Genomic DNA, 72,089 nt, shown 5'->3' with positions numbered 1-72,089 from the left:
AACTGAGTAGGGAGACAAAAGGTTGTATTGCTGGGACAAAAGGTTGCACTTGCTCCAGACACTACAAAATATTGGCTTCTTGTTTTGAGAAAGTACCAGTAGACAGAAAGGCTGGTCCAGTGATTAAGGTACTGTCATAGGGCACAAAAGACCTGAATTCAACCTCAGCTCTGCCACAACTTACTGGGCAATTTTGGGCATGTCCCAGACCGATTGTGTCTCAGTTCTGCATTTGTAAAATGGTGCTAATAGCATTGTCCTATCTCAAAAGTGTGCAGCAGGATAAATGCTTTAAAGCTATGAGGCATTCAGATACTGTAGTAGTGGAGGCTGCATAAGTACCAGCCAACTGCAACATTTGTGAAGTAATGTCACAAGCAAACTTGAAACAGGCTTAGATGAGGCATTCAGCCCTCCCAATATTTCACTGTGTAAAATGAAAAACCAAGAGGGGGTATTTAGAAATGTACTTCCTCCTCAGAAAGCAGTACTGACACCATTTTGCTTAGCCTTTATAATTCCAGTAGCTTATTATAATGTAGCTGTCTTTTTTGATTTGTGTGTTGAAACATACTGTACAACCACATTTATTTGTAGAAATAGGCTTGTTATTGTAACAACTCAAGGGAATCTTCTGAATTGAGGGAAAACATTTACATTGGAACAAATTACATTTTACTGAAAAACTAATTGTTACACTGAGAGCTGTACACTGTTGTAATTGCACCATCCTAATTACACACATTGCATTATTTAAAAAGAATAGCATTGTTTATTTGCAATATCCTTTGCTTATTTACAGTTGCATATTTGAACAAGGAGCAAGGAGTTATTCCTACAATGCAGCAGAGAGATGCTTATCCGCTCACAAACACAAAATTAATTCAGTAGAGGAAATCTACTCCCAAACAGAGTGAGAGAGAAATTTCTCCTGAGGCAAGACATTCTACAATTGTTTTTAAAATTCAGTATAATTAACAAAGCATTTACTATCTGCAGTGATTGACCTGTCAGATCTGCTCCTCTAAGATAATTTCAGTGACATTTTAAAAAAAATCCATGAATATCAAAAAGACATATTTGACTTGTAGAGAATAGTGTTATCCTGTAAACAGATATTACAAACATTCAAAATGGAATTAGTTTGTAAAGAATTCCGATTAACACCAGTAGTCTTGCTCAGACAAGTTCAGCTCAGACCTTAATGAAATCTCCATCACTAGCTATCATAATGGTGCCCTTTCTTTCTTTCTAACATTTTGACTGTATATATGACTCTTGAACATAGTTACCAAATTCATGGTCCATTTTGGTCAATTTCATGATCGTGGGATTTTAAAAATAATAACTTTCATGATTTCAGCTATTTAAATCTTAAATGTCATGGTGTTGTAATTGTAGGAGTCCTCACACAAAAAGGAATTGAGGGGGGTGGCCAAGATTATTGTAGTGGGGGTGGGGGTCATGGTACTGCTACCTTTACTTCTGTGCTGCTGCAGGCACTGGGTCTGCCTTCAAAGCTGGGCAGCTGGAGAGCGGTGGCTGCTGGTCGGGATCCCAGCTCTGAAGGCAGCAGTGCAGAAGTAAGGATGGCATGGTATGGTATTGCCATTCTTACTTCTGCAGCTCCCATTGGCCGGGAACAGCGAACCACAGCCACTGGGCACTGCGGGCGGCTGTGCAAATGTAAACAAATGGTCTGACAGCCTGTCAGCAGATTACCCAGACAGAGCACGTGCAGGCCACAGGTAGCCCACTACTGTATTAAGTGCAACAAACCTCAAGATGTATATTTTGTGAACCATCACCAACTCCCTAATTTCTTCTCTTCCCACTGCTGCATCAGATCAGTATTTTGTATACACTAGCACAACTCTTTGTGCATTAGCAGCCTATCATATTTTCTTCTACATCAATCAATTAAAAAAAATGTTTAAGGGCATGTAAAAAAACAGCTTAATCGAAGCCAATACATGATTTCTACCCAAATATTGAGGTAAAAGTAGCTTGTGGTGAAGGCTAGCTGTTGTGTGGTAGAAGAGATGAATGCACCTTCTGTTCTAAGAAGCAACTATAGAAGGTTCAGATTGGTAATGATCACAGTCAAAATGATATTTTAATCTCAGTACACAGTAGGGGATAGGCAGTTACTACAGTTCACTAGAATTTTACTGCCCTTGATACATGAAAGATCAAGTAGTCTGACTTTTCATCTTGGTTCAGAAGAAATCCCCTTCTGCAGGTGGTCTAGTGAAGACCAGCCACTGCTCTTAACACAGAAACTTTCAGTCATACAGTAAATGCAATTGATCTTTTCCTTTTGAGTTAAGTTCATTACCACAAAAGCAAGAAGAACTTGTTAAAATTTAAGGTTAAGCAAATGCACAAGTGAACAGAACTCCTTCCATGAGTGTTGTTTATATGTTTTTTGACTGAGGATCCTTTACGATATGAATTTCAAGAGCTAACTCTCCTCCCTAAAGTATCTTTGACAGTAAATAAAAAGTTGAAATTTTATTCTCATTTTTTGTAAATATCAGAGGATTTTTTCCAGCTTCTCTCTCTCTCTTTCTTTTTGTATTGTCACTGTCAGAATCACCTAGTTATTTTATCTCTTGATTCAGGGCTAATGAGAAAATGTTGCTTTTTCAGTAAGCCACAGTTCTTGAAGAGTGCTTTCCCGGAAAATTCATCACAAACAGTCAGTAGTGGTGGACAGAACAACTGCACCTTTTCCTTTTTAGGCAGGAACAAGGAGCAAAAGGGAAGGCAAGAACAGGCTTCTCAAGTAGCCGCTTCTGGTAACATAAAAAACAAAATGCTCTCATGATAGCAGAGGTCTCCTTTAACATCCATGGAATAAAATGGAGCGCAGAAAAGTAGAATCTGAAGAGGATTGCATTATGAGGTTTGAAAACCTCAGGAGAGCTTGTAGGGGAATGAGAAACTTTGGAAGCTGCAACTCTATTGTTCCAGAAGCTGCCCAGGTAAGCCTCCCAATCCACCCTGGATTGCACCAATGATAGCTCCGAGACTGATGCTCCAGTACATCCCCTGTATAGGAGGAGATCACCACTGAATCTGTCCTGAGAAGAACAGGTGCTGATGCAGTTTCAAAGAAGGATGAAGAACCATTACTGCAAATTGAGGTCCCAATTCTAGATTCTTCCTTTCTGAAGACTCCTCCATCCCTTCTAGCATAATGATCCTTGGGATTCAGGCAGGCTTTTCCTCCTTTGCTGATCATGTGAGTTCCTTGATGCTGATGAGAGTCCATCATATGCATGACACCTGTTTTCAGTGCAGATTCAATGGTGGTCTCACTAAAAATTCCCAACTGCACGTTAGTGTATTACTGTGTGAAAGGGACTTTTTAGTGCATGCTAGTAGGGTCCACCTAGGGGCCATGGTTGATCAGTTAGTGAGCAACACGCTAGCACACACTAGATTTATATCCTCTAATGCAAACTAATGCACGCTGTAGACAAGCCCACAGAGTATTCTGTTGACTTCCTGATAGATGATAGTTCTATACCTGCTACTGAAGGCCTATGCTGCCCCATTTTAAGGGCCTTAGCACTGAAAATGACTTTTTTATTCCTGCATAACAAAGCGGCTTTGACCCAAGGACAGTTCCAAGTGTCTTTGATGTCAAGAAAGTCTGGAGCTAGGTACACTGGGCCTGAAAAGGCAAACAATGATTTGGTAAATGGGCTTCCTTGAGGCACATTAGACAAGTAGTTATTACAGTTGCAGTTGCCCTGAAATGACACACATGCATTACCCGTCCATAGTCCTTTGAAGGTACTCATGCTAAGCTTCTAGCTACTCAGTGGTCACCCCTCTTCAGTAGAGACCCATGTCTCACTCCCTCCTGACCAGGGTTTTCTCTAGGCTGCACAGTTCTCTGCCTACACTGTGATATCTGCAGGAAGCCAGCCTCCCTAAACAGGCTAGCATCTGTGCTTTGCTTTCTCTTCAAAGGCTATGAACCACATAATAGCCACCAGTTATAAGTTACCATACAACTCTTTATAAGCAAGCATGTTTATTCTTAAGGTGAAAGAATTATAGGTAAAACATATTAAAAATTTCCATATGCATGCTAAAAGCTTACCAGAGCTCACCCATCAGTCTTACCATGCCTCAGTAATCCAAAGTCCTTCTAACCTCTCCCAAGAAGGATTATGGTCCCCTTAGACAGAAGATCCTGTCCATTTGCTGGATCAGAAAGAAGGACTTGAGTCAGTTTAAACTCAGTGGTATTTATCCAAAAGTCCATTGTCAAGTGGTCTCTGGAGAATCCAGTTTGAACTAGTACATGCAAAGCCTTACTTCAGGTGTTACAACCTGGGCAAATTTGCCTAACTGCCCCTCACTATTCTTTGTTTGCGGATGAGCTGTGGTCACCCTCCCCCAAGGAATTCCATACAATTCCTGGCCCACAATGATACATAAACTTAATACAATATGCTCTCCCAAAGATATCACAGGAAATTGCCTTAACTGTCACAGCATCCAAAGCCAGAAAATCCTAAGGACCCAAGATATACTGGTTAAACCTAAATCATACATGGTGCCCTGGAACCAAACTAGAGGCAATCAGGAGATCTTATTGTGCAATTCACTGAAACTCAAACTTAAAAAAACAAGCAAAAAACCCCACATGACACTAAAATGAAAGTAAATGTGCTAAAATACTATGAATAAATAAATCAGAAAATTTTGGTCAAAAGGCCCATAAAAAGCAAGGATGGAAGAGCTGGGTACCACATGGCCTATTATATCCTTGGCTCCTAACTTTCAGGGCAGCACTTGTATAGTCTCACCAGTGACTATACTTTTCTGGAAGTTCCTTGAAATGTAGTAGTATCAGAAGGGTTGCATTTTGGCAATACACTGACGACTTCACAGAAGGATGAGTTTTTTCTCTCTCGCAAGAGTAATTATATTTTACATGGGGTATGTGCAAACATATGCCTCCCCCCAACCCTGCTCCAAATAGGAGAGAGAGAGAGAGAGAGAGAGAGAGATTTTGTAAAGATTGAGAATTTTCTAAAACCAGCTATCTTTAAATCATCAGTTGTTGCTTTGCTTTCTTGGGAGCATATGTTTGCAAGGCAGTGCAATGCTATCTGCCTCTCAGCAAAACTTTCTGACTATAAATTACTAAGGAAGGTCAAAGTATAAAGTATTTCACAATTTTGCAGAAATGAAAAAAGAGGAATTATCCAAATGTTGCTGTATTAGAATAGCCTGCACCAATTGTGACCGAATGTGCTGTTGAGCAAGGATGGTATTCATTAAAAGACTCACCTTGGCAAGCAGTTTAAAGACATGGTATACATATAGATAAATCCATTTTATATCATGCCTATGAGTGTTAATCTTACTTCAGAACACAGTGATCGCAGCTTACATTGAATTACTTCTTTTTGTAATTCATTGCAGTGAGGTATTACTGTGTGATATCTCCAACCTAGTGAGCACTTCATTATTTTTAAAAAGAAAACTGAAGAGGAAAATCACTTCTGTTGAACTCTATACTCAGCTAATCAGTAGTACAAGTGCAAAACCATACAATAAACTTGGACTTCCTAAAATCCAACTGAGTTAGTAGTTAGGCACACATGTGCATGTGAGGGGTTTTTTTTAATCCATGCACTCAATACAATACATAATCCACATAATAAAATCAATACACCAAACTAAGATATCCAGAAGAGGCATCTTTCTACTAGTGGGTGGACTGTCATGTGCATGGTTATAAAATAAAAAATGGGGATGATTTGCATTGCAAAACCATTGTTTTTAGGATAACAAAAAAATGTAAAATTTGAGTCATCATTGAGTACCACTATTTGTGATTCTTAGGAGATACCCTTCAGTTGAAAATTTATTTTTCCAAGGTACTGTACAGAGATTTTCCTTTGCAGTCATCTGGAGAAATATTGAACACTATAAAATTATAACCACTGATCGCCACTAGTTTTTCACCTTTTAACAAGACATGAAACATTAGAATGCCAGAATCTTCCTGGGAAGGTGTCTGCCTGGTTTAGAGAGCAGAGATTCTGCCAAAACAGGGAGAGGGTTTTTTTTTTTGTATTTATCCCATTTTGATGAATATGTGCTGACATTTAAACTATCAAAGGGGGAAAAAAATCTAGTGTTTCCTTCATTTCTGCAAAATAAAGGAATTCTGTATGGATGCTTTTTTTCCCCTTGAAGATCCCATGCATTTTTAACCATTGTAAATGTAACAAATCCTTAACAAATACAAACATAGGTAAAAGGAAATTTCGTATGTAATTCTATGGTTAGAAATCTGGTAAACAAATGTGTACATATGATTTTTTTAAAGATACAAATAAATGAATTACCTTTAATCCATAAGAAAAAAAATCACAGCCAGATAAAGAAAGAAACCCTAACAGTTGTGTTACTGTTTTATCTTGGTCTTACTTTCACCTGGAATTTACATGCTCTGTGGCAGCTTATGACAGTTGTTTTATAATATGCAAATAGTAATGTACTGATATTTCCTATTGGATGGCTGTTCAATGACCTATGTGAAATGTGTTGTTTGTCTAGTGGTTAATGAACAAGTATTTCATTGCACAAAATACAGCTCCACAATTGGCAGCATGGATGGCAACATCAGCAACGAAACCAACGACTGATTAGACATAGAAAGAATTATCCTCTAACCCTATCAGTGATCTCTTAACACCAGGGATGAAATATCTTAGAAGGCAAGGGGGAGAAGCTTATACCACCAATGTGATGGTTCTTTGGATTCAGGACTTCACTCTCCAAGAATCTAACGTGAGCACGGAGCTCATCCAATACTTTTTAAAAACTTCATTCTATTTGCATAAAGCACCATTCAAATGGTATCTACGACTTTGAAGAAAGCAGCCACATTTCATTTTATACAGTCGCTGAAGTGCATACAAAAAATCTTGTTGACATGACACTATATTGTAGGAAGCAGTTAATTGTGGTTTTAAACCTTTATTGTAAGAAGTTTTATGGTTTTCCTAAATAACCTTTATAATTCATTGGAACTAGGTAATATTTATTTCTACACTGCACTTGTCCAATTCATTCAGTATGTTGGACATTATCAAAAAGACCTAAGAAAGCAAGGGGACATGCTGAAGTGAGCACATTTTATTCTAATCATCACCACGGGCTTAAATACTTAAAGTTTTTCTTTTACAGGTCTAACTTCTGTTGGTGCAATAAAAGATATTTCCTCACTCACCTCGTCTCTCTAATATATTGGGATGGACACAGCTACAACAATACTGCACAAAGCTTTTCTAAACTTAAACATATAACAACCTGAGCCTGATTAAAAGGAACATTTTCTCCCAAAACAAAAATCTATCTTAATAAAGAGTTATGACTGAAAATGTGTTTCAATGCAGTGCAGCGAACACCCACACAGATTGCTAAACTCAACTGTTTTGGTGGTGGGTTTGAGACCCAGTGGCTTCCCTCCTTTACCCTGGTGGCTTCTATTTCTCTCTCTGCTGCAAACTCTGGCAGACATCATAGCCTCAGTTGTACATGGGTCATGTTTTCAATCTTTTCTTCACAAAGAACTGGGAACATGAACTATGACCAAAGGCTGGGAACATTTCATTTTAAATGAAAGCTGACATCCTGATGGCACCATATAACTCTGGGCACCATGGTGTGAGGCTACCATACCTTAATCTGTCCCTCTCACTTCTCTTGAAGCAGGAGTCTTTCTGATTCTACTACAATCAGGAAGCACAAAAGTGGGCACGTCTTTAGTTAAGTCACACAAGGAAATTTAACTGAACATCCGATGAAGTGGGTATTCACCCACGAAAGCTCATGCTCCAAAAAGTCTGTTAGTCTATAAAGTGCCATAGGACTCTTTGCAACTAAACATTGGTGAACCTTGAATTCACTTTGGGTCAGTTCCTATGTTATCCAATCATTCACTTATCCATGGTAGCATGTTTTAATGAACAAACCACACCCTCGATCTCTGCTGCTGCTCAGCAAATACTAACTGCTGGAGGAGCTTAAAAGAGGGCCGTTTATGTCATCCTTTGTCCAATTAGATCATGATTCTGCTAGTTAGGAAAGCTTTTATCAGAAATGAAAACGTGAGCAAAGGTGATATCCTTCACTGTAGAACTGTATTAAAATGAATGCCAGAAAACATGCCTGAAGAAAATGAGATTCCTATATCATCTTTACAGATTAATATGTTTGCTACAAGTAATAGAGAAGTTGGGACACTTTCCCACCTTATTCTTCCTTCCAATATGAATTCAATAAGTACTTAGCTTGGCTTTCCCTTCAATCCTTTAATTTCCTGTCTCATTTGTCTCTTTAAATCTTCGTATAGTAAGAGCTGAGAGAAGCCCTGATTATGATGCTATATTGAAATGGAGCTGGGTGTATTTTTAAAGGGCAAATATAAAAACAATTGTTCACATTTTGACTTGCAGAAACCCATATGTTATCTCTGTTTAGAAGCCCAAGAAACAAATATATTTAAAATAAAAATACCTTTGTTCCATTCCTCAGCTCCAACCCACTGAATATTTTATCCCCAACACTCCCTTTCATTTGGATATGAAACACAGAACATATATTTGGAATAAATGACATCTTTTGTTTTCTCTTACCCTGAAGCAATTGTAGCCTCTGAGCCTTTTGATTATTTCTATGATTAAAAAATTATTAAAAAATCCCCCTCTCCATCCTTTCCCCTCCAATTCCAAACACATTGTGTGTTTTGAGATATGTTTAATGCATGTGTTTATGATAAGATACCCTTTCTCTGTCAGCTTATCCTTTCCCCCTTCCTATCTGTTAGCAATAGATAGCTTCCCAATAGAGGGTGCTACAGTATGCTAATGTATAGGGTAATGGCTAGAGGAATTTAGAGAACTGTATTCAGAAAGTGCTTGATGGGAGTTGAGAGTATGTTTGGAGGAGAGAAAGTGTGAATATTGCACTGTCCTGGCTCTATTTTTATGCTTGCACACCAAATGGCATCAGTAGCACAACCACACAGTGTACCATTCTGTATGCAAAAATCTGCCACTGAAAACATCCAGCCTACTGTCTCATTTTCCCTAAACTGACTGCTGCTGAGCAGTAACCAGGTCAGTGATAAAGTCATCCTACTACTTTTCCACCCTGCCTGAAGAAATCAGATGCACTCAATACAGAAGAAAGAGGACAAAGGCAATATTGTTTTAACATATTATATTCTTGGGACCCTAAATAGGCTTGTTTAATTTATATTATTTTCAAAAGTGGATTCAATACTGCTGGGAGATGCAAGAAGGATAGTACAGGACACTAAAGTTAGTCCTCAGAACAAGTGCAGCACGGGCAGTTATAACACAAGCTACCCCAAAACAGTTTTGCCAATATTCCTGCAAAACCACCACAAAGGATGGAACAGTAGTTTAGTCTCCCCACCTACTCTTCTCTTAGACCTCTGCTGAGACAGTCAACAAGAGTGTGTGTGTAACTCACAGATGCCTGGGTGTGGTGTTCTGTCCCATCTAGTGGCACCGAGACCAGTTAGAGAGAATTAACTGAGTCTGCTCTACAGCCTTAACTAACGGTTTGTTGGCTTTTAGCTCATGCACTAGACCCCAGGTTCGATCCCACCCGCCGACAACCGGGGTCTAGTGCATTACTACATGTGCATACTGGGGAGTGGATCTAATTCTTTCTTGTTGCACAGGAGTTACTCCACCACAAGAAAAAGCGTTACCATTCCTTAACTGAAATGACAATCTATACCATATTTTCAAGACTTTGGAAAACAGCTCTGAGAATGACATGCTACACAGATTTTAGAGGGTTCCCCCTCCTCCTCCACTGCTAATATCTAAAAGTAACCCCCACCATGTCGTGGATGGTTTTGTAATAAGGGGGACCTATCACACGGATAAGTTTGTACTAACATATACCACAAATGCTCAGTGAATTCACTAAGCCAAGTTTGCTTTCCCTGCCGGCTTACTATAATAATCAGTGTTAAATACCAACCATAGTTATACTAAAAGGGAGCCAAAGTTTCCTCAGTTCATTGAGTATAAAATATAAACTACTCCTTGTAGACAGTATATCTCTGTGATATGTGTGGTCTTATTTATTTTTAATAACTCTTCCTGTTTCAGAGAAATAATTGTCTCTCCCCTCTAAGGAGAGATTAATCATGTACATTTATTAAGAGTTTATCTTAAATTTAAACAAGCCAAGATCTGCCGCAGCAGTGGGGTTGATTTGAAAAGGCAAAAAAGAAGCACTTCATTTTCAGTAAACTTTGCAAACCATCAATAAAAACATGAAAAGTTGTCTTGTATACATGCCATATGTTTTTTTCTGGAAGTTTGCATTCTGTTGCCAACATTTTGCATCAGTTTTGCTCTAAACATTTTCTCTAGACTTCTTTCCTCCCTTGCCCATACAAAAGATCTGTAAAATAGTTGCTGACTTTATGCTGACCTATTTTTCTTTGTCTCTTCACTAGATACATAATTCAAGGAGTGCAAAGTTTACAGCAGTAGATACCATCAGACTTGACAGCATGAGAAAAACTTTGCCTCATATAAGCAGCAATGATAGTAGTACATAGAAGGTCTAGAGTACAAAAGAATATGACTATTGCAATTCTGTTATTTACAGCTTTTTATCAAAGCTTTTATTTCTTTTTTCCTTCCTGAGATTGAATAGGGTTGGATTACTCTCAGTTTCCTTCACAAATTTATTTCATACTGTCTTTCAAACTTAGGTTCTTACATGGCCTCCATTACTGTCATATCTGACAGTCTCACACAATCTTTTAATGTATTTTTTCTCACAACAGCCCGGGAAGTAGAGAAGGACTATTATACCAATTTACAGATGGGGAATTTAGGAACAGAGAAACTAAGTGATTTGCCCAAAGTCACACAGAAGTCTGAGAGAGAGAAGAGCTTTAAATGTAGGTCTCCTGAGTCCCAAGCTAGTGCCCTAACCATCAGACACTATCCTCTTAAATGCAGTTTTACAACCGGTTTTAATTTTGTTCATTTAAGATGGAATAGGGAAATCTTGCCCATGCTCTCAGGATGACAAGAGCCCTGACTCCACTGGAACAAGTCTGCTTCTTCAGTAAAGCTGGTCAGAAATTTTCAATGGAACATATTTTCCATTGGAAAATGCAGATTAATCAAAACCAATATGTTCTGTAGCAATATGTTGATTTCCGTAGAAACCTGACTATTTCTCTACCTGCTCACCCATAGCCCCAGCTAGTTGACTGCCCACCTGGTAAGCAGCTGGTGCTTCCCAGGCTTCTTGGTAGATCCAATTAAAAAAAAAACTGAGGTCTTGGAATTTTGTCCTGATTCAGTATAAAAATGTTTCAAAACCACTAAATTTTCTTGCAGTACAGGAGTTCCATTCCCTGGGCATCTCTATACTTCAGTGCAGAGCTTAGAAGGTGTGTGGACAGAGGACTGCATTTCCCTCACAGGCTGGGGAAAACAGCTCTATGGAGGCTTCCTATACATGATTGCAGAGAGCATTTTTGGGCAGGCTGTTTATGTAGGTTGAACCCTCGGATCATAATTTGACCCATTATTTACATGTACAAAGATAGAAAATCCTAGGTAAGCACTCTGATAGACCCAGGCCAGCCCCAGTTGGGTACAGCAGAATAGCAGAAGGCAAATATACTGACCATTGGAATAACAGCTTTCTGTTCCCTGACTGACCAGAGCTGGGGCTGCTCCAGGCTAATGAGAACCCCTGACTCTAATTAACCTGCAAAGAGTCAGGTGAGGCCATTAAGCTAATGTGACCACTTGACTCTAATTAAAGCCCCACTGATATTATAAAAAAGGGCTTACTCCAGTCAGGCAGGGGAGAGCCAGTGTGATTGAAGGGCTGGTTAATGAAGCCATCCTCAAACCATTGTTAAGTGGAGCCCTAAGGTAAGGGTGAAGAAGGGAGAAGCAGGAGAGCTGTGGGAAAGTGGCCCAGGGAAATGTAGTAACTCTGGCAGTGAAAGGTTGGCTACCAACAGCTGCTACCATTAGGGTCCCTGGGTTGGAACCCAGAGCAGAGGGTGGGCCCAGGTTTGCCCCAACCCACCACTACAGGAACATTTCCTGGGAGGGGAGATCAAGACATGAAGCTAAACTGTTCTGAAATAAGCCCCCAGGGACAACAGAGGCTGTGGGAGTTCTCTCACCAACCTCCTTGCTGGCCTAAGATGAAAAGGGCTCAGTAGACTGTAACTCTGATCCTAGAGAGAAAAGGGTTACGTGGAGGGTCACAATGAGCCACTGAGGCTAGCATAAACTGCTTAGAAGTGCAGGACCCATGGGGGCAAGATCAGAGCTCTGCTGCAGCACCTATTTATAAATAAATTATAGTGGTAAAATGCATATAAACCAGGGCTATAACTCTGTGCTGCTGTGAAAATGGACAAGGACAATTCTAACTTGATGGTGCAGGGATAATAAAGATAATAGGAACACAGATTATTTAGCTACTTCTCCACATTCACTTTCAGCTCTCTTTATGATACAGAGAGGGTCTGCCCAACTTCTAGGTCTCTCTCAGAAGTAATTCAAGCCTCTGGGGCAACACAGCTGCAAATGCTGATCCAGATTCCTCTGTCAGTCTGATTGCTCCATGTCATAAACAGATAGCTAAGGGTTAATGTCTCTTTCACCTGAAACACCTGACCAGAGAACCAATCAGGAAACCAGATGTTTTCAACTTTGGGTGGAGGGAATTGTGTGTCTGGGGTCTTTGTTTTCTGGCTGCCTATTTCCTCTGAGCTTTGGAGAAGTAGTTCTGTTTTCCAATCTTTTGTTTCTAAGTGTAAGGACCAAGAGATCAGATAGTAAGTTATATGGTTTCTTTTCTTTGGTATTTGCATGAATATAAGTGCTGGAGTGCTTTGATTTGTATTCTTTTTGAATAAGGCTGTTTATTCAATATTCTTTTAAGCAATTAGCCCTGTATTGTATCACCTTAATACAGAGAGACCATTTGTATTTTTTCTTTCTTTTTTATATAAAGCTTTCTTTATATAAAAAAGGTCTTTCCAAAGACCTGTTGGAGTTTTTCTTTACTTCAGGGAAATTGAGTCTGTACTCACCAGGGAATTGATGGGAGGAAGAAATCAGGGGAGATCTGTGTGTGTTGAAGTGGCTAGCCTGATTTTGCATTCCCTCTGGGGGAATAGGAAAGTCCTTTTGTTCCAGGACCGGGAAGGGAGAGCGGGAGTCACTCTGTTTGGATTCACAGAGCTTGTGTCTGTGTATCTCTCCAGGAGCACCTGGAGGGGGGAAGGGAAAAAGGATTATTTCCCTCTGTTGTGAGACTCAAGGGATTTGGGTCTTGGGGTCCCCAGGGAAGGTTTTTCAGTGGGACCAGAGTGCCCCAAAACACTCTAATTTTTTGGGTGGTGGCAGCAGGTAACAGGTCCAAGCTGGTAGCTAAGCTTGGAGGTTTTCATGCTAACCCCCATATTTTGGACGCTAAGGTCCAGATCTGGGAATAAGGTTATAACACTCCACAGTTAGGAATGACTCTGGGGGACATACAAACTTCCTTGCATCCCTTGACTTCATATCTGGATGTGAGTTCTTCCTGAGGTCGCAATCCTCTGGTAATCAAGGAAGTTCCATGGTAAGGGTGTCACTCTGGGGCTCATGAATTCCAGGGTCTATCCCCTGCCATGACACAGACTTCCTGTGTGATCTGGGAAAAGTCTCAGTCTCTTTGTGTCTTAGCTCCCCATCTGTAAAATGGAGATAATGGCCCTAATCTATCTCATCAGGGGAGGGTGAGATGCGGAGGGAGGATAAACCCATTAATGATTGTGAGGCACTCATGTTCTATGTAATGGAACCACATAAGATAGTCTGCTACTTTCAGGCCATTTAAAGAATCTATCCCAGGCTGAGAGGTTTGTTCCTATCAGCTGGAAGATAAAAGGCCCAAAAGAATGTGTGGGCAGCAGTGAGCTGCAGCTCCACATATGGACTTGTCCCTGGACCAAAGATCTCTCCCCCTGGAAACAAAACAGGGTGATCGCTCCAGAGCTATGCTCCAACTATAAGACCCCAGTATGGAGAGATCTAAAACAGGGAAATGTGAACAACAGAAAGCTCATATATATGGGAGATTTCCTTTCCCTGCAGATCTCCACTGCACAACTTGTTAAAATTCATTAAAGGCTCTTCTCTACAGGCCAGCCTTTCCCCTAGACAGAACAAACCTCTGGGTAACCAGAACTATTGGCTGTCTAGGACATGCACAGCCCAGAGGGCCTCAGGTATTTCCTGATGGATTAGACACAAGAACTGCAACTTTGGTTTTACCATAGAGAACTCTGTACCCTATGTGCTGGGTGACAGTTACTGTATGTTTATACTTTATTGCACATAGTTTTTCTATAAAACTAAATCTGAAAAAAAATTCTACCATTCCACTAAACAAGCACAATTTATCATTTGTAAAATGGATTTGCAAAATCTCTTAAGACAAATAAGAATTTTAAAAATACTTCAGAGATAGTTCTGACTTCAGATCTGTGTGGTGATTTTCTGCTCTCCTATTCTTAGATTCATAAACTTCCATTCATTCCTCACTCTAAATCTCCACTGATTTCAAGAATAATGACTGATGGGTCAGGTCACAAACTTCATCAGTAGGTATTCAAGGGAGGCAGCCTGCCAGATCTGTCACACAATTCTGTCACACATTTTAATGATCTGAATGCTGCTCGTCAGACTCTCATTCCACTGACCTAAACCTCTGGAATCTTTTGCCCACCTCTTTAGGTGCCCAGGACACCAGTCTATGTGCTATGACATACTATTTAAATAATAATAAAAAAGGAGAAAGGGGCTTCGGCTAGAAAATTTGGACCCAGATTTGATACACCCCCAAACCCAGGAATTTTTTAATCAATGGGTTTTGATCCAGCTAGTTGTAAATATAGGTGCTACTGCAAAACTTTGATCAGGACCTGGTTTTATATTTCAAACTACCCTAGGGCTTTGTCTTTGCTAGATAAAAAGGTACATTCTTGACTTCTGTTAGCTAACTTGTGGTAACATCCTAGTGAAGACAGGCAGTTTGTATCTTTGACACAAATTAGCAGGTTGAGGTAAACTCTATACTCCCCCCCGTTGTAATTTTCATATGTTAGCAGGCTAAGTTAAAGACCAACTACCTTGTCTTCACTAGAATATTACCTCATGTTAGTTACCATGTTAGCTAACATGAATCAAGGGCATACTTTTTCAGCTAATGAAGACATATATTAAGCTCAAGGATGATTGGAACCTGGATTCTGGTTTGGAGGCTCTCCCTCAAAAAAAGAACAAAATACCCTCCAGATATGGCTGCACAGGTTAGAATATTGAATTCAAGAACAACAGTCTTGCACCCACAAAAAGAGAATTTTATTTTCTCATCCTAAAATATAGGAGCTAATTCATTTCCAACATTATGTTAAAGTATACAGTTGCAGATGAAATACCGCATTTTCCACCTGCCACTAAAGGAGAAACTGCTGCAAGAAACCTTTGCCAGTTTATATCTATCCTATTACATTAATTAACATTATTATGTTACCATCTGTCAGTTTCCGACTGTGAGTTGAAGTTCTGCTTGCATTAGACTTGAAAATAACTTTGAATTTTTTCATTCTCAAAGAGAATTTATTTTAAAATAATGTACTCAAGCAATAAAATTTCAGTGGTGTTTCATTTTAGAAAACAACATCAAGATTTATATAATATAGTCAGGCTTGGAACTGATAATTCACTGACATTTAATTACACAGTTTAATAACATATTTATTCCAAAGTTATAACAACTCTGCTTTGCAAAGTGACCTTGTAACATTTTATTAATTTGCTTAATTAAAATACTTAATCTTGAAATAGCTTTCAGGTTGTTCAAATAAAGGCAAACAAATATTGAAATTAAATCAACATTTTTTCCTCTTTGATATATTTAATTAACTTTCACTAGATTCAATAAACAAATTACATATAAGGTTGCTCATATGACAACAGAAAATAGCTTGCTGTCATCTTAATCTTCTTTAACACTGTAAACCATTTTCAGTTATGCTGAAAATCCTGTTGAAAACTTTTACCTGGAAAGCAATAAATATTAAATATTTCCCCATTGGCATTGTAGGGAAAACATTTATTTGTAAATGATCATCATCACTCAATATGTTTTTACAAGTGATCAGAAAACCCTCAGAGCTAGAAAAAACTTGATTGAGATGAAACCTCTCTTTTGTAATCAGACTGTTAAATTGAACTCGTTTTCCCCTTAAACTATTTAAATATTTGTTGACCAGATATTTTATTGGATATTGACATTGGAGTTACTTGCTGGATATGGCATGATACATTGTCTTTTTCAATTGTTTAAGGTGATGCCACAGTGTTTGTGAAAGGTCTATTATAGATTATAAATCACAATTATTAAGAACCTGGTGCTGCAAAGACTTAACACGTGTTTAACTTTATTATCCTGAGTAGTCCCATAGAAATCAGTAGGTCTACACATAGTAGTAAACTTGAGCATGTGCAGTTTCCATGGGAGATTACCACCTGGCCAGGATGCTCTCATGGGGAACAGTGGGTCAAATCAGACAGAGGAGAATTGAACCTAGGTCTCCCCCATCTTGAGTGAGTGGGCTAATTATTGGGCTATCGGGCAGATAGTTATCTTTCCCTGCTTTTATTTATTTATTTTTGGTGAGAAATGGCTTAGATGCCTAGTTCTAGGAGGAGGCTCATGGCTGTGAATCCCAAGCGGAAGGAACTGTCTCCCTCCAGCTCAGACTCAGGCACTTAAACCCATCCACAAAACTCACACATGGCTACTGCTTAAACTGCTAAGTGCATAATTCATTTGGTACCTCTATTTTTGCTATAAAAATCCCCTTGGCCCCTAAGTTTCCTTCCTCTGGGCACATACATAATGTCTTACTCTAAGCATCTGGATACCAACCTCATACCTAAGACCTGGCAAGTTCCTCAAAACAGATGAGGATAGGGATTTTCCCTCTTATCTCTCCTGTAGGGCCCAATCCAGGAGATGTGCTCAGTGCATACCTACTGGATCAGGGCCTGTGTAAAATTCAGCTGGAGAAAGAACATAAGAATAGCCATACTGGGTCAGATTAAAGGTCCATCTAGCCCAGTAACCTGTCTTCTGATAGTGGCCAATACCAGTTGTCCCAGAGGGAATGAATAGAACAGGTAATTACCAAGTGATCCATCACATTGTCCAATCCCAGCTTCTGGCAAACAGAGACTAGGGACACCATCCCTGTCCATCCTGGCTAATAGCCATTGATGGACCTAATCCTTCATGAACTTATGTAGTTCTTTTTTGAATCCTGTTATAGTCTTGGGCTTCACAACATCCTCTGGCAAGGAGTTCCACAGGTTGACTGTGTGTTGTGTGAAAAAATACTTCCTTTTGTTTTAAATCTGATGTCTACTAATTTCATTTGGTGACCCCTAGTTTTTGTGTTATGAGAGAGTAAATAAAACTTCCTTATTTACTTTCTCCACACCAGTCATGAGTTTATAGACCTCTATCATATCCCCCCTTAGTCGTATCTTTTCCAAACTGAAAAGTCCCAGTTTTATTAATCTCTCCTCATATGGCAGCCATTCCATACACCTAATCGGTTTTGTTGCCCTTTTCTGTACCTTTTCCAAATTCCAATATATCGTTTTTTGAGAAGGGATGACTGCATCTGCACACAGTATTCAAGATGTAGGTGTACGATGGATTTATATAGAGGCAATATACTTTCTGTCTTATCTATCCCTTTCTTAATGATTCCCAACTTTGTTAGCTTTTTTTGACTGTCCGCTGCACATTGAGTGGATGTTTTCAGCAGACTATCCACAATGACTCCAAAATCTCTTTCTTGAGTGGTAACAGCTAATTTAGACCCCATCATTTTATATATATAGTCAGGCTTATGTTTTCCAATGTGCATTACTTTGCAACTTACTCTTTACCCCCCACTGTTCACTCATTTTTCCAGATCATTTATGAATATGTTGAATAGGACTTGGCCCAGTACAGACCTCTGGGGGACATCACTATTTATCTCTCTCCATTTTGAAAACTACTGATCTATTTCTACCATTGTTTCCTATCTTTTAACCAGTTACCAATCCATAAGAGGGCCTTCCCTGTCATCCCATGACAGCTTACTTTGCTTAAGAACCTTTGGTGAGGGGCCTTATTAAAGGCTTTCTGAAATTCTAAGTACACTATATCCACTGGATCCCCTTTGTCCACATGCTTGTTGACCCCTTCAAAGAATTCTAGTAGATTGGTGAGGCATGATTTCCCTTTACTAAAACCATGTTCACTCTTCCCCAACAAATGATGTTCATCTATGTCTGACAATTTTGTTCTGAAGTAAGGCTTACCGGCCTCTAATTGCAAGGATCACCTCTGGAGCTCTTTTTAAAAGTTGGCATCACATTAGTTATCCTCCAGTCATTTGGTATAGAAACAGATTTAAATGATAGGTTGCAGACTACAGTTAGTGGTTCTGCAATTTCACATTTGAGTTTCTTCAGAGCTCTTGGGTGAATACCATCTGGTCCTGGTGACTTCTTACTGTTTATCAATTTGTTCTAAAACTTCATCTACAGAGGCCTAAATCTGGGACAGTTCCTCAGATTTGTCACCTAAAAAGAATGGGTCAGGTCTGGGAATCTCCCTCACATTGTCAGCCATGAAGTCTGATGCAAAGAATTCATGTAGTTTCTCCACAATGGCCTTATTGTCAGGTGCTTCTTTAGCATCTTGATTGTCCAGGAGCTCTACTGGTAATTTATCAGGCTTCCTGCTTCTGATGTACTTAAACAAAAATTGCTATTACTTTTTGAGTCTTTGGCTAGCTGTTCTTCAATTTTTTTTTTTTGGCCTTCGTAATTCTATTTTTACACGTCATTTGCCAGAGTTTATGCTCCTTTCTATTTTCCTCACTAGGATTTAGCTTCCACTTTTTTGTATATGGAAGACCCAGGTTCAATTCCTGCCTCTAGCAGATGAGGAGAAAAGGATTTGGATTTCTTTCTCTCTGGAGCATGCTCTAAAGTCATTGAAGCCAATAACAATTTAAGTATTTATCCAAAGTCCAACTGTTTCAACAGGAGAGATGGAGAGAAATGTACCTCGGCATTCTCTTGAGAGGTGAGAAATACCTATTAAAATACTTTTTCCCCCATCAAACATAGTGGACAATTGAACCTGGGTCTTCCACATCTCAGGTAAAAGCCTTTATCCATTGGGCTAAAAGTTATAAAGAAGGAAGCATTATCTCCTCCTCCTCTGTTTCTTGCAAGAATTGGAGATCCGTCTAAGCCATCTGTCTGCAGGAGTGGGGTTCCCAGCTGCAGATTGCAAGCAGAGATAGGCATCTAACTCCATAAGATGGGTGGGGCTTAGCACACACTTCTCTCATCAGGCCCCGCAGTGGCTAGCTTAGGCTGTTCCCCACCTTACATGATGGCTTTTGTGGGTTACAGTCTGTGGCAACTCTCTGTTCCCATTCATTGTATATGCAGCCTAGGCACCTAAATCAGAATTTGTGAATTCCCAGGCTCCTAAACTTACGGTTGAAATGCCTAAGTCCCTTTGTGGATCCAGGTCCTAAGCCCCTTTCAGGTGTGTGGCATGGACCACATCCCTCTCCTCAACACTATCTGTTAACTAGCTTAGGCAGCTCCCTGCTCAGTTTGCTGGCTTTTGTGGATCATATTCTTGGGCACAAGAGGCAAAGAGTTCTGTGGCACCTTATAGACTAACAAACGTATTGGAGCATGAGCTTTCCTGGGTGAATACCCACTTCATCAGATGCATCCAATACATTTGTTAGTCTATAAGGTGCCACAGAACTCTTTGCCGCTTTTACAGATCCAAACTAACATGGCTACCCCTCCGATATTCTTAGGCACCTAACTCTCCTTATGCATAATGGTGCCTTACTCTGGGCATTGGATTCCACTAAAAGGGAGTGCAATGGAACTAGTCTCATGCAATTTTTCACAAGTATGTAGGCACTTAATTCCCATTGAAATGAATAGGAGTTAGATGAGATTTTTCTAAACTACCTAGGCACCTATCTGCATGTTTAGGCACCTAAATACTTTTACAAATCTGCCCCTGTGAGGCTAAGCTCCTCCAGAGAGAGGAACAGCCTGTTTCATATGGGTATTTATTCTCCTTGCAATCTGGCTCAAAAGAGTTCACGACCCCAGCTGGCGAGGCAGTGACCTCATTACACAGTGATATGTTGGCCTCAAAGAAGTTATGCTTTATAGCTTGGTACTTGCAATAGTGACAGGGCAGTTATACGACCTAAATGAACCCATTTGTTTTGAATTTCCATGTTTGTTACCTTTTGCCTAAAGTGGGCAAAAATAAAATGGTGTCAGGGTAGATGGGTGTGCCTAAACTAAAAAGTCCAAGTAGAACAGATTAACGTGAGAGAGTGGATTGCAGTCAATTTTGCAATGCTGTAACTATAAAATTGCTGCTTTTTAACATAAAATTACATGCATTTAATTCCTAATGTGGTCTATACTCATCTAGATAGTATGCTTCTTGGTGCTATATAAAGGCTTTAGGTGAATGATAATGGAAAGAGCTGTGACTTTCACATCTGAAAATATTAGAAAGCTGCTTTATTCATTTCCCTTGTGTCAATGTCTGATAGTACACTGCTTAGTTTTGCTCTAGTTGATTCACTGCAGTTTGTCCAGACAGAGGAGTGCACATTTCAGAAGTGAGATTTAGAGCAGCTGAAGGGCTCAGAAAAAGCTCAGAGCATCTCTCACTATGATCTACTAGGACAGTGGAAGCTAAGAAAGGATACAAGGAGCAGCCTGGGACTGAAAGACTATGGCAATTCAGGGACCACTATGAAAAGCTATTAAGTGGAATGGGGTGGCTATTTGGCAAAGGGAAAACTGACAAAGGATCAGAGGAAAAGCAGAGAGAGATGAGAAATCTGATCAAAAGGGCACAAGGAGATCTGCAGCAGAGGTGGAGCTAAGAGTCAGACTCATTCTGAGATGGCCAGAGGCAGTTAACAGTGAGGATCAGAGCAGCAGGGGGAGCTGTAGCACTATAGTTATCATTCTCATGCAGCCACTCTATAACAGAAGTGGCTATTTCAAATATTCCTAATTCCTTCAAAGAAACCTCAATGTTGTACAAGTTGGAATGAGAATTAAAGAGACATGTATTCATTTGAATAAAGCAGAGCTTTTTTTTTAAATCAAAGATTGTGGTTTTTATAGTGAAAGGATCTGCATTCAGTTCAGATCTACACAACACAACACTGCCAGGGTGGGATTTATCTGGCCATTCATTTAGACAATGATTTGACTTTTGATATTATCAGTTTGAGTTAATCAGTAGGGGAGAGCAATGAGAGGATTACATCCAAACAGCATAAGAAGGAGAGGAGAGGAGGATCCAGAGTAGCTAGAGAGCAGAAAGCGCCCCTGTGGTAGTTCAGTATGCCAATTATATTAGCATGCTACAGTATACCAAGCATTCTGGAATAGAAATATATAATGGGAGCTGAGAAAGAAAGACAGGCACATAGAGTAATGCATTGCAGGGTACCTAGTGTCAGAGGCTTTGAAATCAGTGGTAGGCTGGCATCTAGCGCCCGGTAAAGCTCCTGGGTTACGTGAAAAGAACCTCAAAGGCAGTGGTGTTCAAACAGAAGATCACAAGGCTGATAGCCAAGGAATGGAAAAAGAAGGGGGAGGTAGGCTGAAAATAGAGTGTTTGGATCCCTAGTCGAATTTCCAAAGCTGTGTAGACATCAGAATGATCTCTGAGGTTGCATAGAAGTTTCCCTAAAATAATTCTCCATTTCCTCCTTGATAATATTACTATTGTATTCAAAATATTAATAGAGAGAATACTACAGTAGTGTTAAAGTGCTTACAATGGTAATCAAAGTGTTTTAAAGTGTAAACACTGCAATAAATTTGGTGTAAGAGCCTCATTACTAATGGTTATGCTGACAATCCAGGGATATGACCATCAGAGGCAGACATTGTATCATCCGGTTTTAAAGTGTCACATTGCTAGTGTACAAACCCTGCTAGTACGCCATAGGCCTCACATGCATGATGTTGGGCAAGTCACTGAATCGCTCTGTGACTCAGTTCTCAATTTGTAAATGGACCTCCTATTGAACAGGGGCATTGTAAGGATACGTTCATGTGGTGTGAGGTACTCGTGTACTGGGGCACTGCAGGGGAGACAAAGTGCCATTATAAATTGTTGGGAAAATCTGAATCAGGAGGCAATACCCCCATGCTTGTCTGAGAGAAATATCCACTCTTTGAGATATTGACCAAACTTTGGCTGTCTAGAAGTTAAGCGCCTACATGAAAGTGGCCTGATTTTCAGAGATGCTGCACACCTGACTTGCCTGAATTGTGGCTGTTGGGCATCTCTGAAAGTCAAGCTGCTTTTAGGCACTCAAGTTTGAAAATTTTAGTCCTACACTCCTGCTTATATGAAGTTGTTTGTAGCATTCTTCGTAGCAGAGCCCATGCATCTCAATGGAGCTATGATTCCCTTCAGTTATCAAATGTAAATCTGAAACCAATTTTAGCAACTTTCAGGAACTTCAGCTGCAGTGTAGAACATAACCAGAGGGGTCATTTCTAGCTTGGGTAGACACGCATGCACTAGCTTTGACTGAACTAGCACCCTAAAAAATAGCAGTGTAGCCACCACACTGTGAGTGCTGGTATGGGCTAGCCATCAGAGTACATACAGAGAGTCTTGAACAGGATTGTACTTACCCACACCGTCGTGGCTGCAGTACTACTTATATTACACTAGTTCAATCAAAGCTAGCACATATCCATCTGCCTGAGGTAGGAGTTCCAGCCATAGGTGCTGGAATTAGGGGTGCTGCTGCAGCCCCTGGCTTGAAGTGGTTTCCATCACATACAGGGTTTACAGTTTAGTTCAATGGCTCTCGCACCCCTCCCTCCAGCGCTAGCATAGACACAGCTATAGGAATTTCCATACCAGAACAAACCAATGCTCTCTCTCTGGTCTCTTCAGAAGAAAGCATACAGCCCCAATAATGCACTTAATTGTTCACTCCAATGCTAGCTGAAAAAAGTTTGCTCAGATGTAAATGCTAATCAACATATACCCTGAGAACAAATGGGCAATACTCCTTATGCGGAACAAGTCTTTTGAGATGCAAACTACAATTTTATCTTAAAAGGTTGTGCAGGTGGAGTCTGAGCGTCATCGGGGAATCAGTTCACATATGATATTTTCAGTCAATTTATGGTTTATTGTGCTATTTCTGTGGTAATGCACCATCTGTAAAAATGCCTATATTTGAGTAAACTGGTTCAACATTAACATTTTACCACTGAGCAGTAACACTGATCTGTAGTGTTCCAAGGTGTCATAAACAGATAGCTAAGGGTTAATGTCTCTTTCACCTATAAAAGGGTTAACAAACAGTGACCTGAAACACCTGACCAGAGGACCAATCAGGAAACAAGACTTTTTCAAATCTGAGTGGAGGGAAGTTTTGGGTGTGAGTTCTTTGTTCTTTGTCTTGGTTCGGTGACCCTCTCAGCTCTGAGAGTGATCTTTCTATCTCCAGGTTTCTAATCTTCTGTTTCCAAGTTGTAAGTACAAGGATAGTAAGACAATAGGTTTATATTGGTTTTTTTTTTGTATTTACATGTGTGTAGTTGCTGGAATGTGTTAAATTGTATTCTTTTTGGATAAGGCTGTTTATTCATTTTTTATTTTTAAGCAATTGACCCTGTATATTGTCACCTTGATACAGAGACCTATTATGTCTTTTTCTTTCTTTTTACATAAAGCTTTCTTTTTAAGACCTGTTGGATTTTTTTTTTAGTGGGGACTCAAGGGGATTGAGTCTGCAGCTCACCAGGGAATTGGTGGGAGGAAGAAGACAGAGGGGAAGAGAGAATCTTTGTCTTAGATTTACTAAGCCTGAATTTGCATAACCTCTGGGTGAGGGGAGAGAAATATTTGATTTCTCGGTGTGGTGTTTCAAAGACTTGAAGCAGGGAATCTCCTAGAGTACCCAGAGCGGGGAAATCTGGGAGGAGGTAAAGAGGGGGAAGGGAAGTGGGTTATTTCCCTTTGTGGTGAGACTCAGGGCATCTGAGTCTTGGGGTTTCCCAGGGAAGGTTTTGGGGAGACCAGAGTGAGCCAGACATTGGAATTCTGGCTGGTGGCAGCGATATCAGATCCAAGCTGGTAATTAAGTTTGGAGGCTTCATGCTAGCTTCTCATATTCTGAACTCTAAGATTCAGATCTGAGTAGGAGAGTTATGACACAAGGTCATGTTCAAACAATCACAAATTTCAGACTTTGATGTGCCACAGCCGGGTACATCAGGAGTAAGGCTAAAGATGACAATGAAGTTACAGCTGCATCAACCAGACATCAGATTAGATTAGACATCAGAGGAGTTTTGGCTTAGTGCTCATCCCTAGAAATGACCCTGGCATCACTTCATTGCTTCTAATTAGAGATGTCGAAACCATCTTTGGAAGAAAAAGCTATGCCACTGCCTTTTTCCCAAAGCCAGATTCAGAATGAATCACTTTACAGCCCTGATACAGCAAACTGATTAAATACATGCTTAAAGTTAAGTATGTGAGTAGTCCCATAGAAATCAGAGTTTACTCGTGTATTAAAGTACATAAGTAAATGCATTTATGGATCAGGGCCTTAATGCTCTGTAATATTGAATGGTTGCTGACCTCAACCATTCAAATACTATGAGGAAGGCTCCAAAATATCATGAGATTTTGAAAAGCATACATTTGGAGCTCCTTTTATTTGAGATTGTATGATTCACATTTTCAGGCATTGCTCCACAACCATGAGGACTAGAAACTTAAGGCCCAGTTCCTAAGAGATATGCAGGCACCTACCTCTCATTGATTTCAATGGGAGCTAAGCACCCAAATACATTTGAGGATATGGGCCTTATGTTTATTTAAAAAAATAAAAAGTTAAAAACTGAGACTCTCATATTTCCTTAAAATCACCTAGTTCCAGGAGCTATAGCTTTAAATTAAAAAAGAAAAAAAAAACAAGATCCAGAACAAAACTAAGACAGTTGGCAACATTGACTAACTTTCCTTTATTTGCTGTATCTTAATGTAACTGGAACCACAGCAAGGCTGTCCTTGTGAGATTTCCAGCTATGACCAGGAACAGGAATTGTAGGAGCCGTGTATGAAAACCTTTGTTCTTGTGAGATTTACAGCCCTTTGCCAACATCTCATGCCAGTGTAAATCCACTGATTTCAAGTTAGTCACTCTTAATTTAAACCAGTGTCAGGGAGAAAAAAATTTGACCCACTGGTACAAAGTCTCTCCTTAGTTACTCCAGGGCAATTTTGTTGAAGTGAACTGTTCCACTGGGACTTCTGATTTTCCAGTAGATCTGCCACAGTTCAGAAACTTCTGCCCTCTTCCCTTGATTCTAAATTTCCTCTGCCCTAAGCAATTAGACTTTATAATTAAATAATATTGTTATTTGTAAGCAAGCATTAAGATAAGTACTCTTGAAGGGGAGAATGTGTTTGAAAAACAATGTCCAGTTCCATTGCTGACGGTTTTTCCCTTGCTTGCTAGAATTTAATGAATTCTTCATTTGCTGTTACAAACTAAATATTTCCTTTGAGTCCAATTAGCATAGCTGAAAGAAAAAAACAAAGCAAGCACTGTTCAGCATGCATCAATGTAATGGAAAATCAGTTCTTTTATTCTAACTTTAATAACTGCAGCTTGATTGGGGTGGGGGGCGGAAGCTGTGAAGAGCAGGAGAGAGAGAGAAAAGGAGAAGGCCTGCCAAATTAGTTCTATAAGAATTCTCAACCTGTCTGCTCTCTGGCTTACTATTCAAATGCTAATTGAACCTTTTTGTTAACAGAATGGGTAATCATGGAAGACAAAAAACAGACGCAGAAAACAAATGAAATATTACACCTTATCCACACCAGCACAGAATTTCACTGATAAGCATTAAAAGTCTTTGTTTTACGTTCATTGGTCTTTTTATTTTTTATTGAAAAGGTTATAATTAATATAATACATTAAATATAACATAAATAATATATCATAAAGTGGTTTCTTTTGAACAATGAAACCAGTCATGTTATAATTAGATAAGAGGATTTACATACACAGCTATTAACATGAAAGTGGACCATGAGACTGGATAAAGGCAATGTTTTAATTCTTAAAAATTAATTACATGGCATTATTCTTATCAGTACACTGGATGCATTAATTATACAACTAATAATAAGGTGAAAGGGATTTTTTTCCAAATTTTAATTCACATGGGGGCATTTTGTTTTATACCCACAATTGTCTTTCAGGCATTTCTATAATCTTCTTACTATGCAAAGTCAAGACCTTAAACCAGTTAGTGGAAATAGTGAATGGAGTGGATCTTTGTTATTTTACAGTGGGTGCTTATACATATTATAGCAATGTGTATCTTCTCCATGTAATTGGGATCTAAGGTGTAACAGGTTTATCTCAAGGTCTGTATAATATTAAAAAAAGGGAGTATGTTATACCCTGTAAGTAACTAGTACACATGATTCCCATTATAGATGTATTTCACTTAAGTGCATAATCTGTTTATGCACACAATTGACCCTTACTACCAGTATGGGGCCTGACTCTGCCTCCAATGAAAGTTTGCTATTGTCTTCAGTTGGAGCAGAATCTGGTTCTTGATTTCATTACACCAGGAACTAAATTCAGCCTTGGTTTAATTTAACGGAATTGCACCAGGACTGAGTTCAGTCTTGTGTCACTGCTCCAAGTGTTTGCAACCTAATCCCATGATTTGACTATTTGTTTACCAAACTGGGTTCCAAATGATGCTCCTAAATGCTTATAATCACACTGGTAAATGAACAGCTGCCAGGCTGCACTAGAAAAATCAGAACCAAGTAAAATAAGTACCTCCACAAGCAGACCTTTACGCTCAGCCCCATTGACTTTTGGGCAGGAGGGGATGTCTGCACTAATTAAGTTGCAGGATCAACCCAAACTAAAAACTAATTTTATACATTTAACACAATCACATAGACTAAAATGGGTATGTTAACAATTGTATTTTGTTATTAGTGTATAGCTACATTAGAAAAAATTGCAGTATACAACTGAGCTGTAATGACCTTTATTTTTTTTTAGTTGATATGAATTACATCTCTTAACATGTATCGTAAAACAAGATTTAGGCCATGTCTACATCTAAAATTTTGCAGCGCTGGTTGTTACAGCTGTATTAGTACAGCTATATAGGGCCAGCGCTGCAGAGTGGCCACACTTACAGCAACCAGCGCTGCAAGTGGTGTTAGATGTGGCCACACTGCAGCACTGTTGGGCGGCTTCAAGGGGGGTTCGGGGAACGCGAGAGCAAACCGGGAAAGGAGACCAGCTTCGCCGCGGTTTGCTCTCGCGTTCCCCGAACCACCCTGCAAACCGCAGGGAAGGAGACCTGCTTGCTCGGGGTTCGGGGAACGCGAGAGCAAGCTGGGGAAGGAGACCAGTTTGATTACCACAGGCTTCCTCAGGTATGCTGGGATACCTGCTTATTCCACGGAGGTCAAGAAAAGCGCTGGTAAGTGTCTATATTTGATTACCAGCGCTGGATCCTCTACACCCGAGACAAAACGGGAGTACGGCCAGCGCTGCAAACAGGGAGTTGCAGCGCTGGTGGTGCCCTGCAGATGTGTACACCTCCTAAGTTGCAGCGCTGTAACTCCCTCACCAGCGCTGCAACTTTCTGATGTAGACAAGCCCTTATACTGCAAATAAAACTCATTTAAAATGTACCTTGTACATTGGATATTTGTATACAAATGTTTATTTCTCTAATTGTCTCACTTCATGTCATTGCTTATTTTTTCTTGTTTTCGTACTGAAGGGGTATATGAAGTCCTCTGGCTACTCATGTGAATGCAGTATGTAATATGTTAAGTCTTTGAAGTTCTTCATTGTAAAACCTCAGCAGGTATCACCCTTTAGTTGTGATTTCCAGGAACTGGAAAGATCAGAAGCATGTGTTTCCTGTACACTATGGCCCAAATCCTCAAAGTTACTTAGGATCTGGGTCTGTGTTACCACAGCAGAGAGCCCCTCACCCTGACCCTGCTTTTCTGTAGTGTAGTTTTGTTGTTTTTCCTATTTATATTGCTCCTGATCAAGTGGCATGTGGTTATATTCAATATATTTGGTTCCACAAGATGAATTTTTCATTACAAGACATTAAAAAGAGCTGGTAATTCATTGAATAAGTTCAGAAATTCATTTTTTATCTCCAGATTTACCTGTATTATTATTAGTTATAATATTACAGTAGCAGCAAATTGGTAACAATTAGGACTGGGGCCTTATTGTGTGAAGTGCTATGCAAACAAAGGGAGATTTGTCCTCTGCCACAGAGTTAACAGTCTAGTTTAGTTTAACATATCACAGATGAGTATTACAAATGCAAGATTTAATGCTGAGCAGTCTGATTCCCATCTAACAAAGCAGGTAAGCACATGCTTACCTTTAGGCATGGGAGTTGTACAGCTGAGTTTAACAAGAATATGTAAATACTTAGGTTCTTTTCTGGATCAGGGTCAGAAAGCTCACTCCTTACTGGACCAAGAAGGGAGAGGGGAAGGAAAGATGAGGGTAACGGTAACAGGATGATGTGTTTGCAGAAGCTAGCTATAAGCAAACTTACTGGTGATTCTGGATCACTTCATTTCAAAGAATGGGAGCAAGCTGAGGTAAGGGGGACCAAGACTGGTGAGCTCCTTATGAGCAAGGGACTAAGGGAGGAAGAAAATGGAAGAGGAAAGAGGAAGGCAAGGATGGAGAAAAGCATGAAGGCAAAGAGAGTGGGGCTAAGAGGGGAAGGGATGGGAGGAAGTTGAGCGGAGGCAGACAGACAACCAACAGACACAAACTAATGTCTAGATCAGAGGTGAGCAAACTATGGCCCGTGGGTCACATTCAACCCACGGGACCATCCTGCCTGGCCCCTGAGCTCCTGGCCAGGGAGGCTAGCCCCTGGCCCCTCCCCCACAGAGCCACACCACTGCGCAGGCAGCACTCTGGGCGGCGGAGCTGCATGTTCCTGCCGAGCAGAGTGGCAGCATGTGTGGCTCTGGCTGGCGCGGCAGCCAGACATGCTGCTCTGCTTGACGTGGTAAGTGAGCCAAGCTGGGGGGTTGTATTAGGGGTCGGTGGTCCCGGAGGGCAATCAGGGAACAGGGAGCAGGGGGCAGTTGAATGGGGCAGAGATTCTGGATGGGGGAGTGGTCAAGGAACGGGGAACAGGGGTTTTGGATAGGCGTGGAGTCTCAGGGGGCCTGTCAGAGGGCAGGGATGTGGATGGGGTTGGGGCAGTCAGGGGACTGGGACCAGGGGGGGTTGATAGGGGATGGGTTCCCAGGGGGTGGTTAGGGGCAGGGGGTCCTGGGAGGGGGCAGTTAGGGGAGAAGGGGAAGGGAGGGTCGAGGGTTCTGAGGGGGGCAGTCAGGGCATGGGATGTGGGAGGAGGTGGATAAGAGGTGGGAGTCAAGCTGTTTGGGGAGGCACAGCCCTCCCTACCTAGCCCTCCATCCAGTTTTGCAACCCCAATTTGGACCTCAGGCCAAAAAGTTTCCCCACCCCTGGTCTAGATTCTAAACTGAGAAAGTAGTCCGCTGCCATCACTGCTGTCTGAAGGTGCTTCATATCCTGCCTTGCTTCTTCTCTCAGCCCATGGGACTGAACAAGGTGGGAGAGTCCTAGACTTTAGTTTCCTGGAAGTAGGGGAGCAAGGGTGATAGGGAAGGCCAGCTGGGCATTGCCCACTGTTCTGCTTCTGCTCTCACCAGTCATCAGAGAAGGTGTGGTGCTTCTCCTGGGCATTGTAGCTCTCCCAACAGGTGCAGACAATTCCTTTCCAAACCTACCTGAGAATCAAGGAACATATCACCTGTACATTTTCACACATGACTCTGCTTCCCAAAGTGCCTTGTATTTCAGACTTGTTATGGTAATACTGTAAGTAAACAACTGTTATTTAGAAAGGTATTAAATCCAACAGGAACTTTTCAGATAAAACAGCTTCAGCTGCTCTCAGGGACTGAGTTCTTACATACCATGTGTCTGATGTCGTCATTTATCCCCTCCAGACACTCTTTTTACTATATATTTTTATATATAAAAACCTTTTCATCCAATTTACTTGTAGGCATCTGTGTGTGAATACGAAGTTAACTCAGTGAAAACCAAGTCAATCTACTATTCCTGGAAGTCTTTACTGCCAGAGATGTCTGAAGTCCAATAAGATTTTGCAAAAACAGACCAGAGAGTGTAGAATGGATTTTTTCCCCACCTCCCCTGTCTGAGGGGATTATGACAACTTGATGCAAAGATGATAGGATTAGAGCTAGAAATCTGTGTGCACGTGTGCACACAGACACACACATTTTACACAGCTTCCTGATACCATAGAGATAAAGCCAAATAGGATTTTGGCTTTTTCTATACACAGTGCAGAAAACTTTCAATTTATAGGCAAGCCACTCAAACTCCCTATGATTAAGTGGGTTGCTCAGGGACCCCACTGTATTTTTTCTTTTACCTTACCCACGTTTTCTTTCAAAAATGAAAATATTCTTGTCAGCTAACAATTAAATGATAGCACCACATAGTAGCCTTCTGCTAGAAAAATGTGTGAAAGTCAGCACATTTGCTTGACAGGAGTTCCTGTGAACATCTTCTTTGGCTTCATCAATTTTACATGGATTTGCACCCCACTGAGATTCACTTTGAGTTGTGTTTAAACAAACCCACCATCTCAAAGCAGAACTGCTGAATTTCACCTGGACTTGCTTCAAAACCATGGAAAACTGCAAATTTAGATTATTTTCAAGGGAAGACAGCTTTGAGTCACAAAGCTCAGCTCTGAAATGCTCTGTCTCCATAAAGTGCTTTAATGTGCCCCTCATTGGAGGTTTATGATAGCGCCAATCTTTCCCAGAGTTCATGGATGTTTGGATTCAGGATTTTAGTTCATCCTGTAATAGATGTCTTAAAAGAAACTGGAGTGATGGAGGGGAAGAGGAGCATATTAGTACCTAGGTAGAAAGAGACCCAGCTGTGAAGTTGGAGCTGGGTGTGGTTGTTCTCAGAGTCTGGATGTTTTCAGGTCCCAGGGCTGAGCCCATGTGTGACTTTAATGCACAATGACAAAACAGCCACAGACTAGTTCAGTCTGGGCCCAAGAGCACTTGAAAAGTTCTTGAACCCTAGCAAGCCTTCTAATGAATCTGTTTTGGCCTGAGTCCTGAGTACATGGACTGAGCACCAAGTTTGTATCAAAAAATATCATTAAAATAAAAAAACCCAACACACGCACACAAAGGCACTTTTTACATGTTTTGGAGTTTAAATGCAAGCCTTTGCATAATTCTCAACCACCTATCTGGGAGAACAGTTTAGAGATAAAAATCACTGCAAAGCAAAACTAATTCATTTTTTTTTTCAGATTGTGATCTGGCCAAGTGCAGTATTTTCAAGCTTCCTGTCTTTGTGCAGAGATGCTTGTTTGTGAAGATGAGGAAAATGTTCTTGTATTTCAGACCGAGAACTTGATTCTGATTTCACTAATATGGATGTAAACCAGAAGTAGCTCCACTAAAATCAGTGAGGTCAGTTCATTGTATGACAGATGGAAAGGACCATAGGTGCCAACTTTGTGGGTGCTCTGGGGCTGGAGCACCCACAGGAAAAAAATGATGGGTGCTGAGCACCCACAGGCAGCCCCCCTATCAGTGTCCCCCATTCCAGCACCTCCCGCCCACCGGCAAGCCCCATGGGTCAGAACCTCCCTGTGCCTCCTGCCCACAGCACTCAGCTGTTTGGGGGTGTGCAGGAGGCTGGGGGGAAGAGGGTGGAGGAGCGAGGACATGGCACATGTGGGGGAGGGGGTGGAACTGGACAGGAAGAGAAGGAGCAGAGGTGGAGTGGGGGAAGGAAGAGGCAGGGTGGGGTGAAGCAGGGACAGAAAGAGGTGGGGCAGGGTAGGGCCTTGGAGGAAGGGATGGAGCAGAGGCAGGGTTTCAGGCAGAGCCAGGGATCGAGCATCTCCGAGCACTTTGGAAAGTTTGCACCTGTGGAAGGGAGATCAGAATAAGTGGCTAGAAGAATCAAAGTAGAAACAGCCTCCCCTCTTCAGATAATTCATCCTAGGTTTACAAAATACCCAGCTACTTCTGGGATTGACTCTTAAGAGTTTTACGCAGTGTTGTTGTAGCCATGTTGGTCCCAGATGTCATAAACAGATAGCTAAGGGTTAATGTCTCTTTCACCTGAAACACCTGACCAGAGAACCAATCAGGAAACCGGATTTTTTCAACCTTGGGTGGAGGGAAGTGTGTCTCTGAGTCTTTTGTCTGTCTGCCTGTTTTCTCTGAGCTTTGGAGAAGTACTTTCTACTTTCTAGTCTTCTGTTTCTAAGAGTAAGGACAAAGAGATCAGATAGTAAGTTATATGGTTTCTTTTCTTTGGTATTTGCATGAATATAAGTGCTGGGTGCTTTGATTTGTATTCTTTTTGAATAAGGCTGTTTATTCAATATTCTTTTAAGCAATTGACCCTGTGTTGTATTATCTTAATACAGAGAGAACATTTGTATTTTTTCTTTCTTTTTTATATAAAGTTTTCTTTTAAGACCTGTTGGAGTTTTTCTTTACTTCAGGGAAATTAAGTCTGTACTCACCAGGGAATTGGTGGGAGGAAGAAATCAAGGGGAGAGCTGTGTGTTGGATTGCTAGCCTGATTTTGCATTTCCTCTGGGTGAAGAGGAAAGTGCTTTTGTTCCAGGATTGGGAACGGAGAGGGGGACTCACTCTGCGTAGTTTCACAGAGCTTGTGTCTGTGTATCTCTCCAGGAGCACCTGGAGGGGGGAAGGGAATCAGGATTATTTCCCTTTGTTGTGAGACTCAAGGGATTTGGGTCTTGTGGTCCCCAGGGAAGGTTTTTCAGGGGGACCAGAGTGCCCCAAAACACTCTAATTTTTTGGGTGGTGGCAGCAGTACCAGGTCCAAGCTGGTAACTAAGCTTGGAGGTTTTCATGCTAACCCCCAAATTTTGGACGCTAAGGTCCAGAATCTGGGAATAAGGTTATAACACCAGAATATTACACAAGCAAGGTGGATGAGGTAATATATTTTACTGGAATAGCTTCTGTTGGTGAACAAGATAAACTTTTGAGCTTACACAGAGCTGACCTGAAGAAAAGCTCTGTATAAGCTCAAAGGCTTGTGTGTCTCACCAACAGAAATTAGTCCAATAAAAGATATTACATCACCTACCTTATCTCTGTAGGAGTTTTAGTCTGTTCCAAACAGACATGTTGTCAAAAAAGGTCATTCAATAAAACATTCTTTACTCCTACCGCATTCATTTAAAGCTTCATTTCACTTCATCTACTCATTGTTCATTATTTCCTATTCTTCTGGATAAAAAGTTTGTTATCCAATCAAGAAGTACAATGTGATAAGGATAGCCACTCATACCATGAATGATTAAGAGTTCAACTGAAGTCTTAAATTAATACTGTAATATTCAAAGCTATGAGTATTTTGTGCTCTCTGAGAGAATGACAAACATTTTGAACATGAAACTAACAGGAAACAGCAAATACTCTTGTTCATACAATAATATCTTTGTTTCCAAATGAGTATTAATAGTCACACAAAAAACTGACACTTTCCAAATATTCATGCAACAAAATAACCCAGTTAGGTGAATGTTTCACAAAAAAAGAGAATAATAAAGGGTATGAACTAAGGCTGTCAAGCTATTAACAAATTAATCATGATTAATTGTGTGATTAAAAAAATTAATCACAGTTAATCGCACTGTTAATAATAGAATATCATTTATTTCAGGAGTTTTGGATATTTTCTAGATTTTCAAATATATTGATTTCAATTATTTCACACAATACAAAGTGTACAGTGCTCACTTATTTTTGTTACTAATATTTGCACTGTAAATAACAAAAAAAATTGTATTTTTCAATTCATCTAATAATAAGAGTACTGTAGTGCAATCTCTTTATCATGAAAGTTTAACTTACAAATGTAGAATAATGTACACAAAACCTGCATTAAAAAATAAAACAGTGTAAAACTTTAGAACAGGGTTTCTCAAACAGGGGTCGCCGCTCATGTAGAGAAAGCTCCTGGCGGGCCGTGCCGGTTTGTTTACCTGTGCCGTCCGCAGGTCCAGCCGATCGCAACTCCCACTGGTTGCAGATAGCTGCTCTGGGTCAATGAGAGCTGTTGGAAGCAATGCGGGCCAAGGGACTTACTGGCTGCGGCTTCTAGCAGCTCCCATTGGCCCGGAGCAATGATCCATAGCCAGTGGGAGCTGCGATTGGCCGGACCTGTGGACGGGGCAGATAAATAAACCGGCCCGGCCCACCAGGTACTTTCCCTACACAAGCAGCAACCCCATTTGAGAAATCCTACTTTAGAGCTTACTAGTCCACTCAGTCCTACTTCTTGTCCAACCAATCACTCAGACAAACAAGTTTGTGTACATTTGCACGAGATAAAGCTGCCTGCTTCTTGTTTACAATATCACCTGAAAGGTGAGAACAGACATTCGCATGGCACTGTTGTAGCTGGTATTGTGAGATATTTATGTGCCAGTTGCACTAAAGATTCATATCTCCCTTCATGCTTCAACCATCATTCCAGGGGACATGCATCCATGCTGATGACCGGTTCTGCTCGATAACAATCCAAAGCAGTGCAGACCGATGCATGTTCATTTTCATTATCTGCATTAGATGCCACCAGCAGAAGGTTGATTTTCTTTTATAGTGGTTCGGGTTCTGTTGTTTCCACATCAGAGTGTTGCTCTTTTAAGACTTCTGAAAACATGCTCTACAACTCGTCCCTCTCAGTTTTTGGAAGCACTTCAGATTCTTAAACCTTGGATCATGTGATGAAGCTATCTGTAGAAATCTCACATTGGTATCTTCTTTGTGTTTTGTCAAATCTGCAGTGAAAGTGTTCTTAAAATGAACAACATATGCTAGGTCATCCTCTGAGATGGCTATAACATGAAATATATGCCAGAATGTGGGTAAAACAAAGTAGAAGACACACAATTCTTCGCCAAGGACTTCAGTCACAAATTTAATTAATGCAATATTTTTTAACTGGCATCATCAGCCTGCAACCATGTCCTCTGGAATGGTGGTTGAAGCATGAGGGGCATATGCATGTTTAGCATATCTGGCACGAAGATATGTTGCAATGCTAGCTACAAAAGTGCCATGTAAATGCCTATTCTCACTTCTAGGTGACATTTTATATAAGAAGTGGGCAGCATTATCTCCTGTAAATGTAAACAAACTTGTTTTTCTTAGCGATTGGCTGAACAAGAAGTAGGACTGAGTGGACTGCAGGTGCTAAAGTTTTACATTGTTTTGTTTTTTAGTGCAGTTATGTAACAAAAAAATCTACATTTTGAGTTGTACTTACATGATAAAGAGATTGCACTACAGCACTTGTATGAGGTGAATTGAAAAACACTATTTCTTTTGTTTGCCATTTTTACAGTGCAAATGTTTGTAGTCAAAAATTATAATATAAAGTGAGCACTGTATACTTTGTATACTGTGTTGTAATTGAAATCAATATATTTGAAAATGTAGGAAAGTATCCAAAAATATTTAATAAAATTCAATTTGTATTCTGTTGTTTAACAGCGTGATTAAAACTGTGATTAATCAAGATAAATGTTTTTTAGTTAACAGCATGTATTAACTGTGATTAATTGACAGCTGTAGTGTGAACTTTATCAAATTGAATAGCCATTGGGAATACAGAGAACTAGTATGTGAAAGCAGGGGGGCTGGACTTGATAACCTTTCAAGGTCCCTTCCAGTTCTAGGAGATAGACATATCTCCAATTACTATTGCAGTGGTTCATATTCACACTACCCTCTTTTACGGGGAGGGATAGCTCAGTGGTTTGAGCATTGGCCTGCTAAACCCAGGGTTGGTTGTGAGTTCAATCCCTGAGGGGGCCATTTGAGAATTGGCCCTGCTTTGAGCAGGGGGTTGGACTAAATGATCTCCTGAGGTCCCTTCCAACACTAATAATCTATGACATGAGAGACAAGGGTTCAACTCCAGGCTCTGCCACAGATGTTTTGTGTGACCTTGGGCAAATCATTTAGACTCTGTGCCTAAGTTTCTCATCTGTAAAATGGGACTGAGAATGCTTCCCTACTTCTCACAGTGTTGTAAGGATAAGCACATTAAGAACTGTGAAGCACTTTGAAATCTACTTATGAAAATAGCTAGGTATAATTTAGCCTAAAGTTTTTGAATGTTGTTTTACATTTTTTTTTATGCACCACTGAAAGTTAGAACAGTTGTGAGCGGGGAGAAAACTGACCGAAACAACCAAGCCATTATCTGAAGGTATGTGGCAGAGATTTACAATAAAGACAACTATATCTAGTTTCAGAAATAGCAGAATGAGAGTGCTATTTCCTCCTTGACACCAAAGGGACAGTTTGAAATCACTGGCCCTTGCCCCACATACTAACTGACTTATCAGACTATCATGGGGTATAATGTCCTGCAGCACCCCCTTCTGGTTAAGTAGGGCATTCCGGATACTCCCTGCCTCAGTTTTCCCTCTTGGGAACCCATTAATTCCACTTCAGGTCCCCTTGACTTGACAGTATCCTCCTTGAAGCAGATTTATTATAAATCCTCAGACAATATAGTCCATAACAGAAGTCCCAAATAAACAAAAGTTCTTCTGGCTTTAAGGGTTCCTCTAAAGCCCTCTTCTTAAGTCCCTATAGGTTCTCTTCTTGGCTCTGTCTCTCTCCTTGTGAAAGGAGCCCTAGCTCTTCTCCTTCAGCTAGGTAATTCAGGAAATTATCATCCTTCTCCTAAAACCAGGAATCGCCAGCTCTCCTCCTAGAGCTGAGTTATAATTTAGCCCTCTGTTGGGCCTTGCCAGCTTCTCCCTCAGATGGCTCTACTTGGAATTTGACAGCCATGTCCTGCTGGTGTCTGCCCCATTATGAGGGAATAGGCCTCATAAATGCTAGTCCCCATCGCTCAGCTCATGCTTCATTGGTTATGTGAAAGAGGACACTTGATCCACCCTCCCTGCAAGGCTCCTGGCCCAGTCCCTTAAATATACAGTGATAGGATTTCCTTCCCAAGCACCATTGATTCCCAGGACCATTTCCTCCCTATCCATATCCCCCTTAGGTCCTTATATTGGACTTTCAAATCCTTGAATGGCCATGCCATGTGGCAAGCTGGGATAACCACTAGCAACTACTGCCTTACATGGCAGACTACCCTATAATATAGATGCTGAGCAAGTTGGGCAGATTTACTCCTCATCACCACCAGTGGTTTCATTTTGCCCTTCCTCCTCCTGTCGTCTCTACACAGTCTACTTTTGGACTTCTATGCAGCAGATAAGATTCTATCAAATTGTCCTAGTTTAACTAATTACACCTCTACCCCGATATAACACGAATTCGGATATAACGCGGTAAAGCAGTGCTCCAGGGGGAAGGGTAGGGCTGCGCACTCCTGTGGATCAAAGCAAGTTCGATATAACGCGGTTTCAGCTATAATGCAGTAAGATTTGTTGGCTCCCGAGGACAGCATTATATCAGAGTAGAGGGGTATCATTGGCAAGCCAAGCAGAATGCAAACCTGCCCTCAGCTCTGGCTCTGAGTCACCCCAACTGAGAGTTTTAACACAAAAATGGTAGGCTATTCTCTTCAGTGTGTAACTGAGCCTATCTTCTTGTGTTCTTCCTAAAGTGTAACTTTGTCAGCCTATAATGAAACATTTCCTTGTGTTGATAAATATTATTGAGAACTATATAAATATTACAAACCCCATCTAGGTTCCAAGCAGTGGAGTGAGGGAGATAGTACAATGATAGTGTTTTTAATACCTTTTGCCATTTAGCACGTGGTAATTTCATGCTTTTAGAGGAGAATAGATTACACGGCCTTTCTTAGGTAAAAAGGCAAGCCTTTCAAATATTTCACAGACAGCCATCAATGACAAGAGTGCTGTATGGAGCTTGCTCCGGCTTTTGTATTTATATGAACACTGCAAGTGTAATGTGTCTGAATTGGAACAAAATGACCCAAGGGGGCTTTTAGTAGCATTACATTTTATGAAAAGTTATACATTTATGGAGCACAAAAAATAATTCACATTACCAGCATTACTAGTTAATGAAGCATGCACAGTGTACTAGCCATCACTAAAAGTTTTGATATCCATCAAAACAGAAGTGCCAGTTGTAAGGCTGAGCTCTGCATTTGCAGAGCAGTGTGGGTGCATGTGTTGGGAAAGGGGGGGCTACAGCAGATTCCTGTAACCTGGATAGCATATCTGGGGAAGTAGAGAAGGGTTGCTCCCACCAAGAGTGGGGAGACAGCCTGGGGAATTGAGTGCTTATCACTACAGGGTCGGAATGTTTCAGCAGCTGGTCTGGGCAGCGTTGGCTCAGGCTGCTTGTCAATGAAGAGCGAGGGAAGCTAGCTTCTCAAGTTAGATTTTCAAGGAAGTCCTAAGTGAGTGCTGAATGGGAGAACTGATAGAGTGGTGTGCCCCAAATGGGTCTTCTCTTGTGAGACTGCATACACCTAAAGGACAGCAACAGGAAAGGATAAAGACAGAGACCAGATAGCCAGAGAAGGTCATCATGCTGCAGAAATCATGTCGGGCTGTATTCTCCATCTCATTCCCTACAACTGATTTCTGACTATGTGAGAGAGTCAACATGAAGGGGTGTCATGGTGCTGAAACTTTACCCTTTCTAGCACAATATCTATGAAACCATGGTGTCATCTAACAAAAATAACAATGTTTTGCACATAAAACCTATGGAAAAAAATCCCCTGGGTCTGATTCTGCTCCCAATTTAACTGGTATAAGTCAGGAGTGACAAATGAAATCAGTGGCTGTACACCAGTGTAAAACTGGTATGAGTATAGAAGCAGATCCACTGGATCTTGAGGGTATGTCTACACTATGGGATTATTCCGATTTTACATAAACAGGTTTTGTAAAACAGATTGTATAAAGTAGAGTGCACACGGCCACACTAGGCACATTAATTCAGCAGTGTGCGTCCATGGTCTGAGGCTAGTGTCAATTTCTGGAGCGTTGCACTGTGGGTAACTATCCTGTAGCTATCCCATAGTTCCCGCAGTCTCCCCCGCCCCTTGGAATTCTGGGTTGAGATCCCAGTGCCTGATGGGGCAAAAATCATTGTTGCGGGTGGTTCTGGGTACAGCCTCACTCCTCCCTCCCTGAAAGCAGCAGACAACCATTTAGCGCCCTTTTTTCCTGGGTGAACTGTGCAGATGCCATAGCACGGCAAGCATGGACCCTGCTCAGATCAATATCTCAATCGTGGACATTGTAAACACCTTGCGCATTCTCGTGCAGTCTATGCTGAACCGGCACCTGCAAAGCCAGGCGAGGAGGAGGAGGTGGCTACGGCAGCGCGGCAACAAGAGTGATGAGGACATGAACACAGAATTTTCTCAAACCACGGGCCCCTGCACTTTGGAGATCCTGCTGGTAATGGGGCAGGTTCTAGCCATTGAATGCCGATTTTGGGCCCGGGAAACAAGCACAGACTGGTAGGACTGCATAGTTTTGCAGGTGTGGGACGATTTGCAGTGGCTGTGAAACTTTCTCATGTGTAAGGGCACCTGAAACGCCATAATACCAAGATAAGAGCAGCCCTCACAGTTGAGAAGCGAGTGGCAATAGCCCTCTGGAAGCTTGCAAAGCCAGACAGTCGGGAATCAATTTGGAGTGGGAAAATCTACTGTGGGGGCTGCTGTGATGCAAGTAGCCAAAGTAATCATTAAGCTGCTGCTACGAAAGTTTGTGACTCTGGGAAACATGTAGGTCATAGTGGATGGCTTTGCTGCAATGGGATTCCCTAACTCTGTGGGGGGGGGGCGATAAATGGAACCCATATCCCTATCTTGGCACCGGAGCACCAGGGCACCCAGTATGTAAACCGCAAGGGGTACTTTTCAATGGTGTTGCAAGCACTGGTGGATCACAAGGGACGGTTCACCAACATCCACGTGAGATGGGCAGGAAGGGTTCATGACAGTCGCGTCTTCAGGAACACTACTCTGTTTAAATGGCTGCAGCAAGGGAATTACTTCCCAGACCAGAAAATAACAATTGGGGATGTTGAAATGCCTGTAGTTATCCTGGGGGACCCAGCCTACCCCTTGATGCCATGACTCATGAAGCCATACACAGGCAGCATGGACAGTGGTCAGGAGCTGTTCAACTACAGGCTGAGCAAGTGCAGAATGGTGGTAGAATGTGCATTTGGCCATTTAAAGGCACGCTGGTGCACATTACTGACTCGATCAGACCTCAGCCAAACCAATGTCCCCATTGTTATTGCTGCTTGCTGTGTGCTCCACAAGCTGTGTGAGAGTAAGGGGGAGACCTTTATGGCGGGGTGGGAGGCTGAGGCAAATCACCTGGCCGCTGATTACGTGCAGCCAGACACCAGGGCGATTAAAAGAGCACACCAGGAAGCAGTGCGCATCAGAGAAGCTTTGAAAGCGAGTTTCATCACGGGCCAGGGTATGGTGTAACTGTTGTGTTTGTTTCCCCTTGATGAACTCCCCCCACTCGATTGACTCATTCCCTGTAAGCAACCCACCCTCCCCCTTCGATTACAGCTTGCTTAAGGAAATAAAGTCATTATCGTTTTAAAAGTCATGTATTCTTTATTAAAAAGTCATTATAAAAAGAGGGAGAGAAATGACAAGGTACCCTGGGTGTGGTTTGGGAGGAGGATAGGAGGGAAGGAAAAGGCCACTAAAAACATTTCAATGTAATGACAGCCTTTTGGTTGGGCTATCCACGGGGGTGGAGTGGGCGGGTGCATGAAGCCTTCCCCCACATGTTCTTACATGTCTGGGTGAGGAAGACATGGAACATGGTGAGTGATGAGGGTGGTTACACAGGGGCTGCAGTGGCACTCTGTGACCCCGCTGCTCTTCCTGAAGCTCCACCAGACGTCGGAGGATATCAGTTTGATCACGCAGCAGCCCCAGCGTTGCATCCCGCCACCGCTGATCTTCCTGCCTACACCTCTGATCTTCCTGCCGCCACCTCTCATCTTGAGCATCCCTCTTGTCTTCACGTTCGTCCCTCCTGTCCTCATGTTCACTGGCATCTTTCCTGTAACCTGATACCACGTCCTTCCACTCATTCAGATGAGCTCTTTCATTGTGGGTCACTTCTGTGATTTCCGAGAACATTTTGTCTCGTGTCTTCTTTTTCCTCTGCCTTATCTGAGATAGCCTTCGGGATGGAGTAGGGAGACTTGAAGAATGTGCAGCTGCATGAGGGAGGGAAAAAAGGGAGAGAAGTATTTAAAAAGATACATTTTACATAACAACGGTTATACTCTTTCACAGTGAACAACACTATTCACCTTACATAGCACATGTGATTTCACTACAAGGTCGCATTTTGCATCTTAATATTGAATGTCTGCGGCTCCGGCATTACAGATCTCACAGACACAGGCCCGGGCATCAGAATTCAGCTTGCATGCAGCCATGGTAAGCCATTGTCTTTCGGCTTCTGCAGCCTTCATATACACAGTGCCCTCCTTTCCCAAATACCAAGCAAATCCTGTTCAGTGATGCCTCTTTCCTGTTAACATGCAGCAGCAGAAGCCACCCCCCCCTCCAATTCTGTGGGATGATCACTTTACCCCTCCCCCCACCCCATGACTGGTATCATGGAAGATCACTGCTAATCACCCCCTTTCCCCCCCTCCCCCACCATGTGGCTGGTAGCAGGGAAGATCCCTGATAGCCAAATGCGAAAAAGCTCAGTGCTATTCCCCTTCCCCCGCTTGACTACGTGCAAGGAAGGATTTCTTTTAAGCAACAGGCAAACAGCCCGGTAAGAATGGCCATCTCTGTCCCCTTACTTAAATTCCTGAATTTCAACCAGGTTACTATGAACGATATCACTCTCCTGAGGATAATACAGCGAGATAAAGAACGGATATTTCTTGAATGCCAGCAATCACCAGGACCATACGCAGCTATGCTTTGTCATGCAATGATACCCGATTACTTGCTACATGCATGACGTAGTAAAGTGTCCTACCATGGTGGACGGAATAAGGCTGCCTTGCCCAGAAACCTTCTGCAAAGGCTTTTGGAGTACCTCCAGGAACGCTTCATGGAGATGTCCCTGAAGGATTTCCGCTCCATCCCCAGACATGTTAACAAACTTTTCCAATAACTGTACTGGCCGCGAATGCATCCCATGTCCTTAGGGCAAATCAATCATTAAAAAATGCTTGCTTTTAAACCATGTTTTATATTTACAAAGGTACACTCACCAGAGGTCGCTTCCATGGCTTCACTGTCTGGGCTAGTGGCTTGGGAAGGCTGGGAAGGTAATTCTGTCTGGGTGAGAAAAAGCTCCTGGCTGTTGGGGCTAAGGGAGTGCTCTGTGCTCTCTGCAAGCTCGTCCTCCTCTTTCTCCTCCTCATCTTCCCCGTCCACAGAATCCTCAGGCTTGGCTGAGATTACCAACCCCACCTCCAAATCCACGGACAGGGGTGGGGTAGTGGTGGCGGAACCCCCTAGAATTGCATGCAGCTCAGTGTAGAAGTAGCATGTTTTTGGTCCTGCCCTGGACCTTCCATTTGCTTCTTTGGCTTTCTGGTAGGCTTGTCTGAGCTCCTTAACTTTCTCTCTGCACTGCACTGAGTCCCTGGTGCGGCCTTTCTCCATCATAGCCTTGGAAATGTTTTCAAATATTTTTTCATTTAATCTTTTGGAACGGAGTTCTGTTAGCACAGAATCCTGTCCCCATATAACAATCAGATCCAGTATCTCCCATGCGGTCCATGCTGGAGCTCTTTTTCGATTCTCAGGAGATTGCATTGTTACCTGTGCTGATGAGCTCTGCGTGGTCACCTGTGCTGGTGAGCTCTCCACGCTGACCAAACAGGAAATGAAATTCAAAAGTTCGCGGGGCTTTTCCTGTCCACCTGGCCACTGCATCCGAGTTGAGATTGCTGTCCAGAGCAGTCACAATGGTGCACTGCGGGATACTGCCCGGAGGCCAATACCGTCGATTTGCGGACACACTAACCCTAATCCAATATGGTAATACCAATTTTAACGCTAGTCCTCTCGTTGGGGAGGAGTACAGGAACTGATTTAAAGACCCCTTTATATCAATATAAAGGACCTCGTTGTGTGGACGGGTACAGCGTTAAATCAGTTTAACGCTGCTAAAATCGGTTTAAACGCGTAGTGTAGACGAGGCCTGTTTCAAGTGATCAGTCAAGGAATTTAATAAAATTACCTATTTAATTAAGATGATGTTTCTACTGTAAGTGGAGCAGAATCATACTCCATGGAATTGGGGATAGCATGGTGCAGTCTTTTAACACAGGAAGTTTCTTCTTAAGAGTCTTCCCTTAAATAGGTTTTGCTCTATTTCTCTTTTATGCATAGGGCCCAATCAAATTCACAGACATGAAAACACATTACTGACCATGAAATCTGGTCTCCTCCCCGCCCGAAATCTGATCTTTTTGTGTGCTTTTATCCTATACTATACAGATTTCACAGGGGAGACCAGGAAATTGGGGTCCTGACCCAAAAGGAAGTTGCAGGGGGTCACAAGGTTATTTCAGAGGGGTTGCAGTTTTGCCACTCTTACTTCTGCACAGTGCCAGCTCCGGCTGTTTTGCCGCCCCAAGAGGCAGAAAAAAAGAAAAGAAAAAAGAAAGCGATAGAGTTGCCGCCAAAGTGTTGCCGAGGAGCAAAACAGCAAGTGAAGAACCCATCACTGAATTGCCGCCAATTCAGAGCGGGCCAATTCAGCTGCCACCGAAGTGCCGCCACCGCCGCTCCGGACCTGCTGCCCTGACAATGGACGCACTGCAGCTCCTTTCCGTTGGCCGCCCCAGGCCCCTGCTTCCTTCGCTGGTGCCTGGAGCCAGCCCTGCTTCTGCACTGCCTTCACAGCTGGGTAGTCAGAAAATGGCAGCTGGGCAGAGCCCAGCTCTGACAGCAGCACCCCACCAGCAGCAGTGCAGAAATCAAGGTGGCAATACCATACCATGTCACCCTTAATTCTGGGCTGCTGATGGTGGCAGCTCTGCCTTCAGAGTTGGATGGTCAGAGAATGGCAGCTGGGCAGAGCCCAGCTCTGACAGCAGCACCCCACCAGCAGCAGTGCAGAAATCAAGGTGGCAATACCATACCATGTCACCCTTAGTTCTGGGCTGCTGATGGTGGCAGCTCTGCCTTCAGAGCTGGGCTCAAAGCTAGTAGCCACAGCTCTCAAGCTGCCCAGCTTTGAAGGCAGCACTAATGCAAGCAGCAGCACAGAAGTAAGGGTAGCAGTACCGGAACCCCCCCCCCATCATAACCTTGAGAACTCTTCCCCCACAACTCCTTTTTTGGGTCAGGATCCCTACAACTATAATGCTGTGAAATTTCAGATTTAAATTGCTGAAACATGAACATTACTATTTTTAAATCGTATGACCCAGAAATTGACCAAAATGGACCATGAATTTGGTAGGGCTCTACTTATGCATGGCTACCAAGGAGACTGTGATGAGCTTCACAGAGAATGTCTTAAAAAACAGTGGTGCAATTACTCACTTCCTACACTGATGCTGAAATGGTCCATTTACCTAGGTTTCATTTTAGGAAAGATAAAACAGCTTTTTTCAAGTCATAAGATTTTTTTAAAAACAGCCTTTTGTACTTTGCTAATTCTAGTACTTGTTAAAGTAAAATAATAATTAATTAATTAATTAATTAAATAAAAGGAGATAGCAATGTAATTTTTAAAGATAAAAACCACTTGACAATACTAAGTTCTTTCCTTGCTGGCTCTTTATAGTTTTTTGTTTTGTTTTGTTTTTTGTCTGATTCAATTCAAGTCAAACATAATTTATCATCATACAAATGCTACATTGAAGCAACACATCTCCATTTTTAAACTTTGCTTGAAAGTAATGTTTAACGCTTAATAAAAGCTATTAGAATACAAATGATGAAAAAAAACAGTCACATTTACAGTTAACACTATAAATAAGTAAAGTGAATGTTGCTGAAACAATGATAAAGATACAGCAAGGTCTAGTGGACAGAGCACAGGACTGCATTCTACGCCTGGTTCTGCCACCAGCCTGCCCTGTGACCTTGTGCAAATGGTGACCTCTTAATGAAACTGTACTACAAATAAATAACCGTAAGTCTAAAGGCAGATATGTTGTCTCTACAGTTTCAAACCTGATTGGAATCTGTGAAAGTATCTTATTTATTTATAAATGACTGCCTGTAACCATAAGGGGTAAACCAATTCAACCTTTCCAAAGATAGGCTGTCCTGATTACTCTGAGAATAGTCCTGTTGACCTTAAGACCATTTGAAAGAGTCATAACACCAGGTCCTTCAACCAGACAGATTGCTCATCTCCTGTTTTTCCTCTAGGAAACTAATGTCAAATTCCATTCAAAACAAACGGATTAATTTACAATTTAAAAAAATATATTCAGTTTGCATGGCCAAAAACTCCAGCGGATTATGACAGCTCTTTTCCTTGGCAATGTACTTTACATTCAATCAGCTCTCTTTCTTCTCACCCCTATTTTTCAGAAATATTTGACTTCTCCCATCTCTGGAGTTTGTGTTTCCTGTGTCTCTGTCGTTCCACTACCCTGTCTTTGGTTCTTTCTTTCTATCTCTTCAGAAATACACTATCATCTTATTACTGTAAATCCTCAGGAATCCTTTGGTTTCTGTCCCACTTCTCACAGTTTTAAGATTCAAAGTTCAGGTGAAAACAAGCAAGACAAATCTGTCTCTTTTTCCATTTTGTTTGTGCCACACAGGCTGAGAGAAAAAGAAACAATGCTTGAACCAGTAATGTGGTAAGTTTCACTGATTTCATCATTGTTGATTATTAATGGTCAATTGCATTGTGGTATGTTTATATTTTCCTTCCTCTGAAGCATCAGACATTAAAAGTTAATGAGAGTTAGTTGCCTTAGAAAATCTCCCCTAATGTATATTGTCAGGGTTATGGGGTTGCTCACAACTCCGTTCCTTTGTCTTGGAGGGACTTTTGCAGTTCTCACACTCTTGGACTGATCTGGGCACAACACTCTGTCAGTGCCAATGGCTTATTATTCTCCAGGTCCAGCTGGACACTTGCAATTTTTTTCCTTTGGGAGCTTGTGACCAATGCTATACAAGAACAAACAGCCTTCTCAAAACAAGTGGTTTTATTTAGCAAATGGCTCATTAGAAAAAAATGTAAAACAGCATACTCACACATTTACTTAACTAATCTTACTTAACTTAACTAATCTCATACTTCACTACAAGTTGAATTTGATGGGCTTCCCTCTTGAGTTACAGGAACAGAATAGGCCCAACGTAGGTTCTTTTTTCCCAGTTCTTGGTCTTACTTTGCCTCCCAGAGAGAATATTCCATAGTGTGTTTTGGAGAGCATTTCTGAACTGAATTACTATATTGCACAAAGAAGCGAAGAGTCCTGTGGCACCTTATAGACTAACAGACATTTTGGAGCATGAGCTTTTGTGGGTGAATACCCACTTCGTTGGATGCATGTTCACCTACGAAAGCTCATGCTCCAAAACGTCTGTTAGTCTATCAGGTGCCACAGGAGTCTTCGCTGTTTTTACAGATCTAGACTAACACAGCTACCCCTCTAATACATATTGCCCAAAAAGTTTCTTTGTTAGAGGGCCTAGGGTGTCCCCCTTTTGCTTGAGATGGGCTTCTCCCTCAGCCACCCAGGCCAGAGTAAGCTCCTATAATGGTTGCACCATTGGTTGGCAGTTAGACAATTCAGCTTCGAAGGCTTGCAACTGTAAGAGGACTTTTGCCCCCTTACTAACATCAGTGGGGGTGTTTTGGTTGGCTAGATTCCTCCACTGAAAGGGGAAGGGTCAGTGGGAAATCAGGACCCTGAGACTGACAGTTCCCAGGGGCAATGGGGAGAGGCCAATGCTCCAGGTCAGCCTGAATGCCAAAGCGGGCAGGCTAATCTGGGAGTCAGGAGGCCAGGGAGGTCCTGTCTTCTGTGTGAGCTGGAATTGCCTGGGTCAGACAGAGTGGGGCCAACCTAAGGAGAAAGCAGGTGCCCAAGCTGAGCTGAGGAGCAGAGCCCTGCCAGCCAGAGGGGCTAGAAAAATCTGCCCAGGAAGCAGGTCAGTGCTGGGAGCAGAGTTGCAGCCACAGAGCCAGGTGTGGTGAGCAACCAGGGCCAGGCAAGGGGGGTTCTTGGGCAAAGGGCCCAGCGCAGAAAGACAGCCACAGCCAAGGATCCTTGCAGGCAGGATTGGGAAGGGGATCTTAACTCAACGGGGGGTTGATGCTGGGAAGAAGGGTCCCATCATCCAAAGTCTGGAGGTCTGTGGCCACCACCACTGCAAGTGTCCAACCCGCAGCATCCCTGCAGCACAGTCAGAGTCTGAGAAGGAGACCTGGGACCTACAAGGAACAGACTGTGAAGTGCCCTGACTTTCCACTTGTTTGTAATGTTCCCTGCCACAGAGCAGGGTGATATTTTTTCCTTTAACCTTTCACAATTTTCCCTATTTTTTTTAATTAATAGTTAATTAAACAACTTGCATTTGCTTTAAATTGTATGAAATGATCAGTGAAACACACTTTGGTGTGCACACTCACATTCACCACTGCATTCCCAGGGTTGTCACACGTATATTGAGGGACACTCTGATATCTGGAAGCAACAAATGTTTCTTTGCACAGCAGAGGAAGAAAATAAAGTGTATTCAGAGTCTAAAATAAAAATCACAAAATATCATACGTGATACAGACCACAAAGATAGAATAGAAAATGAGAGAGATAAAAACCTCACCCTATGTGTTTTGTACCGACAACATTCATCATGTTGAATGAAGAAACACGGCACTGGAAAAAACAGATTTAAATGATCTGCGCTGACTGGCAATAAGGCCTTAATTACAGATCACAAATTTGGCACCTTTGCTTCAGAAATAGGAGAAAGGTGAAAACAATTAGACACTGAAGAGCAATCAGATTGATCCTGAATCACTGTTACCTGGAAATTGGGGGCACATTCAAAGCACAGGGCTGGAGTGGCTACTCGGTTTGATTTAATCATAATCAACAAGTCAAAACAACAGAATAATGTTATATAAGCACTTGTGAAAGTGGGCAACTTGAAGTCAATGGGACTTTGCACAGGAGAAAGGAAGGGTATGTGCCTGAAGATTCCATGACAGGATCAGTGCATAATTAGGGATCTGCCAATATTTTCAAGATAAGAAAATTGCTGGTTTTCTGTTCTTCAAAAAGTTTTCATAAATAAAACTCTTTATGATCTTAAGAAAATCAAACCTGTCCCTGCCTGGCTAACATCATTTCCAAAGGAAACAAGTGCAGGACTTGGAATGAATTTTTGGTAGCTTGTTGATAAACGCCTGAATCAGAGAGGACAGCTGGATGGTTTCCTCACCTGGGTTGCCTCTGTTATGCTGTGGGTCTTTGGTATTTTTGCTTTGGTTTGTTTTTTGTTGTTATTCAGTTCACAGACTGAACATAGTTTGGCCTTCTGAACTGACAGGAAAAAGATCAGGCAGGCAATGTGCCCCAGCAACAGTGGGTGTTCCTTTTACACAAGGATGTATGTGCATAGAAGATGCATACATCTACTGTATCAAGAAAAGCATTCTTTAAAAAGACTATTCCACAATCTGTTGCTATGGACATTTTGTTGGCTGTCCATCATTCCTCATGATTCTACTCTCCGTCTCTTTGCCTACCACGTATATACTGCTGTACTAAACCTAATGGATACCATAGGATGTCATTACTATATAATGCAGATATTACAGTGATGAGGGCCAGATGAGATAAATCTATTATGTTTATAGGGTCAAGTTGTGCACTGTGGAATCAGTTGAGATCGGTATAAACACATAATCACTGCACTAAATAACTTAGAATTTTAAAAGACCAAAAACAGACAAAGGGTGAGGAAAGAGGTATAACATATATGCAAAGTGATCAGGTTGTTGATGGGCACAGGTTTTCCTAGTCCCTTTTTAATTTAACTTACTGTTGTTAATTTTTTAGTTCCTTCTAAGTTTTTTTATTTATAAAATTATTTTATTTCTTTTTTTTTTTAAATTCTGCCTGTGCAATTTTACTTGACTGGTTAGCACAGGTGTCATAAACAGATAGCTAAGGGTTAATGTCTCTTTCACCTATAAAGGGATAACAAACAGTGATCTGCAAACACCTAACCAGAGGACCAATCAGGAGACAAGATACTTTCAAATCTCGTGGAGGGAAGCCTTTGTTTGTGGGGTTTGGGTTTGGCTTTGCTCTCTCTGGGTCCTGGACAGGACTAGAGGTGCAACCAGGTTTCTGCCAATCTCCCTGCTACAGTCTCTTGTCTATTCAGAATTGTGAGTAAGAAAAAAGGCAGTTATAGTCTTTTAATTTGTTTTCTTATTTGCATATGTGTATTTGCTGGAAGTAGCTTAAATTGTGTTTCTGCTGGAGAAAGTTTCTTTCTATTGTTTATAAGCTAAAAGACCCTGTAACTTTTTACCATCTAAAGTGCAGAGATAAACTTTTTACTTTTTTCTTTCTTTTTTATTACAAGTTTTGCTTTTAAGACCTGTTTGATTTTTTTTTTCTCCTAGTTAAGGTTCAAGGGAATTGGTGCGGAGAAGGGAAGCAAGAAGGGAAAGGTAAATTTGTATTGCCTCTGGGTGAGGGGGAGAGAGAAACTTGATCTCTCTGTGTTGTGTTTCAAGGAATTGATTCACGGTATCTCCTAGTGTACGCAGGCAGAAAAGATCTGGGAGGAGGTAAACAGGTGGGAGGGAATGGTTTATTTCCCTTTGTTGTGAGACTCAAGGAATCTGGGTCTTGGGGTCCCCTGGGAAGGTTTTGGGGGCACCAGAGGGTATCAGGCCCTAAAAATTCCTGATTGGTGGCAGCACTACAGAATCTAAGCTGGTAATTAAGCTTAGAGGACTTTATGCTAGTACCCATATCCTGGACGCTAAGGTCCAGACTTGGGAATTATACTTGACAACAGGAAATTAGTAATAGAACACAGAATATTTCAGCTTCAGATTGACTTCACCTCAGGGGAGCAAAATTTGTTACCATGTGACAGCCATTCAGGTAGCCTCTCTCCAGTTCCACGTGAGACGTATGTACTATAAAAGCCAAGGGCACAATGTGGTACCCTAGTGGATAGTCACAACAGATGCTAAAACCTGGATGGACTGATGGACTTCATACCCTTTGATGTTGTTGCCTTTAAGTTAGTAACAAGGCACAACTAGGCAATGTGGCCAGGCTTGTTATATTGGCACTATGGGTCTTGATCTTTACTAATGTGAGTAGTCCTACAGAAGTCATTAAGACTACTGGTGTGAAGGTAACGGTTTGCAGGATCGTGCCTTAAAATGATAATTCTCCTCATGTTTGTATAGTGCAGAAATAGTTGGAATATGTATGAAGCATATGCATTACATATGTAAATATGTCTAACTCTGACTACAAAACTTTATTGCATGCTTTTGAGTTCCTGTTTTTGCACAATCAGGAAGTGAGAAAATTATGAAAATTTAGTTCATAGTCCAAGAAAGGTTGGGAAAAAGTTGCAGTTTCTCCAGTCTCTGTTTTAATGTGAACCATCTTGCCAAGGATAAAGGTTCAATCTTGCAAACAGCTTATACCTGGCATATCTTTATCTGTGCATGTAATTTCATTAAAATCAATGGAATTATGCATGAAGTCGTTATGTGCAGGATTTAGCCCTCTATTAAGCTTCATATTAAGTTAATATTTTACTCCAATTTTCTCCCTCTTATGGTACACATGCCCTCTTTGATATTGTGCAATTTGTAGTGGTTGATTTAGGTACAGTGTTAGGTTGCTCCAAAAAGGAGTCTTCGTCCTAATCCAATGGAGAAACTGCAACATAGACATTTAGAGAATGAAATCCTAGCCCCACTGGAGTTAGTGGCAAAATTACCATTGATTTCAATGGAGACAGGATTTCACCTAAATATCCACTCAAATTCAGGGAACATCTACCACAAATAATTCTCACTAACTGAATGATAACAGCCAAATGAGGGAGAACTGAAGTCCTATAATAAAAGCAATAGTTGGAAGCCACAGTAACCAAGGAGGAAAATGAAGAAGAACACATTCATTCTCAAAAAATAAAATAAAATGTACCCTGTTTCAGATTTTGTTTTTTCCGTAAGAGGGATTGCTTTAAATGTTCAATATGTGGCCAACTGCCATAGGAAAAGGGGTTGCTGCTGCCATGCAGGAGACTACATCTTGATATCACCTCAGGTTTCTTGTTTCCACTAGGAGAAACTCTGATACATGACAAAAAGCTGAAATGTTCCTAGGGAGAGGATACCAATTGTATAGGTTTCTGGGCCCTCTCTGATTCTGCTGAGGTTAGTCAGGCACTAGAAATAGGAGTAGCATGTGAGTGGAAAGAATATGAAATAGAAAAAAAAAACAAGGTAAATCAAATTGTCCTAGAATGAAAACAGATGAAGCCCATGTGAACAGCCTTTTGGGTCAGGACCATGCATAGCAAAATCAGAATTTAGATTCATGTGCCTGGCAATGGCATATAAATGGAATGTGTTATATGCCTCTGATTCTGACTCAGAAGGGCTTAGTGAGAAACACGGGTTTTAAGAGCCAGAGCTGTATAGAAAAACTTCCCCTTCACCCCCATGTGTGCTTATTTAGTCACAATGGATGGCAGTTGTTTCATTTAAATGTAATGGTTGGAAATGTTCTATTTACATGATTCTAAGGGTTCCATAGCACCTTAAAGGTGTCATAATCCCTGGGTATAGAAGCAACCAGATGCAGTTTTTTCCAGTCATGCTGCTATTTTAAAGGCACAAACCCTGTAGAGCTGGAGTTTAGTAAGTGGTGCATTTCATGTCTTTCATGTAACATATTCTGTCACTTTTAATTTTGTGTCTTGTTTACTTTCTCTGTTATAGAAGAACTGGGACTTGTTTTTAGCAGCTCTGATTAAGTTTCCATTGATTTTTGAGATAGGAAATGGAACTTTCAGATTTCCCACATGAATTTAAAGCAAGTCAGATATTAACCTCGAGGTAAAACATCTGCCATGATGTTCAAAGAATAGACAAGTACTATCTTACTGAAAACAGCATCTGTGCTCAAACTGGAGTGCTTAGAATTTCGATTTTAAGAACAATACAAGATAGGGATACATGCACATGAACACAGTAATTTAACGGTTGGAACATGCATTTTCCAGACTGCCAGCTAAATAGAGTTGGAGAGATAAGGAAAGGGAAACAGAGGAACTAAATGAAGATGTGATGTTATGGAGGGCTATATACATTTTAATTAACATTTATTTTGCTTATGTTGTTTATTCTGTTTGTTTCTTGCCATTTAAAGAGTATTAGTTATTTAAGAGATGGGTCTGATGCCATTTCCCATCCCCTACACCTTCTTCACCATGAAGTTCCAATCTGAATATAGATGTGAACTTTACAGTTGGCGCCATTCCTACAGTTGCCTGAACTAAAACTCTGGCTCTGAACATTCAGACCTTAAACTGTCACAGAGATGTCACTGCCATAAGCAGAGCTTGTCAATATTCATCAAAGCAGTATAAAGTAAATATTTGACTCAAAATATATGCTATGATTTGGAAAAATCTAGGAGTTCATGCAACAGCTGAGAAATACAAAATGTATTCCTTAAATCCTAGGATTGGAATCGGTCATAAATTTTCTCTCAAAAAGTATCAAAGAGGTAGCCGTGTTAGTCTGGATCTGTAAAAGCAGCAAAGAGTCCTGTGGCATCTTATAGACTAACAGACGTATTGGAGCATGAGCTTTCGTGGGTGAATACCCACTTCCTCAAATGCATGTGACAAAGTGGGTATTCTCTCATGAAAGCTCATGCTCCAATACATCTGTTAGTCTATAAGGTGCCACAGGACTCTTTGCTGCTCTCTCAAAAAGTGCATTCAACAGAAAATTGCTTTTTCACTGAAACATATTTTTTCCAGAAACTGTCCATTTTTGTTTAAATGTTTTGGGATTTATTTAAAAAACCAAGTATTCAGGGTGGGTTTTTTTTTTTTTTAGATTAAATAAAAAAACAGAAAAAGAAAAAAAGATAAGTTTTCATCATAAGATTTTGCTGGAAAAAAGCTGTACCTAGAATTATATTTTGGACCTGGATGGTGGGATGTTCTTTTTCTTTTCTTTTTTGTGCATTATTAGTGAATAGTTTTATTTGATTGTGTAAAAAGTATAAACTCATCTCTAATCTACATAGAATACATCTGACTAATTTATCTCTGAAGCAGGGAAGGAAAAATATGTTTGTAGGTGCAGTTACTTTTATTTACTTTTTAGAGTCATTCAGGCCTTTGGACAGTTTCATTGTTGTAAAAGTGATCTCATTCAGCTTTGCATCTGGCTGCAATGTCCTTCTGATTGGAATAAAAAGGCTGCAGCTAGTTAAACTCGAGCCAATATGCTGAAACCCATTAAAGAGAGAGTTGATCAATAAATTGGAATAGCCTTGTAAAATATCTTTGATCAACAAAATAGAACACCTTTGAAATGCTTTGGTGGAGGAAATAGGGGAGAAAATGCCTTTATAAATGACTTAATCTTCCAGTGCTGACTGTTAACTTTAAAGCTGCCACTTAAGCAATGATAAATTAAAGGACATTTTAAGGACTATAGAAAATTTCAATAGCAATCATGAAAATCAGCCTTCCAAGGGATCATTCCAAATATCTACAAGAAGTTGGCAAAGATGGAAATATGTAGTGATTTGTGCATGTCACCTACATACCCAACCTACATATAAGCCAGATGACCTATTTGCAGTAGAGCTTTTTTAGTGGTAATTCTGGAGACAGAAAACTCAGCATCAAGCACTCAATACTGGCTGAGCTGGGCAGTCACCCTTGAAATACTAGTATCATATCCAGAGGCAGTTCTCCAAGGAACTGAGCTATTTAAGGTAAAAGAGACCAACATTTAATGAAAACGTAAAATAAGGGATATCTGCAACTTAGCTCCACTTCCTCAAAAATCTCCTTTTCTTTCAAGGTATCCTAAAACTTCAGACATTTTCTAATAATAATTTACGTTTCTACAATAATAATCTAATTTCTCTGCTCCCAATGGTATGGAAAAAGAAATCTGCTTCTAAAAATAGAGTTGCGGCTCTACCGTAATGTATACATTTTCTTAATCTAGGCATTGACAATCTTTTAGACTTGAAGAATCAAACATATATTGACTAGAGATGAATGAAACAATAGTCACAGATTAAATACATTTGGAATTAACTCTTTCTGGTTCAAGGAGCTTCAACATCAATATGATATTTTCTTCAAAATTATTTGTATTAATGAAAATGTTACTGAAGCTGATCACTCTCTGAATGTCAGTGAAAATGTCAATGCATCATTTTGTGGTGCATCTTTGAATTCTAAGCTGAACTGGTTAGGTCTCTGACAAATTTGAAAACACATAAGCCAATATATTCAAAAGTGATTTGGGGTGCTTCAGTTTTGGGGTGTCCAACCTGAGACACCTTAACAAGGCCTCGATTTTCAGAAAGGGCTGAACTCTCAACCTGTGAAAATCTGGCTTCTTTGAAGTCTGGTCTATTAAACTAGACAAATATGAGGTGCTTTTCCACAGCAAACTACAGATGTTCAAGCGAATATATAGCTATTTCTTATGACAAATTATATGCATTTCAGAATATATAAACAATAAAGTACATAAACTAGAACACTAAATCACTGAATTCCATAAGTGCACTTCTGAATCCATAGATCCTGGAACTAGGAGTGATCGGGATGCTGCAGCACCCCTGGATTGAAAAGGTTTCCATTATATATAAGATTTACAGTTTGGTTCAGTGGCTCTCAGTACTCCCACTGTACAAATTGTTCCAGCACTCCTGTCTGAACCCTTTCAGCATTGTCAGACAGTGCTTAGGGCATACACAAGTGTTCACTGTTATTCTGGGCCACTCTTTGCATGTCCTCTGTGTTGTCAAGACCCATAATTTTCCTTGCCTAAGTATTGCTTGATACAGGGATTCTTTTGATTGGCTCATTTTACCTGTTCCTCTTGCCGCCTACTCACATGCCTGCTGTGGTGGACATTTAATTCTTAAGACACAACCCAGATATTTCTATCTTCTCTTCAGGATAGCTTTGTAGATAAGAGGTTTTGGAACTCTGATGAAGGTTGGCATTTGTTATAAATTAATTCCATTTAATACCAAGTATTTTTCTGAGGTGTGTGCTTTCAAAGACATTTAGATATTTGTGTATACTTCTGATGGATTCTCAGCTTTCACAGCCCTATATTAAGGTGGAAATAAAGTTGGAGCTGAAGATTTGTAGTTTGATCTTTAAATCATAGATGTTTGATGACCAAATCTTATTTAAATTGGTAAATGAGGCTGCTGCCTTGCCAGTTCATTAGTTTATTTCCTTCTGGATGTCCTGATTGGCTTGCATGTACCTTGGCAGTAACATGTAAAGTGTTTGTATAGGAGCTGGAGTACCATGCTTAGTAATATCTGTGGGACTGTATTTCCCAAGGGATTCAGCCACCCAGCCAAAGGGCTGGAACAGAAGCAATTAAACAAAGGAGAACAACAATATACAGCCACACATCCATAGGAAGTACCTTCAACATATTTCTGAAAATCCCATCCTCTTTGTGACGGGGGACCTGAGACTGGTGATGATATTTTTTCATTCTCGCTAACAGTCCATTCAGGGTTTTAATTGCTGGTGTGAAAGCATTATACTCTCTAATCTACAAAATGGAATGGAACAAGGCAAAGAGTTTGCTCATCCAGGGAAAACACATCAAGAAAGTATGCTATGGAATAGGATCCAATGGATTTCATCAAATAACCCTGCACCAGCGATGCTCATAGAAAACATTCCTAATGTATTTGTACTTGTACTCCAAATGAAGATCAGTCATTGGACAATTAAAGGCTAAGTTCAAGTAATTAAAAGTGATATAAGTCAACCAGTATGACTGTTTCTTGCTTTCAATGGGAAATGGTTCGTGGATTATGTGCTTCATTTGCATAGAATACTAGCTATATAGTATATTACCATGCAGGCCAGCCATGTATTCCCACTAGCAGAGGGTTTAGGAAGACACATATTTAACATAGAATATACAGAGAGAGCCACAGGTAATCAGCCATCTATTGCTCTATATCGTCTCATGAGAAATATATATCGCCTCCTTTTCTTTACCCTTTTCTATGGACAGCACCTTGACCTTCAGTCCTTCGCACACAATTCCTGCTAACTTTGAGCTTGATCCAACCAGGAGTGGATCCAGGCCCCAGCATGCTAAGCATGCCTAGAGATGCCCCTGGATCCAATTTCCCTTAAAGATTTCCACTGACTTCAATGGCCTTGGATCTAGACCTTAAATGGGAGTTATGAGCAAATAAGGCCTTCAGAATTGGCCCCTGACTTTTTTTTTGTAACTCTGTTACAGATGAATAGATGCCACAAAAGAAAATAAGTGAGTATTTGTTCAAATCTTTAAATGGATTTGCTTCACTCACATGTGAACTATTTGGCATCACTTTTCAGGTACATTCAGTTCATTAGCACAGTTGTTCATGGTGAGCATATTGTAAGTTCATGTGCTCAAGTACTCAAGGACAGCTAATTTAAAACATTTGCACAAGTCATTTGCACAAGTCTAGCTCTTCCAGTCAAGGAACACGAACAATACCATTTGGATTATGTGACTGGACACTTAAGTAACACAGCTTGAATTTTGTATTTTAAATATGAAGTCATAGAACACATTCAAGAAATTTTTTTTTTACAAAATTCTTAACAAAGAACAAGAAAATTGTTACGTGTTCAACTCATGGAATTGCTGAGAAAGAAAGAAAGAACATCCATCAAATGAACTAATTGTTTCAGCTTATTACTCCACTTGAAAGATACTATGCTTCGTTTCAGTGAAGCACTGGTCACAGTTCAATAGTTGAGCCGCACACTTAAAGCATAGATTCTACCACTTTCTTATGTATAAAGTCAGCACATCCTTCCCAAAATTACAGCACTTATTCTTTGAGTGCAGAACAAATTTCCTGAGAATTTACAAGTCAACTGGCTAATTACTGTGCATTAAAATTAATTAAAATTGACTTCTTTAAAAAATGTCGTAGCCAGGTATCCATTTCAATCTTCTGAATTATCTTAACAAAATAATACAACCACTTCAAACTTTTTGTATAATTAAACCTCACTGAAATCTTGGGCACTGGTTACATTTGAAAAATGTTTTACCTTAGTCTTCATAATTGAAAGTTTCTTCAGCAGCAGTTGATTAATATCATTCTTCAACAGAGAATTCCTTGACAAATTGCTCTATTTCAAGATGACTCCCATCACCTTTTGTTCTTAATTGCATTGAGGCCACACTTGCCCTCAGTTAAGGTGCCCTCTTTCAATACTGCTACCAGCTTCCATTGTTCCCAATGAGAGTGAAGCTAAGCTAAACTTAGCAAAGATATATAGAGCCCAAAGCCATAAGGGACCATTGTGCTCATCTGGTCTGACTTTCTGTATAACACAGGCTATAGAACTTCCTCGAGCTATCTTTTAGAACAGTGGTTCTCAACAAAGGGGTACGTGTACCCTTGAGGGTATGCAGAGGTCTTCTAGGGGATACATCAACTCATCTAGACATTTGCCTAATTTTACCAAAGGCTACATAAAATGCACTAGCAAAGTCAGTACAGACTAAAATTTCAAACAATGACTTGTTTTATATTCCTTGTTTTATATTCAAATTAATTCATTTTATAATTATATGGTAAAAATGAAAAATAAGTAATTTTTCAGTAATAGTGTGCTGAGACACTTTTGTACATTTATATCTGATTTTGTAAGCAAATAGTTTTTAAGTGAGATGAAACTTGGGAGTACGCAAGACAAATTGGACTCCTGAAAGGGATGCGCTAGTCTGGTAGAGTTGAGAGCCACTATTTTAGAAAAACTTCCTATCTTGAGTTACAAAATGGCCAGTGATGTCGAATCCACATGATGTAAATTGTTCCAGTGGTTAATTAGCCCTAACTGTAAAAATGTATGCCTTTATTTCCAGTTTGAATTTTTTCTAGCTTCAATTTCCAGCCACTGGATCATGTTATACCTGTCTCTGGTAGACTAAAGGGCCCATTATCAAATATTTCCCACCTTCTTCCTCCGTAGATACTTATAGACTGAAATGAAGTTACCCTTAACTTTCTCTTAGTGAGACTCACAGAGATCAACCTATTTAGCTAATCACTAGTAAGGCGTTTTCTAATCTTTTAATCATTCTTGTGGCTCTTCTTTGAACCCTTTGCAATTTAACAATATCCTTCTTGAATTGTGGGCACCAGAACCAGACTGAATATTCCATCCATGGTTGCACAAGTGCCAAATACAGATGTAAAATAACCTATATATTCCTCCTCAAAATTGCCCTGTTTATGTATCAAAGGTTCCCATTAAACCCTTTAGTCACAATATCGCACAAGGAGCTCATGTTCAGCTGATTATCTACCATAAGTCCACAGTCCTTGTCATAAATAGATAGTTAAGGGTTAATGTCTCTTTTACCTGTAAAGGGTTAAGAGGCTCAGTGAACCTGGCTGACACCTGACCAAAGGACCAATGGGGGGACAAGATACTTTCAAATCTTGGTGGAGGGAAGTCTTTGTTTGTGCTGTTTGTTTTGTTCGTTGTTCGCTCTTGGGGCTAAGAGGGACCAGACGTGCAACCAGGTCTTTCTCCAATCTTTCTGAAACAGTCTCTCATGTTCAAAATAGTAAGTACTAGCTAGAAAAGGCAGAGTAGTCTTATGCTTGTTAACCTGTGAATGTGTATTTTGCTGGAAGAATTTTTACCTCTTTTTGCTGTAACTTGTATCTTAGGCTAAAGGGGAGGGAGTCCCTCTAGTCTATATAAGCTGAAGACCCTGTAAACATTTTCCATCCTGGTTTTACAGAGATAATTTTTACTTTTTCTTTCTTTAATTAAAAGCTTTCTTTTTTAAAAACCTGATTGGTTTTTTTTCTTTGTTTAAGACCGAAGGGGATTGGGGGAAGGTTAATTCCTCTCTGTTTTAAGATCCAAGGAGTTTGGATCAGTGTAGCCTTTCAGAGTAACCCAGGGAGGGGAAAGTCTGGGAGGGGGAAGGAGCAGAAATGGTTTATTTCTCCTTGTTGTAAGACCCAAAGGGGTTGGGTCCTGGATCCCCCAGAGAAGGTTTTGGGGGGACAGGGAGTGTACCAGACACTGGAATTTCTGGTTGGTGGCAGCACTATCAGATCTAAGCTAGGAATTAAGCTTAGAAGGGTACATGCAGGTCCCCACTTTTTGGACACTAAAGTTCAAAATGGGAAAAATACCTTGACAGTCCTTTTTCAGAATCACTGCTTGTGAGGATAAAGCCCCACATCAGGCAAGTATAGCCCACATTCTTTGTTCCTATATGTATACATTTACATTTGGCTATATTAAAACACATATTGGTTTTTTGTGCCCAGCTTACCAAATGATCCAGATCACTCTGTACTAATGAACTGTTCTCTTCATTATATACAACTCTCCCAATTTTTGTGTCATCTGCAAATGTTCATAGAAGATTAGGGTTGGAAGAAACTCAGGAGGTCAGCTAGTCCAACCCCCTGCTCAAAGCAGGGCCAACCCCAAATAAATCATCCCAGCCAGGGCTTTGTCAAGCCGGGCCTTAAAAACTTCTAAGGATGGAGATTCCACCACCTCCCTAGGTAACCCATTTCTGTGCTTCACCACCCTTCTAGTGAAATAGTGTTTCCTAATATCCAACCTAGATCTTCCCAACTGCAACTTGAGACCATTGCTTCTTGTTCTGTCATCTGCCACCACTGAGAACAATTGCGCTCCATCATCATTGGAACCCCCCTTCAGTTAGTTGAAGGCTGCTATCAAATCCCCCCTCACTCTTCTCTTCTGCAGACTAAATAAGCCCAGTTGCCTCAGCCTCTTCTCATAAATCATGTGCCCCAGCCCCCTAATCATTTTCGTTGCCCTCTGCTGGACTCTCTCCAATTTGTCCACATCCCTTCTGTAGTGTGGGGCTCAAAACTGGATTCAGTACTCCATATGTGGCCTAAGCAGTACCGAATAGAAGGGAATAATCACTTCCCTCAATCTGCTGTCAATACTCCTGCTAATGCAGCCCAAAATGCCATTAGCCTTCTTGGCAACAAGGGCACTCTGTTGACTCATATCCAGCTTTTTGTTCATTGTAATCCCCAGGTCCTTTTCTGCAGAACTGCCACTTAGCCAGTCTGTCCTCAGCATGTAGCAGTGCATGGGATTCTTCCATCCTAAGTGCAGGACTCTGTTCTTGTCCTTGTTGAATCTCATCAGATTTCTTTTGGCCCAATCCTCCAATTTGTCTAGGTCACTACGGACCCTATCCCTATCCTCCAGCGTATCTACCTGTCCCTCCACCTTAGTGTCATCCACGAACTTGCTGAGGGTGCAATCCATCCCATCATCCAGATCATTAATGAACATGTTGAAGAAAACTGGCCCCAGGACTGCCTCTGGGACACTCCACTTGATACTAGGTGCCAACTAGACATCGAGCCATTCAACATCACTTTATCAGTGATGATATTATGTTTTCTTCTAGCTCAATAATAAAAATGTTAAACACTGTAGGGCAAAGAACTGATCCCTGAGGGACTTCACTAGAAACATATCTATTTGATTATGATTCCCCCTTACAATTACATTTTGAGATGTATCAGTTAGTCAGCTTTTAACTCACTTAATGTGTGCCATGTAAATTTTATGTTGTTCTAATTTTTTAATCAAAATGTTGTGTGGTACCAAATCAAATGTCTTACAACATCTAAATATATTATGTCAACACTATTACCTTTATTAACCAAATCTGTGATCTCATCAAAAAAAAATCAAGTTTGTTTGACAAGACTGATTTTTCATAAGTCCTATGGCACCAGTTGTATTATATTACTCTCCTTTATTTATTAATCAAGTCCCTATTAATTTTTTTAAATGTTCACACAAGATATAGTTTCTTCCAGACTTCTGGAATTTCCCCAGTGTTCCAGGATTTATTAAAAATTAACTGTGAGTGCCTCAGCCTGCTCTTTCAAAACTCTTGGATGGAAGTTCTCCAGACTTGCTATTTTAAAAGTTTCTAACTTTAGTAGCTGCCATTGAACAGATATTAGTGGAATGGAAGGAATGTGCTGAAGCTATAAATGCTGAAGAGGTCATTTTGTGGGAAGCTGAGGGGAGTGAAGACAGAATGCTGAGGGATGCTATGTGTTAAGAAAAGAAAGGAGGATGGAGAGCCACCAATGGGAACATTAAAGGAACAGTCAGCTAGGTAGGAAAGTACTCGGTGAAGACAGTTGTGGACACCAAGAAAGGAATGAAAAACAGAAAACTAGAACTGTTTTCCTTGCAATAGGCAATCTTTTCCCTGGAAAAGTAAAATTTTCTTTGAAGTGGAAAAATATTGGAAAATAATTTTTAAAATTTACCTTACCTAAACATATGCAGGACAAAAACAGTTAGCTTTAGAAACAGTATTATGCTGCGAACAGGTGTGTGGTGGGGGAGGATTGCTGTCTTCTTTGTGTGGAGGGTGTCTCAGCTGTTTTCTTGTAATTCTTCTTTGAATACAAAACCGTTTTTCAGATGCTCATGTGCAACTTGCCTCATTGTTGTGAACTATGTATGATGGCAATTTCCAGGTGCATTGATGGCCCTAATGTTTGGAAAGTGCTTTCTGATGTTCAGAAGGAAGGTTCCATATAAGAGCAAAATATTTTTCTTATTTCTCAATAAATTTGCAAAAGATCCAACAAAATGTAATGCACCTTGCTATACTAATCAACTTGTGATTATTTTTTTTAAATGGCCTTAGCTATAATTCAGTTTTAATCAAAGTCAAGTTTTTAACAAGAGCTTTCATATTTTCTCCCATCATCTCAGACAACTCACATTCTGGTGACCAAGGGAATATTGTCAGCAATTTATGTAGAGGACACACATTTTGTTACCATGCCAGTATCTACCTGCTGGAGCACAGTCATATTCCTTCTCATGCTCAAAATTTGAGGCCAGATCCTTTACCTGGTGTAAATCGGCATAGTCAATGGAGCTATTACGCCAGTTCAGGTCCTATCTCTAGAAAATGCTATTCCTACAAATAACATGGACCTACTATCTCTCCAATGGTATTTGAGGCAAAGCTGAAGTTGATATGTATATCTAGTACTAAATGGTTATATAGAGCCTTTCGATTTCATCCAGTCAGTCTGGGATGATCTAAAGTTAACTGATTGACCAGGTATCATATCCTTCTCTTAAGATCACGTAAGTTGTTTGTATGAAAAAAATCAATAAATTGGAATGAACACATGGCAAAGAGAAGCTGAACATCTTTACTGTTGCTTCCATAAAGAATAATTTAAGCCTATTTCTCTAAATCTTCACCTTATCATGTGTTAACAAGAGCAAAATACTTGGAGAAACAAGAAATACTCTTCCTGCTGATGATGGCTCGTTTTTGGCATACACACCCCAGAGATGCATGTAATTGAAGCCGAGGAAAGATGTGAGGCACGATTTAAGCTCTTGTGAGTATGAATAATAGAGAAATTCTCATATTTTGTTGCTTTAGTTATTTTCAGTATGCCATTACTTATTTTCATGGCTAAGAGTTGTGCTAAAGAGGCATAAAACATTGCGCTCTTAATTAGTTCTTGATGTAGCTTATCTGCCTTTATAAGGGTTTGTCAGCACCGCATGAATCAGAATCATAGGAGACCACTACTTGGCTTAAGTTTATGCATTATTTGTCTTTAAAAATAGATTGATTTGAATTGTTGGATACCACAGTAATTGCAAGCAGTTTTGACTATATCTTTTTAACAGGTCAAATATGGTTGGATTGCTACCATTTCATAAGTGTTATTTATCACAGTAATCACAAAGTGCTGCTTATGTTTAAGGTTTCAAATGACACACATTTGAAGGGATTTGTGCTAGCAAGTTTGGAAGCCATTTATCAGTTGAAACGCAGAAATGGCAGTCAAATACAAATGAGGGGAAAAAAAACTACATTGACTTCTGCTGCAATATTATTTTGTGGATTATGGATATTGTTAATAGTTATCTAAGGTCCCCAAAGTGTTTTGTAAAAGCAGTAACTAACACTCATATATTTGAGGGGAAGGCCAATATTATCATAATCACTTTAAAGATGTGGCAGTTCCCTCAGACTTTTGGAAAAATCTGGTATACTCAGAAGCTCAGCACAGGCCATTAGTGCAGTTTCTTGCACTTCCCTGGTGGTGTAAAGCTGATGAAGTAGATTTGTTTCTCTCTGCAGGCAGGGAGCATGGTCAGTGATATGGGCTGGGGCTAGGCATCCCTACCTCCCATTGATCTCTAGTTACTGTGCTAGCCCTGTAGGGCCATTGGTAGAATAGCCTTCAGAACAACTAGCCCAGCAGGCAGCCCACTCAAGATCAGGAGACTTCAAAGATGAGTTTTGCACCTTTTCCTTTACACACACATCTTCAGTTGTGTTGTTATTATTCGGCAATCATTGCGGATCAATGTTTCAATGTGGTGCAAAGCAACTGTCTTTAGTTGGTGTGAGTGTGTGCCTGGAGAGGATAGTGGGAAGGAATGCAAGCATTCAAAGTGTGTATTTAGATGAAACATGTAGGGAAGAGCAGGGCCAGGTTACATAGTTGGGAGATATATGCAGTTGAATCAATAGTGCTGCCATCTTGTCTGTTAAAGCGGACAGCTAACAAGATCTGGTTAGAACCAGAAAAGGCTTAGTTCAGAAGATTGATACCCACATCAAGCTAAAATAAAGGAAAAGTAACTTCCATTTATCTCTTTCCTGCAAAATTTGTTTTCTCTCAGTTGTAGGCATAAATGTGCTTTGGGGAATATTACAGTAATTTGAGTGCCATCTATTTTATAAAGATCATTATTTACTTTCATCCCACAGGATCCCAAAGTGCTTTTACAAAAATTATGAGACTGATCCTGCAAAAGCCGTGCACACAAGATTCCCATTGGCTCTAATGAGAGTTTGCAGAATCTAACTATATATTACACACAAACACTCAGCACTCTCAGGAGGCTGTCTGGCAGCCAGTATACAGCAAACTGGGCAAACGTCTACTCCTATGAAATCTGCCACTGGATCTTTTATCTATCTACTCTCTGTAGACATTACAGGCTGTTATAAACAGATAGTTAAGGGTTAATGTCTCTTTTACCTGTAAAGGGTTAACAAGCTCAGTGAACCTGGCTGACACCTGACCAAAGGACCAATCGGGGGACAAGATACTTTCAAATCTTGGTGGAGGGAAGTCTTTGTTTGTGGTTTTTTTTTTTGTTCTTTGTTCTTTCTTGGGGCTAGGAGAGGCCAGACGTGTAACCAGATCTTTCTCCAATCTTTCTGAAACAGTCTCTCATGTTCAAAATAGTAAGTACTAGCTAGAAGGCGGATTAGTCTTTTGTTTGTTTTCTTAATTTGCAAATGTATATTTTGCTGGAAGGATATTTTACCTCTGTTTGCTGTAATTTGTAACTTAGGCTAATGGGGAGGGAGTCCCTCTAATCTATGTATAGCTGAAGACCTTGTAAACATTTTCCATCCTAATTTTACAGAGAGAATTTTTACTTTTTCTTTCTTTAAATAAAAGCTTTCTTTTTTAAGAACCTGATTGAATTTTTCCTTGTGTAAGACCCAAGGGGATTGGGTCTGAACTCACCAGGGAGTGGTGGGAGGTAAGAAGCGGGGGAGAAGGTTAATTCCTCTCTGTTTTAAGATTCAAGGAGTTTGGATCACAGTGATCTCTCAGGGAAAGTCTGGGAGGGGGAAAGGAGGGGGAATGGTTTATTTTCCCTTGTTTTAAGACCCAAGCGGTTTGGGTCTTGGGTTCCCCAGGGAAGGTTTTGGGGGACAGGAAGTGTACCAAAAAACTATATTTTTGGTTGGTGGCAGCGCTATCAGATCTAAGCTAGGAATTAAGCTTAGAAGGGTATATGCAGGTCCCCACTTTCTGGACGCTAAAGTTCAAAGTGGGAATAATACCTTGACACAGGCTCATTAAAATCAATCAGCTATACATACTTTCTCATCTCATTCCTGTAAATTGTGCATATAGTCAGTAAAAACTCTCAGATGCAAGGTCTCTCTCTTACTACATTTTATTCAGCCTCTAACTCAGTGGTGGGCAACTTGCAGCCCATCAGGGTAATCAACTGGTGGGTCACCAGACAGTTTGTTTATATTTCCATGGCTGCCCACAGCTCTCAGTGGCCGCAGTCACTGTTCCCAGCCAATGGTAGCTATGGGAAGCAGCGTGGACCACAGGGATGTGCTGTCCACTGCTTCCTGCAGCTCCTATTGGCCGGGAATGGTGAACTGCAGCCACTGGGAGCTGTGGGCGGCCGTACAAATGTAAACAAACAGTCTGGCGGTCCACCAGTAGATTAGCCTGATGGGCCACAGGTTGCCCACCACTGACCTAACTTTTCATGGTGACAATTATTGTCTCACTGTTTACTTGTACTCCCCCACTGGTCTGTCTTTATCTATCTATCTATCCTATTGTAATTGGTGTTACAGGTTCCCCTCAGGTGCCACTTGGAACTGGGGTACCACTGAGCCTGCCTGACTCATCAGCCTGGTCTCCCTTTACACTGAACTGCTGTGACAGGCCCTCAAGTCCCCTCCAGCACACACACGGGTAGGGACACACTCAGCTGCAGCTACACACAAATGCTGAGATCAGCTCTGCATGGGAAGGCTCAGCTAAGGCACCTCCCAGTTCCTAAGGCATGCACCCCCCTTTGTAGTGTAAACCCCAGATTATACCATCTTGCCCTGCACAGGGAACTGAAATTTGCCCCCTCCCTCAGTGTGGAGGAAGATATAAAACAGTTTTTTGCCCCCAGTTATTATTTCCACACACTGGTTTTAGACAAAACAAAAACAAATTTACTAACTACTGAAGTTAGATTTTAACTGATTATAAGGGATCGCAAACAGATCAAAGCAAATTACCTCACAAAAAAAGAAAAACGCAATCAAAGCTTAATATACTAAAGAGATTGGATATGAGTAGCAAATTCTCACCCTAACTATTGATGTAAGCAGTTTGCAGAGATTCTTGAGGGCAACTGCACTTGCTTGCATCTTAAAATCCCAGGTATTCCTTTCACAGGCTAGAAATCCATCTACCCTGCATTCAGCTCTTCTCCCTCAGTTCAGTCCTTGTTTCTCAGGTGTTTCCAAGTGTCTTCTTTGGGTGGGGAGTCAGTGAAGAGCCATGAGGATGTCACTTCCCTGCTTTTAACAGCTTTTGCAAATGTGTTTGTTTCCAGCTTTAGTTCCCATGCCTTTCAGTGGAAAACATTACTATTTTATGATGGAATCTAGTACCCATGACCTGATCACATGTATCTGTAGGGCCATAGCAGCCTTGAGTCAGAAGCTGTTTGTAGTATCCTCAAGGTGGCTTCCTAGTGGGAGATTAACATCTGCTATTGTTTTCCCAGCCAGCCATCTAGACTGATTGCATTCTGTCTAGCGGGTGTCCCCCAGGTGTAAATACATTTATAATAGATGTATGCACAATATTCTTATCTTCCTATACCAGAATGATACATGCATACAAGTAGGATAATCATATTCAGTAAATCATAACCTTTCCAATGATATCTCACATGCCTTCTCTTGTGCAAAATACATCATAATTATGACATACTCATATCATAATAATATTACTATGAAGAATATGGGGCATAATGCCACACTTGGATTGTAAATTCTTTGGAGCAGAGACATATTTTTGTTCTGCATTTGTACAATGCCTTGCATGACGAGTTCATTGTTCATGAGTTCTAGGTCCTACAATAGTACATATAAATAAACATAATGATCATGGAGAGATCATACAGATGCCACTGTAATTATAACAATCAATTAAGCATCAATCCTATCTTTGAGGTAAAATTTGAAAGAACATGAGCTTTTAGCAACATTCAAAAACTTAGTTAACTTTCGTTCTTGGCTAGTTCATTCCACCAATCTTAAAACAAAATTACAGTACTAGAACATGCAATATAGACACTACTTTTGTCACTGTCTGTCTTGATCTCAAATCAAAGTGTTTTGAATAAGAACACAGAACTACAGGATGCTTATTCAAACTGAACCTCCAAACCTTTTGAAGTTCATCCAATATTATGGGTTAGAGAGAAGCATGATTTACAGAAGTGTGAGACCTGTTTTGAGAGTCACAACTCATTGGGACTGTTAATGTGCTTAAAGTTAGAAGATGTGCATAAATGTTTACTGGAATATTCACCTTCATTTGAATTTAGGCACCTAACTTTAGGCAATAGAGTTTAAAAATGTTAGTCAAAGTGCTCTGAAGATTCAAAATGCTGAATAAGATCTATTTTAAGTAAGTGGAAAAAAGAATGTGATCATGTTATTGAAGACTGTATCATGATGCATATTCAGAAAGGCAACCATCTGCACAGGCAACCTTAATTCTGACATCACCTGACTTTTGAGTGCTTGATTTTGCAACCTCAATATTGTTCTTTTAGCATAGGTTTTGTGTTGTTTAAATATATATATAAAGTTTAATGCCTTGCAGATAAAAACATACTCCCATTTTTGCTATTTGAAATACAGTCTTTTTGTAACCTCTGGATCTAAAAAAATAAAATGTGGTCATCCTTTTATTAATATTATTTCATTGGCAGACCACCTGGGATGACATAATGTTGACATGCAAGAGAAAAAGTGTAATGAAAACAATAGAAATCTCTTTTTCCCTGCAGTCATCTCAGGATGCTTTAAAGTGTGGGAGAGGAAGATGGAAAGAATAGCTGTCTGCCAAGCACTTGAATGTGGCTCTGCAACAGATGCATCTGACTTTTGGTACATCTTAACATATCATTTGTCATTCCTAATTAGAGGATATCCTTGAATTCGGTGCACCTGTCACTTTCAGTATGAACAGAATTATTGTGCAAATCCCCATCGTAGGATCCTACAATCATTTATCATCATTTATGTTGCTTACTAATGAGCTAATCTTCAAATAGGGGATACTGTCAAATGATATTTTTCCCCATCAGGTACAAGTATCAGAAGTGTTAAAACCTTTCAATGACAGGCATTTGGTAAGAAAAGCCCCTAGATCAGCTGTAATATTAAAATAAAAGTACCCTTTGAAAATTTAAACCCAAACCTTTGTTTGCCAATGGAAGGCATATTTTCAATCTTGAGTGGTTAAGGCGAGGACCTTCAAACTGGCATTTGGAAATTCTGGCATGTAAGTCTGAATGCCTGCACATAGAACTTAGACAGAGATATTTTAAACGTCTGGCCCTTGAGGAATGTTCTGTTCTTAGGGCTAAGACATTACTCCCCCTTATTTAGGCTGAGTAGCAGCTTACTGCTTAAGTTACAATCTGGCCCTTATTTTGTAAGGGTCACTCCTGTTACAGCTAATAAGAATTATCTATGCCCAATGAGTGGAGCATCGATGTTGGATATTGCGTCTGAGATCACAGATCATAGAAATGCAGGCTGAGAGGGACTTTACGAGGCCATCTAGTCTATCCCCCATGCCGAGACAGGATAAAATCATATTAATCAAATCTTTACAGTTTATAAAAGCAGAATACATTGCATGATTATCTGGATGGATGCTCATAAGGATTATCCCATTTTCATTTCTAATCACGGGTCTGATAGTTATGGAAGTCATTATTTAGATTTGTAAGCATCCCTATTGGTAAGGTCAGGTTGCACGAGTATTCTTTTCTATCCTGACACAGGAGGAGCCTCAAGTAGTGATGGGTAAACCTCTGAGTAGAACAGAAAGTTGTGTTGTTCAGATATTTGAATGTTTATCTGAACTTTATCCAAATATCTCTACCTATTCAGTTCAACATTCAACTTGAAACATCACTAAAATTAGCTTTACTACAAGATTTCCAGCTTCTGACTGAACTGGAAATACTACAAGAACTGCCATTCTTATGGTATTTTATCATCTCCCCTTGCAGTCATATTGATGAAAAACCAAATCCTGTTCCCCTTACACTTTCTTGAAGTCAGTTAGATTACCCATGTATTTAAGGCAAATAAGTTTTGGTGTGAAGCATAGATGTGTAGGTGACTAAAGAATAATGGTGTTAAAAAGGGAATTATCCAAACTCTTTTTAAACGTCAAACATTTTTAGATTGGGTGAGGGTTTGAATTTTGCCTGAAGGTTTAGGTTTAAGCCAACCTATCCCTTCTTAATGTTAAAGTATCAAAGAAGGGACATGCCACTCTGGGCCTAATCTTGCCCTTTCTAACTAACAGCTGTGCACTCCTTATGTGTTAATCTCTCTGCAGCTCAGCTCATACCTTTCATTTATCAGAGTTGGTTCTATTTCAGATTGTATAAAAGTATGACTGGGAAGGTAAAGATTATAGCACATTATACCAATTTGGTCCAATATAGCCATTGAAATCTCTATATAGTGCCATATTTATACATAAGTCACAACCCATTGAAATAAAAATGTTTGCAGAACCCATAGAAAATACCCCAGTAATGCTTCAGTAAGGCAGCTTTCTAATTAAACAAACATGTCTCCTTAAAGACACGTATTTGCCATTTTACTAATTTAAAAGAGAAAAGCCCTTCCCTTTCTCTGGAGGGAGAAATGACGCTACATTAACAAATTACTGTATATACAGTGATATACAATTGTATATATATTTTTTTACAATTGGGGGGATGAGACAGGTTAACCATAAAGAACAGGGCTAAAATGCAAATTAAGAATGCCTTGATTTCACCAACTGGATTAGGAAAGTAACTCCCTCCAATTTTCTCTGCTGCCTGTCCCATACTTGTAGTTTTCACCTCCACAGATCTAATTTTACATCTTTGGAAGAATTTTTGTGAACAATATCTTCCATAAGAAAATGTTTAAGCCATTTTCTTGTATGATGTATAGAGACGTTCTGATGCATGGCAGATCTAAAAGCAGGGTCTTTACTGGGGAAGAAACCTGGTTACCTGATTCTCTAACATCACTAGATGAAATCCTGGCCCTGCTGTAGTCTATGGGAGTTCTGCCATTGGTTTCACTGGAGTTCAGATTTTACCCATTGTCTCTATACTTAGATGCATCAGCAGTTGCAGCTCTCTGTCATGGGGCACTACCATACAACATACCCCTTTGTGGTCCCTCATGTCCCTACAGATGCATTGCACTCAGTGCCCTTGTGGGTTCTTTCAAAGAATTATGCAGATTAGACTGGTTCAAAACAAGTCTTTCTACACAGTGAAACTCACTGTCAGTCTCCCCAGTTCACACATACTCTGGGGTCCATGTACTAGTTATGGTTGGCTTTCTTGTTGCTGTTCAAGAGCCCCACCCCGCAGGTTCCCTTCCTGGAGCTGACATTATATTTTAAACACTCACTCTTTCTTAAGACTGGAGTCCCCAGCTCTCCTCCTTGAAGCTGTGTTGTAACTTAGGCCAGCTGTAGGGCCTTAGCCAGTTTGTCCTTCAGCTGGCCCCAGTTTGTCTTCAGAGGATTCAGCAGCTCAGCCCTCTACTTTTGGTGTCTGCCCTGTTATGAGGCACCCAGCTCATCCCCAATTGGTTGAGTGAGAGGGAAGTCATATCCTGCCCACTCTGTGAAGCGCCTGGACATGGTCCCTTGAAGAAAGAGTAACTGATGTTCTCCCAAACTCTACTTGTTCCCAGGATCACTTCCTCTTTTCCAATATCTCTTATTTCTTAGGGATACATCTACCCCTCCCCCAAAAAGTCTGAAAGGACCATGCCAGATGACAATGGGGTGGGCTGATAGCTATGCCCCACTACTCTTAATGGGGAATACTACCCCATCACACCTTCCTAATGACCTTTCTTGCCAAGCAAAAATATTTCAAATGTCTGTTTTCATGATGTTTTACCTGACCACTGCCAAAACAGTAAATATTGTATTTATCATATATATAGTGGTAATACCAGTATTACCAGCTCTCATGACTTCATCTTAAGTCTCACAATTTTGTAGTGTTTTTAAAGACCAGCAGCTATACTTATGATTTTGCATAAGAATCTTCTCTTCCTTTTTTTTTTTTTTTTTTTTTTTTTAAAGAAAGAGGTACATTTCTAGCCCTCACAATTGTAGGGAAAAATGTGATAACATGAAGCACATTCCTTCTAAAGGCTCAAAAGCCAGAATGCAAATAAAAAGAACCTAACATTTATTATTTTATACATATCTTGTGATTTTAAACCAATCTCATGATTTTGAGGGCCATGCTCATGATATTTGAATGTTTAGAGTTGGCAATACTGTAACATTTAGAAGCCTAAGCCAAGTTGGAAATCCATTCTGCTAGACGGTGTACAAATATATTGTAACACCAAGGCTGAAAGACAAAGGATATGAACCAGCATTGTCTTAAAAATCCAACTTTTTTATATAGCTTCAGCCCTCACACAGCAGTGCCTATCTCCATAGTGCTGGAGACAAGGTGCACAAGA

The sequence above is a fragment of the Gopherus evgoodei genome, chromosome 8, assembly GCF_007399415.2.
Source record: "Gopherus evgoodei ecotype Sinaloan lineage chromosome 8, rGopEvg1_v1.p, whole genome shotgun sequence".
Lineage (NCBI taxonomy): Eukaryota > Metazoa > Chordata > Testudines > Testudinidae > Gopherus > Gopherus evgoodei.
The sequence above is the reverse complement of the archived record's forward strand: the minus strand, read 5'-3'. Positions refer to the sequence as shown.